We start from the raw sequence: 60,948 nt of genomic DNA on the forward strand, positions 1-60,948 counted from the left end.
TATATGGCATAGAATAAAATGTAACATCACCATGATTATTCCTACAGTTCACATTTGATTTACTAATATTTCCCAGAGACTGAAAGAAGTCATGGTTCCACTGAGGTCATACACCGGATGGACAGAAGTCATGGGATACCTCCTAATATCATGTTGGACCTCCTTTTGTCTGATATGCAGCAACTCGACATGGCATGGAATCAAAAAGTCACTGGAAGTTCATTGCAGAAATATTGAGCCCCTGTCTCTATAGTCGTCCATAATTGTGGAAGTGTTGCAAGGGCAGAATTTTCTGCATATGCTGACCTCTCAATTGTGTCCCATAAATGTTCAATTGGATTGATGCTAGGCAATCGGGGTGTCCAAATCACTCACTCGAATTGTCCAGAAAGTTCTCCAAACCCATTACAAACCATTGTGGCCCAGTGACATGGTGCGTTGCCATCCATAAAAATTCCATCACTGAGTGGTTGCAAATGGTCGCCAAGTTGCGAAACATAACCATTTCTAGTCAATGATTGGTTCAGTTGGACCAGAGGACTCTGTCCATTCCATGTAACCACATGTCCACACCATTATGGAGCCTCCACCACCTTACACAGTGCCCTGTTGACAATTGTGGGTACATGGCTTTGTGGTGTTGCCCTGCACTCAAACCCTACCATCAGCTCTTAGCAACTTCAGTCAGGACTCATCTGACCAGGCCATTTTTTCCAGTCATCTATGGTCCAACCAATAGGATCACGAGCCCAGGAGAGGCACTGCAGGTAATGTCATACTGTTAGCAAAGGCCCAAGCATCAGCCACCTGCTGATGTAGCCCATTAATGACAAATTTCACTGCATTGCCCTAAGAGATACATTTGTGATACACCCCACATTGATTTTGGTAGTTACTCCATGTAGTGTTGCTTGTGTGTTAGCACTGACAACTCTATGCAGTCGCTGCTGTTCTCAGTCATTATGTGAAGGCTGTTGGCCACTGCATCTGTGGTGTGAGATAATGCCTGAAATTTGCTATTCTCAGCAGTCTCTTGATGCTGTGGGTCTTGGAATATTGAATTCTCTAACAATTTCCAAAATGGAATTTCCCATGTGTCCAGTTCCAACTACCATTCTGCATTCAGAATCTGCTAATTCTTATTATGCAGCCATAATCACATTGGACAAGTTTTCAGATGAATCACCCGAGTACAAATGACAGCTCCGCCAATACAGTACCCTTTTGTACCTTGTGTATGTGATATTACTGCCATCTGCACATGTGCATATCACTGTCCTTTGAATTTTGTCACCTCAGTGTGGTAACCTAGTGGTAATACAGTTTCCTTAGGGAAAAGTTATTGAATAAGTCTAATAATAAACTATGTCTGCTCAAATTCTCAGTTCATTCATTATTCTACCAGATACTAGCATTTCTGTCAGACAATGTCCTGCATCATAAAGTATATTTTTGCTTGTCAATTTATTATATATTTTCATCCCCAAGTACGTATCAACTTCAGTTGGCGTATGAGAAGCATAGTGTCCACCACTTCTATTAACACAATATATTACAGAGACATACAGATAGTCAAGTCAAATATAAACTGAATCAAAAGCCCAAAAAACATGGAATTTCAGGTGCAAGAAATGAGCAGGTCGAACTTGTAGACTCACTCATAGTTGAAAGAGAACAACTCTGCTGAACCCTATAAAGACTCACGTGGTACAAGTCATGGATCTTGACTATTGAGGATGAGGGCTGCAGGTAATGCTGGCACCACTTACGAGACACATCCACTGTAGAAGGCACCACGAATTAATTCAGGTGCTGTGTGGTGTGGCAGATGTGTTGGGCCACACCATTCTTCCTCCTATCAGGGAGTAAGTTCTGCTGTCTTATTGTTATTTGTGGTTGGATTATCCTGTTAATGTGATTTGTGGTTGGATTATCCTGTTAATGTGGTGACAGCTGTAAAGCAAAGCTGTTTAGGAACAGCCAAATTGTTCTGTATGCTACCAGTAGCATGGTGGCCCCTTGGGTTAGCTTATGTCTATACTTCAGTTTGTGTACTGCTTGTATGAGGCTCATCTACATTGGATTGTTGGGGCTGTTTGAAAAATCATCATCTAATGAGCTGTTGATGAGCTACCTATCTCCCATCATTGGTGGATGAGGTTGGAAATGCCCCACATTGTGGTGGGCTCAATGCAGGAGCAACACCATGATCACCTGCAGTGGGTGAAATCTACTGCCAATGGTTTTGGGAGCCTATAGCATGTTGTCCTTATGTGCTGGTTGTTGCCCTGTTAACCTGAAGAAGCCAGGGCAAGTGTTGACAGGCAATGGTTCCCAGTTGCATTTCTGTGTCTTAAGAGCCCAAAAGCTCCTTGAGGACTGGTACCACGATGACGTAGGAATGCTGTAGCAGAGTTGGGATACCCACTGCCATTGTGGAGTAGTGGCTCCTTGGTAGCAGTTGCTGGGTGTGCCACTGCTGTGGGAATACATATAGCTTGTGCATGCTCCACCAAGGGCGCAGCTATATCAGTACTGTTTCCTTGGAAGTCTGATACAAGCTCTCTTTCATTTTTGATTTGAATGTGCACACTAGATGCTTTGCTTCCCTGTTTAATTGTGGGTGGAAAGGTGTCAATGTGAGGTGGCAAGGATGGGCACAGAATCCTGTAAATAGTATGGAGGTGACCTCTGGCCCATACAAGGTGACTACTGTTTGGGGGCAAATCCTTGATTTGTAGGATTTTTGTGAGGGCCTATACATTCCCTTCCATTGTAGTTTCCATATTCAAAATGTAAGGATAATTAGAAATTGCACCAACCACTTCTAAGGGATCATCAAAGGCCTACATAGTCACCTATGTTGTGGTGGATCACATGTTCAAAACATAAGGGTAATTAGGAAGTGCATTGACCACATTCAATGAACCAATGAAATCTACTTTAATGCAATGCTGTTGTGGTGCTGACTATGGAGCAAAAGTTTGAGGTTGGACTAGCTGCTGCTTGTTTCTGTGTTTGTAGATGCAGGCCATGTGTCTTCAATCTCTGAGCCTATTCCTGGTCAGTATATAATACACTGAAGCACCAAAGAAACTGGTACAGGCATGCATATTCAAACACAGAGATATGTAAACAGGCAGAATATGGCACTGAGGTCGGCAATGCCTGTTTAAGACAACAAGTGTCTGGCACAGTTGTTAGATCGGTTTCTGCTGCTACAATGGAAAGATATCAAGATTTAAGTGAATCTGAATGTGGTGTTATAGTCGGAGCATGAGCAATGGGACACAGCATGTTCGAGGTAGCAATGAAGTGGAGATTTTCCTGTATAACCATTTCACCAGTGTACCTTGAATATCAGGAATCAGGTAAAACATCAAATTGCTGTGGTTAGAAAAAGATCCTGCAAGAATGGGCCCAATGATGACTGAAGAGAATCCTTCAACGTGACAGAAGTGCAACTCTTCGACAAACTACTGCAGATTTCAATGCTGGGCCATCAACAAGTGTCAGCATGCAAACCATTCAATGAAACATTATAGATATGGGCTTTTGGAGCAGAAGGCCCACTCGTGTACCCTTGATGACTGCACGATAGAAAGCTTTACACTTTGTCTGGGCCTGTCAACACCAACATTGGACTGTTGCTTGGTTAGATGAATCGCATTTCAAATCATATCAAGCATATGGAAATATATAGGTAGGGAGACAACTTCATGAATCCATAGATCCTGCATGTCAGCAGGGGACTGTTGAAGATGGTGAAGGCTCTAACCATTTTGTACCTATTAGTCACCTGCTGGAGTTTATTATCTTGCTGGGGGGAATGTGGTACATGAAGTGCCATCATCTGAAGCCTATCAAAAACGTGTTGCGTTTACATGTCCACCTGGAAACAGAAAACTCTGTTTTTAAGAAATGCTGGCTGAAACCAGATGTAAACAATAATGAAATTCCTAACTCAGAGACAGGCTGGGCAGTGAAGGGGGAGGCGTGTTTATAGCGATAAAAAGTGCAATAGTATCTAAGGAAATTGACGGAGATCCGAAATGTGAAATAATTTGGGTGAAGGTCACGGTTAAAGCAAGCTCAAACATGGTAACTGGATGTCTCTATAGGCCCCCTGGCTCAGCAGCTGTTGTGGCAGAGCACCTGAAGGAAAGTTTGGAAAATATTTCGAGTAGATTTCCCGACGTTGTTATAGTTCTGGGTGGAGATTTTAATTTGCCGCATATAGACTGGGAGACTCAAACGTTTATAACGGGTGGCAGGGACAAAGAATCCAGTGAAATTTTTTTAAGTGCATTATCTGAAAACTACCTTGAGCAGTTAAACAGAGAACCGACTCGTGGCGATAACATATTAGACCTTCTAAGTTTTCCCTCAAGTACATATAGTGTTGAGGATCAGTGGACGAGGTTCAAAACCATAGTACAATATGCATTAGATGAGTATGTGCCAACCAAGATCCTAGAGTTGGAAAAGAGCCACCGTAGTACAACAACCGAGATAGAAAAGTGCTACGGAATCAAAGGAAACTTCACAGCAAACACAAACATAGCCAAAGCCTTGCAGACAAACAAAAATTACCTGAAGCGAAATGTAGTGTGAGGAGGGCTATGCGAGAGGCGTTCAATGAATTGGGAAGTAAAGTTCTATGTACTGACTTGGCAGAAAATCCTAAGAAATTTTAGGTCTTATGTCAAAGCGGTAGGTAGATCAAAAGAAAATGTCCAGGCACTCTGTGACCAAAATGGTACTGAAGCAGAGGATGACAGACTAAAGGCCGAAATACTAAATTACTTTTTCCAAAACTGTTTCACAGAGGAAGACTGCACTGTAGTTCCTTCTCTAGATTTTCGCACAGATGACAAAATGGTAGATATCAAAATAGATGACAGAGGGATAGAAAAACAATTAAAATCACTCAAAAGAGGAGAGGCCGCTGGACCTGATGGGATACCAGTTCGATTTTACACAGAGTACGCAAAGGAACTTGCCCCCCTTCTTGCAGCGGTGTACCGTAGGTCTCTAAAAGAGCGTAGCGTTCCAAAGGATTGGAAAAGGACACAGGTCATCCCCATTTTCAAGAAGGGATGTCGAACAGGTGTGCAGAACTATAGCCCTATATCTCTAACATCGATCAATTGTAGAATACTGGAACACGTATTGTGTTCGAGTATAATGACTTTTCTGGAGACTAGAAATCTACTCTGCAGGAATCAGCATGGGTTTCGAAAAAGACGATCCTGTGAAATCCAACTCGCGCTATTCGTCCACGAGACTCAGAGGGCCATAGACACGGGTTCCCAGGTAGATGCCGTGTTTCTTGGCTTCCGCAAGGCGTTCGATACAGTTCCCCACAGTCGTTTAATGAATAAAGTAAGAGCACATGGACTATCAGACCAATTGTGTGATTGGATTGCAGAGTTCCTAGATAACAGAATGCAGCATGTCATTCTCAATGGAGAGAAGTCTTCCGAAGTAAGAGTGATTTCAGGTGTGCCGCAGGGGAGTGTCGTAGGACCGTTGCTATTCACAATATACATAAATGACATTGTGGATAACATCGGAAGTTCACTGAGGCTTTTTGCGGATGGTGCTGTGGTATATCGTGAGGTTGTAACAATGGAAAATTGTACTGAAATGCAGGAGGATCTGCAATGAATTGATGCATGGTGCACGAAATGGCAATTGAATCTCAATGTAGACAAGTGTAATGTGCTGCGAATACATAGAAAGAAAGATCCTTTCTCATTTAGCTATAATATAGCAGGTCAGCAACTGGAAGCAGTTAATTCCATAAATTATCTGGGAGTAGGCATTAGGAGTGATTTAAAATGGAATGATCATATAAAGTTGATCGTCGATAAGCAGGTGCCAGACTGAGATTCATTGGAAGAATCCTAAGGAAATGCAATCCGAAAACAAAGCAAGTAGGTTACAGTACACTTGCTCGCCCACTGCTTGAATATTGCTCACCAGTGTGGGATCCGTACCAGGTGGGGTTGATAGAGGAGATAGAGAAGATCCAACGGAGAGCAGCACGCTTCGTTACGTGATCATTTAGTAATCGCGAAAACGTCACGGAGATGACAGATAAACTCCAGTGGAAGACGCTGCAGGAGAGACGCTCAGTAGCTCGGTACGGGCTTTTGTTGAAGATTCGAGAACATACCTTCACCGAGGAGTCAAGCAGTATATTGCTCCCTCCTACATATATCTCGTGTAGAGACCATGAGGATAAAATCAGAGAGATTAGAGCCCACACAGAGGCATACTAGCAATCTTTATTTCCAAGAACAATACGAGACTGGAATAGAAGGGAGAACCGATAGAGGTACTCAAGGTACCCTCCGCCACACACTGTTAGGTGGCTTGCGAAGTATGGATGTAGATTTAGATGTAGATGGATGCACAAGGAGCTGCAATAATAGATATGCATCTGGATGTGGCATTGTGGATGTGTAATGAGTTTCATAATACTATACACTTACGAAAAGAGCCCATCACTGAAGTCTTTCTGTGGTCTCCATGGGAAGTCATGAGCAGGGGCAGAAGAATGCTAAAAGTGACTTATGATCAATGACAAGATGGAATTTGTTTTCTATACAAAAACACATGGAATTTATTTATGGCATACACAATAGCTCTCTCCTGCTTTTGTGTTTGGGAATAATTATTTTGTGGCAGTGTTAGCAACTGGGGGTGAACGCAACAGGTTTCTCGGGCCAGTCAGGATCTCTGTGAGTTAATATATGACAATGCCATATTTGGTGGCATCAATCACCAGTATGAGCTGTTACCCAGGTGTAGAGGTAGCTAGGCATGACAACAATTTTAATAGCATTTTTAACAATACCAGAGAAGGAAAGTTGCTACTCACCATATAGCGCAGATGCTGAGTCGCGATGGGGACTACAAAAAGATTCACACAATTGTAGCTTTCGGCCATATAGGCCTTTGTCAGCAGTAGATACACATACACACAGGCACACACACACTGACGCAAACGCAACTTGCACACACGTCTGCAGTCTCAGAGAGCTGAAACCACACTCTCAGCTCTCTGAGACTGCAGACGTGTGTGCAAGTTGTGTTTGCTTGAGTGTGTGTGCGTGTGTGTCTGTGTGTCTACTGCTGACAAAGGCCTTTATGGCCAAAAGCTACAACTGTGTGACTCTTTTTGTTGTGCCTATCGCAACTCAGCATCTCTCCTGTATGGTGAGTAGCAACTTTCCTTCTCTGGCATTGTTACATTCCATCCTGGATTTTCCATTGTTTGATTAATAGCATTTTTAGTTAGTTCATCACCCTGTCACATTCCAATGACCATTCTAAATACCCCCTTTTTATATAATTTATTCAATGTATGTGAAATTTCTGCCACATTAGGCTTAAATTAGGTACAATAGCTTAGTTTGCCCAGAAAAGGCTGCAGTTATTTTAAATTCAGGAGTTTTTTGAAGTTGTTGATTCCCTGAATGTGTTTCAGTGTTTGCCTAAAATGACATGACCTAAGTATTGTACTTTTTTCGTCCACCTGCGTAGGAGAGTGGTAATATGTTTGCCCACCATGCAGCAGTCCTGGGTTCGATTCCAGGCTGGGTTGGACATTTTCTCTGCTCATGGACTGGATGTTGTATTGGCCTCATCATCCTTTCATCATCATCACCAACACGCTAGTCACCCAATGTGGCGTCACCTGGAATAAGACTTGCAACCTGGTGGCTGAATTTCTGCAGATGGGACCTCCCAGCCAGCAATGCCACGCAATCATTTCATTTTCTTTCTACTTCTGTCTGGAAGAAATGTGATTTTTGCAAACTGCATTTGAGACCTTGAAAGCTTCATCCATTTTTGTTCCAATTGAATTGCCTACTGAATGGGGTTCAAATGGCTCTGAGCACTATGCGACTTAACGTCTGAGGTCATCAGTCCCCTAGAACTTAGAACTACTTAAACCTACCTAACCTAAGGACATCACACACATCCATGCCTGAGGCAGGATTCGAACCTGCGACGGTAGCAGTCACTCGGTTCCAGACTGAAGTGCCTAAAACCGCACGGCCACTCCGGCCGGCTGACTACTGAATAAATAAATATATAAAATGCTGGGAGGTTGGGCAAATATGTCACTCTAACTACTAATGTGGCTCACTTTCTTTCTTAGTGGTTGGTCGTACTCGACTATCATCACACCTCACAATATTTCCAAGTGCAACTTGTAAATATGCAAGTGACATCTAAGTGTGGGAGAAGTGAAAACTTGTATAAATGAAATCATTATAAAAGGATGAAAGATATATATGAATCCCAGAGGATTAACAAAGTAGGCAAAACCAAAATTATAAGTTTTAAATGAAATCAAGTTTATTTAAACCAAGCCAAAAAAGCTAGGAATGGTGATATACACTGAAGTACAGTAAATGAAGACCTAAAGTGCAGTTAAAGTTATATTAAATGTGTTTAAATGTGTAAACTGTACAAGCAGATTCTCTAAACTTTGTAGACTATGACAAACGTGTCCCAAATCTAAGTCGTGATCATTAGTCTGAAAAGTTCCAATTTCTATATTCCTCTAAAATCAGTTACTTGAAACTGCCAGAAAACTAGTAAGTTGAAAGCTCCTGTAGTGACACAGATAGACTAACAAAGGACTAACTAAAAGACAGTATGAAACAGGTATAACTGAAGTACTTTGGATTATTCTAGATTGCTGCAGTTCTCAAGGTGTTCATATAATGTTTTGTTCTGAGATATAGTTTTGTTATTAAAGGTTATAGCATGCAAAACTGTGTCTTCCATTGGATTACCTATGCTACTAGTGACATCCTTATAGCAGTGGCCTACTCAGAACACATCATGATGAATGGCCTACTCAGAACACATCATGATGAATATGTGGAATGGAGATGGCCTTAAAACAGATGATGGCAACAGCACTTTACAAACAACCAGCAGCAATGCAACACATACTCTGCAGGAGCAACAGCCTCAGCAAATGGCTCCACAAGCTAAGGATGTGTAAAACCTCAAGGTCAGAATTCTGGTTCGTGCATGTGGAAAGCATTTTCTGCCAACATGACATACAGGATGAAATGTTACAAATTCCATTGTGTCATCACACACTAAAGTGAAGCTTAGACAATAACTGTAGAGGATACTTTACATTCACATAGCTATGCAGTGCTTAAAACCTGTCTATGTTTCGCACAGGCACTGCAAATTAATGGTTGACGATGGATTAGGAAAGATTTTCGTCACCCAGCTCCTGCATGACCTGCACTCACTAGTGGGACCAGACCTACTTTCTGCACAATTCCTCCACATAATATGGTTCAACAGGCTTCCAGAGAACATCATACTTATCCTCACAGTGGATAAAACTGTTTCACTACAAGTGCTGGCAGACAAAGCTGGAAAATTGGTAGCTAGCATAAAAGTATAGTGTAGTAGTAGTATTCATCTGCCTTTGGCCCCCACCCAAGCATTTTGTCAGCTGCTGCAAACACTGGCCCTGACACAAGTGTGCTGGTGAAAGCACTGGCCACCGCAGCCAATCATCTGATCCTAGAAGTTAATGTACTTGCAGCACAGGTAGCAGCGCTACACAGATCATGGCAGTAAGGAGAGCTAAGCCAAGTCAGACTGTGGGACAATGATGAACTAGCTATCAGACAATGCCAGAACAGTGCAGGCAGTTAGTGCTTGTATCATTGCAGATTTGACAACAGGGCTTACACCTGCTCAGCCCTGTGCTAGTATGCAAATCCCGCCGACAACCACTAAAGGGTACAGCTAGATGTTGGACTTAACATTTAAGCTGCCCTTCTTGTGACACTATTACCACGCTGGGTTTTATGGAGATGCCCATTCACGTATTTGTCTGCAGTGCTTGTGCAGGCATGCAGCATGTGAATATATCCATATTAACCTTCACATTGCCATTTCAGCCCACTGGCATGGCAGTTTCTCCACATACAATGGGATTCCAGAATCATAATGGACTGGAGCAGTATGTCGACACACAAGCATACAAGAACATTTTCATTTATCAGCCAGTCCCAGGCACAGGGATGGTATACACGTGCCACAATTACATGACTGCCCCACTTGACTGAAAAACCTCCAACTTCGAAGAACTGGGAGTTTACAGTAGCCCCTACCAAAGAAGTGGTTCCTCTGAATGCATAGGTTCTTCTGAATAGAATGAGATAATGCCAAATTCTTTGGGTTAAAGACCTTACTTAATAGTACCCTGGTAAGTATAATTAACATTTAAAATAATAGGGTATCTAATCCTAGTTTATTATTTAAATTTCCCAGGTCCATAAAAAGAGCTATAAACAAATTTTAACATTTTATATTACAAATTTATATTTTAACCCAAATAATATAAATAACTGTTTTAACCAAAACTATTCACTTGTATCAATCATATAACCGTGTCTGCTGGCACGTATTATGCCGATACCAAATCAGTTGCTAAGTTCAAGATCACTTGATAATTAAATCAAATTACTGCAAAAAGAACATTTAGTTTAACGAAACTTGCATATAATACAAATAAAAAGTTAATAAACAAGCAAGAATAAAACTTTTGGGAAAAATAATAAAGTGCAAAAAATTAAATATCGTAAGAGATAGGGATAAATACAAATATTTCAAGAAATATTCCAGGAAAACCAGTGACTTAAAAAGTCCGCCCCAACACAGCTGAGAAGGTGACTGTAGCCAAAGCAAACACTGACAGACAAATTAGGTACAGAATCATATGCCCCTTGGACAGCCAATGGGCCTCCCCCCTCCACACGGAGCCCAAATAGGATGGTTCATGGAGATCATGTGTTGATTGCTGGATAGCAGATGAGAGAACCATTCCTGACAGGCACCCCATTCTCTACATAATGGACATGAAAAATGAACTGGCTGGAGTGACCGGTTTCAGTGTAACTGAATGTGCATGGACACCCACATAAATCGCCATGGTCACGGAGGCATCCCAAAGATTGCAATAACGATTCGGGTTATATGAGTCCTTGTACATGCCATATGAACTAAAAAATGCTGCCCAGATGTGGCAATGTTTCATACATCAAGTCCTCTGAGGTCTAGACGGCGCATATAGTTATATGGACGATATCGTCGTTCTCTCTTATTCCCTGGCACAGCATGCTAAGCACCTAAGACTGCTTTTCAAAAGGCAGGCGTCGAGGTGAACACAGCCTATGAGTTTTTGGCGAGGACAGGGAGTAGCTGCTAGGATTTGAAGTGTTGACAGCAGGCGTCTTGCTCCTAGCTGAATGTGTCAGAGGAATTCGGGAAGTGTCATGACTAAGATCGCTCAAGGATCTTAGTTTTTAGGTATACTCAACTACCACTAACGCCAACCACCCCATACAGCGTCGTTGGTGGCACCACCAACCTGACTGCTTAGACGAAAATACGCAGCAGGCACTAGGAACATGCCTTAGAGCGAGGAAGCTATAGCTTCGTTTGAGCTGGTGAAAGGTTATGCTCTACAGGCCATACTTTGAATCATCTGCACAAAAAAGCGCCAACAGCTATCATGGTGGACTCAAACCAGATGGCAGTAGGTGCCGCCCTCCAACATCACACTGATGGAGCATAGCAACATCTGTCATTCTTTTCCTTGCTGTTAACAGAGAACTAAAGAAACTGGAACGCCATAGATCGTGAGCTATATGCCATCTGTGCAGTGTTGAAGCACTTCCAGGAGTATGTGGAAGGCAAATGGACCACTCCCCCATCGCTGTATTGTTTAAAAAGGGTCACATAACGGTTCACCTCAACAGATTAGATAAGTGGAGTTCACCTAGTTTACAGCTGATGAGTAGATTCAAGAATTTCATTGCTGATTGCTTATCCAGAAGTTGTGCCAATATCAGAGCGGTACAATGGGACTACATCATACATGCACAGGTTCTGCACAAAGAGAGAGATGCACTGTGGGAACAACAGAATACAAGTGTACAATCACAGAGAGTCAAAGCAGCACAGACAAATGTAATTCTGTGATGTGATGTGGCACAAGGTAACACATGCATTTACATCCTACGTGACTTCTGGAGAATCATTTCTCAGCCCTCTATAACCTCTCACACCCAGGAGTAAAGGCTATGACGAAACTGGTAAAGAGTACTGAGGTGTGGCCTGGAAATGATACAGATTGCTGCACATGAACAAAGCAGTGTGACAGGTGTCAGCAAAGCAAGATTGGCCACCTTCTCCTTGGCCAACAAGGCTCATTCATCATACCTTCAGCCAAATTGAGGCACGTCCATGTAGACCTCATAGGTCCCCTTCCTTAGTCCATTGGCTTCCGTTACCTGGTAACCTTGGTGTATCGCTTGACCTATTGGCCAGAGGCCAGTCCAGTGACAGACGTCATGACAGTTACAGTGGCAAATACTATGTTAGGGGCTTGGATCATAAGGTTTGGCACACCACACTCCATCATAACTGACAGTTCATGGCATCCTTACTTCAGGAAACCCTACAACTATGTGGCTGCTCCCATGTACACGCCACCAGCTACCACCCAGCCAGCAACGGTGTGATGGAGAGGTTCGACCACATCTTGAAGGCAGCATTGATGTGTGCCAACACTACATGGTCAGATGCACTGCCCATTGTCCTACTGGGCCTGCAATCAGCAATCACAGAGGATATGCAACATTCACCAGCACAGCTCATGTATGGCAATGAGCTATCCCTACCTGGCAGAACTAATTACCAACAAGCCTTCCCACCTCTCCCCACCAGCCTCTGTCACCGAGTTTGGTCGACACCTATGAGAAAACATGGCCCAAATTCGCTTATCCATGCCACAGTTACATGTACACAGGAACATCTTTATACACAAAGGTCGCCACAGCATACCTTTTGTCTGACTATGGGACAATGTGATCTGCCCACTGCTCATGCTGCCATACAGTGGGCTGTTTAAGGCCCTTCAGCATGGACCACACACCTTTAAAATTCAGTATGGTGGACGAGATGAAATGGTTTCTGTCAAGCAGTTAAAGCCCGTGCACTTGAACATGGAGGCGACTGTGGGCACCGCTCCAGGCACTGCTCCAGGACCACCCATCACACTGCCAGTCAGACAGTGCAGCGCATAACACACCCAGACTGGGTGCCACCAGCGGGAACCCCCCCTCCCCCGCCTTCCCGGTTCTGAAGAGTACAAGATCTGCCATACTGTAAAATACCAGTTCTCCAATATACCTGGGCCTCCAGCCTTTTTTTTTTTTTTTTTTAAAAAAAAAGGGGGCTGATGTAACGACATAGATGTACTAATAAAGGACTAACTGCTGTGTGAAATAGCTGTAGCTCAAGTGCTCTAGATTGGTGCAATTCTCAAGGTGTTCGTGCATTATTTTGTTCTGAAATATAGTGTTGTTAATAAAGGTTATACTGTGTAAAAACCGTGTCCTCCATTTTATTACATCCCTATACTCCTATCATGAATGTTAGTTTCTTAACAGTCACCAGACTTCGCTGAAATTGCGCTAATCGGAACAAAAGGTAAAGTATTTCACATATACGCGACTGACTTGCTGAAAATACAGTATTCCAAACAGAAGTTAAAGTACAATATTAAAGTGCCCGTGTTGTCAAGAATTGTATTTCCAATTGAAATGTATTGTGCGTTCGAGTCCCAATGTGGCAAAGTTTTCATTGTCGTCATTCCATTCCACAGCAGAATTTTGTCCATATTAGCTATTGGCAATACATTTCATGAAAAAGTTCAAGAATTTAGCATGTACGACCAAACCCAATGCCAAGAATTAGTCACTGGAAAATCCATACCACGAACTGACACAGATTCTCCCTAACCTGTCGACCAAACTCTGGTTGCCTCCATTCTTCCAGTTAACCGCCAATTTAAATACCACTAAATCGCTTATAAAACTACACATGTTACATATCAAAGGAAGACCAAAAGGTTCTCGCTTTCATATTCTGGTTCCTATACTGTGTATCTGTGGTGATTTCTAAGTTCTTGAACGATTTGCACATCCAGTAGTAACTAAACAGGCTGTAGTTCTAGTTGTGTGATGGTCACAGATCTGAGACGTTCCGTGGCGTTATATGACATCTTCAGCCATCATCTGATGTACCGTTTGTATAGACATATCAACGCGTTAAATAGTTTTAAATTTTTAAATATTTTCGCGGAATACTCATTTGCCCAAATGTAATACACTGAAGTGCCAATGAAACTGGTACAGGCATGCGTATTGAAATACAGTACATAGGTATGTAAACAGGCACAAAACGGCGCTGCGCTCGGCAGGGTGTTACAAAAAGGTACGGCCAAACTTTCAGGAAACATTCCTCACACACAAATAAAGAAAAGATTTTATGTGGACATGTGTCCGGAAACGCTTAATTTCCATGTTAGAGCTCAATTCAGTTTCGTCAGTATGTGATCAAATTGTAAATTTTCACAATCAACATGTGTGGGTTGACGAGAATCCGCACACAATTGTGCAATCGCGTCATCAACACAGATTTTCTGTGAACGTTTGGACATGCATTGTTGGTAATGTCTTGATTGGGCCCCATGTTCTTCCACCTACGCTCAATGGAGCACGTTATCATGATTTCATACGGGATACTCTACCTGTGCTGCTAGAACATGTGCCTTTACAAGTACGATCCAACATGTGGTTCATGCACTATGGAGCTCCTGCATATTTCAGTCGAAGTGTCGTACGCTTCTTAACAACAGATTCGGTGACCGATGGGTTGGTAGAGGCGGACCAATTCCATGGCCTCCAGTCTCTCCGGACCTCAACCCTCTCGACTTTCGTTTATGGAGGAATTTGAAACCTCTTGTCTACGCAACCCCGGTACCAAATGTAGAGACTCTTCGTGCTCGTATTGTGGAAGGCTGTGATACAATACGCCATTCTCCAGAGCTGCATCAGCACATCAGGGATTCCATGCAACAGAGGGTGGATGCATGTATCCTCGCTAACGGAGGACATTTTGAACATTTCCTGTAACAAAGTGTTTGAAGTCACGCTGGTACGTTCTGTTGCTGTGTGTTTCCATTCCATGATTAATGTGATTTGAAGAGAAGTAATAAAATGAGCTCTAACATGGAAAGTAAGCATTTCCGGACACATGTCCACATAACATATTTTCTTTCTTTGTGTGTGAGGAATGTTCCCTGAAAGTTTGGCCGTACCTTTTTGTAGCACCCAGTATAATAAAACAAGTGTTAGATTGGTTACTGCTGCTACAATGGCTGGGTATCAAGATTTAAGTGAGTTTGAACATAGTGTTATAGCCGGCACACAAGCGATGGGCCACAGCATCTCCGAGGTAGCCATGAAGTGAGGATTTCCCGTACGACCATTTCACGAGTGTGCCGTGAATATAAGGAATTCGGTAAAACATCAAATCTTCGGCATCGCTGCGGCCGGAAAAAGATCTTGCGAGAACGGGACCAACGACGACTGAAAAGAATCGTTCATCGTGACAGGAGTGCAACCGTTCCGCATACTGCTGCAAAACATCATCGATATGGGCTTTCGCAGCTGAAGGCCCACTCGTGCACCCTTAATGAGTCCATGACACAAAGCTTTACGCCTCGCCTCCGCCCGTCAGCAATGACATTGGACTGTTGATGACTAGAAACATGTCGCGTGGTCGGACAAGTCTCGTTTCAGATTGTATCGAGAGGATAGACGTGCACGGGTGTGGAGACAACCTTATGAATCCACGAAACCCGCATGTTAACAGGGAACTGTTCAAGCTGGTGAAGGCTCTATAATCGTGTGGGACATGTGCAGCTGAAGTGATATGGGACGTCTAGATACGACTCTGCTTCAAATGGCTCTGAGCACTATGGGACTTAACATCTATGGTCATCAGGCCCCTAGAACTTAGAACTACTTAAACCTAACTAACCTAAGGACATCACACAACACCCAGTCATCACGAGGCAGAGAAAATCCCTGACCCCGCCGGGAATCGAACTCGGGAACCCGGGCGTGGGAAGTGAGAACGCTACCGCACGACCACGAGGTGCGGACAGATACGACTCTGACAGGTGACACGTACGTAAGCATCCTGTCTGATCACCGCATCCATTCCTGTCCATTGCAATTCCAGCAGGACTATGCAACACCCCACGCGTCCAGAACTGCTACAGAGTGGCTCCAGGAACACTCTTCTGAGTTTAAACACTTCCGCTAGCCACCAAACGCCCCATACATGACCACTATTGAGCATATCTGGGATGCCTTGCACATACTGTTCAGAAGAGATCTCCACCCCTTCGAACTCTTACGGATTTATGGGCAACCCTCCAAGATTAATGGTGTCAGTTGCCAACAGCACTACTTCAGACATTAGTCGAGTGCATGCCACATCGTGTTGCAGCACTTCTGTATGCTCGAATGGGCCCTACACGATATTAGGCGGTGTATCAGTTTCTTTGGCTCTTCAGTGTAGTTCTAGTAACGTTACATTGATCTGTTTAGAGACAATGAATCCCTCTCAATGTCGAGAACATTTTGGTATTATCTGGTATTGCTCTGAATTTCGTAAACATAATATTTCGCTATTTTTCGTTGCGTCCACTCACTGACACTAGCACCCTTGCTCACAAAGTAAGCGTGCTTCCCGAGTTTTTCTCCTTTTCCAGTCACATTAAAACAATAGTACTAGCCCCCTTTATATGTGTGACACACACGGGAGCGTTTCGAGCCAGTAAAACGCCTGGCTGCGTTGACGTTTCTGACTAAGAATTAATATCACATTACCATTCCTATCCGGCCGGCTGCGCATGCTCTTCCTGTCAGCTGACAAGAGAAATTCCCCAACACACCCCCGTCAGATTTAATGGGATGACGGCCCAGTGGATACACCGTCAAAAACTGGACACAGGTCAAGCTTGAAAACGGGAAGATGTACTGAACTGTGAAAAAAAGCACAACAGAGACAGTGGACGAACCAAGCGTAACAAGTGCAATATCGAGAACAAATGTACAGTCCTGGCCTCGTCCTAGTTAAGCGGTCACGGTGTTAAACTGTAGTCCGGACGAGCCGTGTTTAAAATTCTCTCCTGCCATTTATTTATTTATTTTACAACGTTATGAACTGTCCGTCCGGTTGTTGAAATGTTTGTTCTCTTTCTGTAGTCTTGACAGTTGTCATACTATGCACTGGTTACAGAATATGAATCAGGTGGTAAGAATACATTACCGTCGCAAGCAAATGTGATGAATAATGAGAGCAGGCGAGATACCACAATGACGTCTCACAGACGTGAAAACAACGAACAATTGAATGTGACCTATGTTACAACAAAGGAATTCAAGAGTCGAAACTTCCAAAACGGAACGAAACATATGTTTTGATAGAGCACAGAGAAACTATGTGATTGTGAAACTGTTGCGTTTATTTGTTGCAGCTTATGTGAAAAACTATTACGTTTTCATTATTTCCTTAGGACTAATCACATTCACAGTCATACGAACACTTGAATCGGGCAAGGAGGCATATCTTACTCACCAGACGTACAAATTAGGTGCGTCAATAAGAGATTCCTATCTTACGACACACGTGCTGTCACTAATGCCGTATATGACACGACACGTGATACATGTTATCCGGTGGAGGATTCAGTTGGCTTGTCGCCTTGCCATCAAATGTTTGCGGTTTCCATGCGAAAGCCACTTCCTTTCAGCTGCTAATAGAGTAGATATGCAGAATCAATTGCCATTATAGGTCCCCTACCTTCACCTCGCTATTGCAAACGGACGTTACAAGTTACACCACGACACAGATACAAATTTGAATGCAGCGAACAGTGAAAAAAAAAAAGAAATTGCACGTGGAAAGTTTGAACACGGCTCGCCCGTTTGGCAGTCCAACACTGGATGACACAACTGCAACGACGTTACTATTTCAGGTTGCTCTATATTGTACTTCTTGTCCTTGGACCGTTCATTGTTGTACACCTTTTTTCTGTTTTCGCTCTTGATCTGTGTTCAGTTTCTGATGGGCTGTCCACTGCGCCCTCTTACCACAAAATCTGAGGGGGATGCGATGGGGAGTTTCCCTTGTAAGCTGGGTGCTACACTTACTCTCATATCGCTTGCCTGCTCTCATTTCGTTTGCTATCTTTGTTATTTTTTCTGTTTATATTTTTTACATTTGCGCTTTCAGACGTAATAAATCTTAATAGTTTTAACTACGCTAGGATGGAGGTGTCCAGTAAACTACCTTTAATAGTGATACAGACTCCCTAACATAAAAGTATTTATGAAATTTAAAGGTTTTGGACTTGGATAAGACAAACAATTATACAACATTAATATAAGTTATGGGCATGAAGTTAAAATTACATTCAAAATATCTGTATAAAAATATTTCAAGTAATCTGCAATATTCTGCTTCGGCGAATGCGAGTTGGTTCCCCTTATTCCCCCCAGTTACTCTGTCGGCGACTGCTGCGCTAACACTTTCTCCACGTAAGCGTACACCATAAATACTCTACCACGCGAAAGTTGAGGCTACACTCGTCTGGTGTGAGACGCTCTCGGGGAAGGGTCCGCTGGGGGCCGAATCGCACAATACCCCCGGGTTCGGTGTGGGGCGGCGGTGGGGTGATGGGACTGCTGTAGCCTGTTGTGGGGTTGTGAACCACTGAGGGCTACAGCGGGGGCGAAGCCTCTCCGTCGTTTCTAGGTCCCCAGTTGCATATAATACAATACAATCTGCAATATTCTACCAGCGTATGTTAAGCTCTTTTTGCGTCAATGTTGCAGGGAAAGCTGAAAGACTATAACACATTTCTCAGTATTGAATGCACAATAATAATTAAATTGACAACATGCATTACAACAAATGGTGACTAATATTTAGTCTCGTGCCCATTGCTACAACACTGACGCCACATGTGTTTTGAAAATAGCAGTCACACGCTTTCTTTCTGTCAGGCGAAAGTTCTTCAGCACAACTGCAATGTAGTTAGCACAATATTTTTGCCTTTAGTAGCAGTCAGCCATTTTAGTATACTTGCTACTTCGTTGAGTGCATGTGCAAAACAGAGGGATCAAACTGAGGAAAAGTACACCCGTTTCATACCTACGAATATACAGTGATTTTCCACTTCAGCGTAGAGTTGAGAGTCAGCTATTCATCGGTCGCTGAGTGGAGCATTTCTGGTCCGAACTGTCAGCAAAACCAGGCGTTTCAACTGGCGTGAGACATTCCCCGACATGTACCTCCCTACATGAGCGCCCACATGTCCTGCTGTTGACAGTTGTGAGTTATAACTCTTGGGTGCACTGGCCTTCGTCTGAGCTCTCTAGTGTCTGCCCTCGCGGCTGCGATCAATGTCATTGAGCGTTATTTTACAACCGTTATTTTCGAATTAGTGAAGAAAGTCGTGAGGTTTTCTAGGTGTTCCTGCCGTGTGGCACCTGGTAAGATTATATCATCAACATAATTTGCTCTATAAAGAATTTCCTGAGTTAGTTACTCTACGTTTTGTTGAAAAATCGTGGCTGCGTTCTCAGCGCCGAATGGTAGCGCTTGCAACAGTATAAGCCGAACGCCATGTTTAATACCATTATCGTCTGAGAGACAGAATCAAGAGAAGTGTGCAAATAAGCATCAGCCAAGTCTAACATCATCATCATCATCATTATTTAAGACTGAATATGCCTTTCAGCGTTCAGTCTGGAGCATAGTCCCCCTTATAAAATTCCTGCATGATCCCCTATTCAATGCTAACATTGGTGCCTCTTCTGATGTTAAGCCTATTACTTTAAAATCATTCTTAACCGAATCCAGGTACCTTCTCCTTGGTCTACCCCGACTCCTCCTACCCTCTACTCCTGAACCCATGAGTCTCTTGGGCAACCTTGCTTCTCCCATGCGTGTAACATGACCCCACCATCTAAGCCTGTTCACGCTGACTGCTACATCTATAGAGTTCATTCCCATTCATTGTGGACACCCTCCTGCCATTGTTCCCATCTACTAGTACCTGCAATCATCCTAGCTACTTTCATATCCGTAACCTCAACATTATTGATAAGGTAACCTGAATCCACCCAGCTTTCGCTCCCATACAACAAAGTTGGTCGAAACATTGAACGGTGCACAGGTAACTTAGTCTTGGTACTGACGTCCTTATTGCAGAAGAGAGTAGATCGTAGCTGAGCGCTCACTGCATTATCTTTGCTACACCTTGTAAGTAGGTTGATTAAGTTTTTTTATTGGTAACGCCGCCGCCACGTAGCGCTCTGTATGAAAATCACTGGCTGTGCCGTGTGCAGTCTGTGGCTGGTTGGCATTGTTGTAATACTCGCCATTGTAGTGTTGGGCAGCGGCAGCTGGATGCTAACAGCGCGTAGCGTTGCGCAGTTGGAGGTGAGCCGCCAGCAGTGGTGGACGTGGGGAGAGAGATGGCGGAGTTTTGTAATTTGTAAGACTGGATGTCATGAACTATCATATATATTTTGACTATTAAGGTAAATACACTGTTTGTTCTCTATTAAAATCTTTCATTTGCTAACTATACCTATCAGTAGTTAGTGCCTTCCGTAGTTTTAATCTTTTATTTAGCTGACAGTACTGGTGCTCGCTGTATTGCAGTAGTTCGAGTAACGAAGATTTTTTGTGAGGTAAGTGATTTGAGAAACATATAGGTTAATGTTAGTCAGGGCCATTCTTTCGTAGGGATTTTTGAAAGTCAGATTGCGTTGCGCTAAAAACTATTGTGTGTCAGTTTAAGCACAGTCATGTATAAATTTTTCTAAGGGGACGTTTCAACCTTGCTTCCAGTTCTTTCACTATGTTGCCATCCTGTGAGAATATGCATCCTAAGTACTTGAAACCGTCCACCTGTTCTAACTTTGTTCCTCTTATTTGGCACTAAATCCGTTTGTATCTCTTTCCCACTGACATTACTTTCGGTTTGGAGATGCTAATCTTCATACCATAGTCCTTACATTTCTGATCTAGCTCTGAAATATTACTTTTCAAACTTTCAATCGAATCTGCCATCACAACTAAGTTATCCGCATATGCGAGACTGCTTATTTTGTGTTCACATATCTTAATCTCATCCAGCCAGTCTATTGTTTCCAACATATGATCCATAAATAATATGAACAACAGTGGAGACAGGTTGCAGCTTTGTCTTATCCCTGAAACTACTCTGAAGCATGAACTCAGTTTACCGCAACTCTAACTGCTACCTCACTATCTATGTAAAGACCTTTAATTGCTTGCAAACATTTGTCTCCTATTCCATAATCTCGTAGAACAGACAATAACTTCCTCCTAAGAACCCGGTCATATGCCTTTTCTAGATCTATAAAGCATAGATACAATTCCCTGGTCCACTCGTAACACTTCTCTATTTTTTGCCGTAAGCTAAAGATCTGGTCCTGACAACCTCTAAGAGGCCTAAACCCACACTGATTTTCATCTCATTTGTCCTCAACTAATACTCGCACTTTCCTTTCAACATTATCTGAGAATATTTTACCCAAAACGCTGATTAAAGAGATACCTCTGTAGTTGTTACAATCCTTTCTGTTTCCATGTTTAAAGACTGGTGTGATTACTGCTTTCGTCCAGTCTGATGGAACCTGTCCCGACTCCCACGCCATTTCAATTATCCTGTGTAGCCATTTAAGACCTGGCATTCCACTGTATTTGATGAGTTCCGACTTAATTTCATCCACCCCAGCCGCTTTATTGCACTGCAATGTATTGACCATTTTCTCCACTCCCTCAAATGTGATCCTATTTCCATCATCATTCCTATCCTATTGTACATCGAAATCTGAAACATTACTGATCGTATTTTCACCTACATTGAGCAACTCTTCAAAATATTCCCTCCATCTGTCCAAGGCATCAGCAGGATTCACCAGCAGTTTTCCTGACCTGTCCAAAATACTTGTCATTTCCTTCTTACTTCCCTTTCGAAGACTGCTAATTACACTCCAGAATGGTTTTCCAGCAACTTGACCCAAAGACTCCAACCTGTTTTCAAAGTCTTCTCAAGATTTCTTCTTGGATGCTGCAATTATCTGTTTGGCTTTGTTTCTTTCTTCAGCATGACTTCCTCTGTCTACATGAGTTCTAGTATGTAGCCATTTTTGATACGCCTTCATTTTCCTTTTACAGGCTGCATTGACTGTATCATTCCACCAAGCTCTTTGCTTTATCCTACCTTTACACACTACTGTTCCAAGACATTCTTTAGCCACTTCTAGTACTGTGTCCCTGTACCTTGTCCATTTCTTTTCCAATGACTGTAATTGACTACATTCAACTAACTGGTACCTTTTTGAGATCACTGTTATGTATTTGTCCCTGATTTCCTTATCCTGAAGTTTCTCCACTCTTATCCTCCTACATATGGATCTTGATCTGTCCCTTCACAATGCGAATATATTGACACAATCCTAATTTTCTTGCTAGACACTGTGAAATCTATCCACATCAGTTGTTCATTTACATACCTTATTGCAACTACACTGGGTTCCATTTCTTTCCTGATGTAAAGCCCTACACCCCACTTTACTATTCCTGCTTTGACTCCTGGCAAGTAGACCTTGTATTCTCCCACATCCTCTTCTTTCTCGCCCCTTACCCGAATGTCACTAACAGCTAAAACGTCCAACCCCATCTTACTTCCCAGAGTAGCCCCAATTGATATTAATAGCTCCCCATCTCGTTGTCATTCGTTTGCCAAGTCGTATCTTAGGAGTCCCTGGTTTGTTATTTAGAGGTGGGACTCCGTCACCTCCAAAGGTCCGAGGCATTTTGCTCTGATTGTTGCCAACATCATATTTAAAGTACCAGGGAAGCAGGTTGCTAGCCTTACTTGCCCCGGGTCCCATTGAGTTTTAGCCCTAACGGTTGAGGGACTAACCGGTGGATTTGGTAGTCTTTGCCGTCTTAGCACAAAGGTGACTACGACTCAGAACTGCTTGTGATCGTGTTTCCAAGTTACTGCTATGTTAGTGGCAATTTGTGAACAGTGACCAAGAGAGCCATGGAAATGGAAATACATCAGCGCATCACAACGAGACTGCCACGCCAGAAGAGCAAAGATCACCACAGCATTTACGAAAAGACTATGTAACATCAGTATGACCTTATTGTGAAGTTGTTTTTGTAATGCCATTTAGCCTGAAGATGAGGTATTCCCTCGAAACATGTCGCTAAATAAATAAGTAATACAATAGTTGACAAAGTTTGTGACTGGTAGCGGTAATTTAAAAAAGACTTTTACACATTTACTGCCGGCTTTAGCAGAAACAGAACAGGACGAGTGTGATTGATGACCGACGATTACGTTGTGATGTGGGCGACATTATCTTGAGCACAACCTAAACCGGGTGAAAATAATGTCTGTAACTAGCGTCTGTTATTGTCCAACCCTTGGAATGGATATTTACCCTATCATGAATTTAGAAACCTACAGATGGCACCAGATCTGAAAATATTTTCGGATATCACCAGGCCAGCTGCCAAATAGATCACTATAAACTGAACTTATATAGGAACACGTTGTTGTGGCTGACTAGAGTCGATTAACATCGGGTAATAGACGACAACCTAAGCGACCATAAGTTTCTAGACGTACGAGGGACACAGAGGCTTCTGTCACATGTAAACGGATAGGATGCTTCTGTATGTGCAACCTAATGTATGATTTCCTTGGAATACCAGTTTCCTGGTTAACCACAGGCGTGACACTATTTTACTTCCATGAACTCTTCTTCCTCTTCCGAGCACTGGCTGTGACAAAAAGCTGCCACCTCGTCCCCTCACATGATTTAAACAAAACAAAACACACTGATCTGGTCAAAAGCGATTCTTCCTGCTGTTGTAGCTCTCTGGGCTGCCCTGGGACAACAACAGTGTGTACCGGAGTGACACGGTAGCTCCGCGCCGTTCGTTTGCGGGATTACGCAACACAGAACTGCAGTGACGTAAGGCTTGCCGTTGTGCCCGCTTACTGCGTCTGTTAAGTTTTACTACGCGCGGCAGGCACATTTACCAAGCCGGAACGACAGTGGTGTTGCCAGTCTGTCTGCGGCTGCTACACAGGCGACTGTACTGAACGGAGCTACTCACTGAGCTATGCCGCGGTACGCGTGTCATCGCGTTACTGTGAACCTTAAAGCGAAGAGTGGCTGTGGAGTAGGTGCAGCAAAGAATAAGCTGAAAGAGTTGCCTCTACCTCTATCCTTGATGGTTCTTATGTATTCGTAGGCTGTAGCACGTGCATACGGTTCGTGGTGTGGACCGAGGCCGCACCTGGGACATGGTGAGAGAGCTCTCCGCCAAGCTCACAGGCACAGATGGAATGCAAAATCTGACCAGTTAAGAAAAATTCAGCTTAAAAATTAATCGGGAGAATGATGATGATGGTTGGTTTGTGGGGCGCTCAATTGCGTACACAGTCCAGTCTAGCCACTTTTATGAAAGATGGAATGATGAGGACAACACAAACAACACCCTATCCTCAAACAGAGAAAATCGCCTACCCGTCGGTAATCGAACCTGGGACCCCGTGATCCATAATCGGGGGAAGCAGGTGAGTTCTTCTACCACTCGTGTTTCTATTTTCTGTTTACGAGAAGAATCCTTTCCTTTCACCAGCTATTGTGAATTTTTGGAATTGAAGAACAAGCAATTAAAATTTATTGCAGAGTTTACAAGCATTTCTCACTATTTCAAAAAGTTAATTTCAAAATTTAAACTGTCCGATTCACTAAAAAGAAAGAAACACAGAGCCCATGATAGTCACTAGAGGGCTCGCTAGGTTTTAAAATTTCATTCCTTCTGTAACTCTTAAATTATCTGGGGTATCTTCTTAACTTTGTCAGCTTGTCTGTCAAAAATACACCTATACCTACTTCTCAGTGATTAGATCGCAATTCTCCTGATTATTTTTGAGTACAATGAGAAAGTACTTGTTTTCTATAGGTTCAACCGTTGCAGCTGGCTTAACGGACACAATTCGTTCTCGACTCTTGCTCGAAACGCGAATCATTCTTTAAGCAGAAAAAAAAATCCCGAAAATAATATTCAAACACATTTGTAATAGTCTACACTACCTGTAATGTAATTTTATTTATAATACAGTACATCCCTTTTCATACAGGGAAGCTGGCAGATATATATGTTTACGCTTACACTACGAGAAAAGTGAAGTGGAATTATCGAAAACTAAATCTGTAGCGCGCGTAGCAGCTGCCTTGTAGGTACCTTCATTGAATTCGCGTTAGCTAACGACGACAAATCAAAATCGGAATTCATGATAAGATACTGCAAGGCAGTAAATCCATTAATGAAAAAAAGTGCGAAATCGTTACAGAAAGTTTGCAACATTGCCATGCAGATCGATGCGCTGGCACCGGAGACAACAATTCGGGCGCGAATCCAGCTGAATTAGACATTGTTATTCTCTCTTCCAACCATAATAATATGCACACTGTTGCTGAATTAGACATTGTTATTCTCTCTCCCAACCATAATAATATGCACACTGTTGTTCTCTTTGTGGAGTTTTATTGAGGCATTGAGTGGTGGGAGTTTGAGATTCATGCTAATAAGAATTTGTTCCTTATGTAGAAGTAACCAAAATTGCGTGCTATTAATCTTTTCCTTAAGGATGGCTTGAAATGATTTGGTTGAGTCTTTCTCAACCTCTACAATATCATTCTGTACAAGAAACTGTAGTAGTACTTTTGTACTGTAATCATCTTCTGCAACATAAAATTTCTTATATTGATCTGACGTAAAAACAATCAGATCTTCGTACAGTGAAACTTTATGATTGGAAGTATGCCATAAAAGATTTACTGCACTGTTACAATATGTGCACACAGATTATATGAAAATGTTTTATTTCATGTTTTTAATAACATTGTGCCTTTTAATGTAGGTAATGGTTTGAGAATGAATGAAAATATTCGAAATCAGTCACTAATACAAATATTATTTACAATTCTGACATAAACCTTAATTAAAAAATTACAAATAACCAGTATATAGTTGCTGACACTGATACGAACACAGTGTTGGAATTACATAAAGTTTATGTTTTGACCAAACAGATTCTTATGTGCTACTTCCACTGCTTCTATCTGGACTTTCTCGAGGTCCTTTCTTGTTTGATCCATGGTACATTCTTTAGTTTTCCAATGTGTGTCCTAATCTTGTGTGTCATCCTCGTTGTTGGGAGTCTTTCAACATGTCTACAAAATTTGAATGTTCGTTTTCTAATGTCTGCTACCACATTTTACAATTTCTCTGTTGCTTTACATGATTTCAATGTCTATCAGACCGCCGTTTGTCTAGGCCACAAATGTTCCTTGTAATTCTTCGATCTTCCTTCAGTATGTCTCCCAGGTCGCCTTTTCTGTTGAGAATTAATTCGATTCCGTAGAGAACATTGGGACTGATCATCGTTTTCTAATGTCTGATGTGTGCATGTGCGGATATGCATTCTTTGTTGCAGATGCCATGCATTCTCCCGCATGCTCTCTTGAGTTTTCGTAATCGAATTGTCACAACTTCCTATACTACCATAGTTTGTTCTATGATCTCACCGGTATACATGTAGTGTCTAGCTCTTTTGATTTACCGTACTTCGTGTTTAATTTTTGAATGATTAATTTAGTACAGATCAATCCTTTTTTTTTTAATGGTTAGAGAGCAGCATTTTCGTCGCAGTGTTTGAGGACTTTTATCTTATTGCTGTGATTTCACTGCCCGCTAGCATCGCTAAATTGTCTGTGAAATTTAGGGAAGGCATGTTAATGTCATCTTTATTCGTCCGAGCAAAATAGGTTTCCGAGATCGTGATTTATTATTCTTCTTCCTATTCCGTAAAAACTTTATCAAAAATGAGATGGAAAATGAGTGGTGGCAGTCCACCTCCTTGGCGAATACCTGTTCTGATTTCAAAGGATTCTGATACTTCCCATGTAAATTTTACTTTGGGCGTTGTGTCCGTGAGTGTTTGGCTAGTGAGGCTTATTGCTTTTGGGTTTAGTCCCTGCCCTTCTAGGATATCAAACAGAGAGTAACAGTCAATCAATATTGTCTTCTTAAGGTCGACGAAGTGTAAATGACTGAATTGTTTCGGGTTGCCTTATATTTCAGTATTCTATTTAGGTTGAGTCCGCCTCCGTAGCTCAGTGGTCATTGCGACAGAGCTTCGTGCAGGGGACTTGGAAAGAAGGGAATATAGAAGTGTGACCGGGGGAAGAATGAAGATACGCAGATTTGGTAGTTCTGCCAAGAATGCAGGATCACCTCGGTACTGCTCTGGTGCGGACAATTGAGGTCGTGTTTCCTTATACAGCTTGTGAATGATGGTACATTGGGTCGGCAACAGTTGTTTTTAACGTGACACAGTTTTAAGACGTGGACAACGGTGACTTTGTAGGTGAAAAGCACCACTGCTGCGATACAGAGCTCACTGCTGTTATTTCTGCTTCTTCCTCAAACTGTTCGCTCGTTGCCTGTGAAAATTCGCACAGTTGAGCTATGACAAGAACTTCCTCTACTGTGGACTCTTGTATTCTACTGCTTGCCGACGTACGCCAAATATTCCACAGACATGACAAATGAAAGAATATCAAAAGTTTTGTCAAAATATTTCAAAATATCTAAATTTATTTGCTCGAACACATCGAACAATTTTTAGGAGGCAGAAAATACACTATTGGCCATTAAAATTACTACGCTACGAAGATGACGTGCTACAGACGCGAAATTTAACCGACAGGAAGAAGATGCTGTGATATGCAAATGATTAGCTTTTCAGAGAATTTACAAAAGGTTGGCGCCAATGGCGACACCTACAACGTGCTGACGTGAGGGAAGTTTCCAACCGATTTCTCATACACAAACAGCAGTTGACCGGCGTTGCCTGGTGAAACGTTGTTGTGATGCCTCGTGTATGGAGGAGAAATGCGTACCATCAACTATCCGACTTTGAAAAGGTCGGATTGTAGTCTATCGCGATTGTGGTTTATCGTATCGCGACATTGCTGCTCGCGTTGGTCGAGATACAATGACTGTTAACACAATATGGAATCGGTGGGTTCAGGAGGCTAATACGGAACGCCGTGCTGGATCCCAACGGCCGCATATCATTAGCAGTCGAAACGACAGGCATCTTATCCGCATGGCATCGTGCAGCCACGTCTCGATCCCTGAGTCAACAGATGGGGACGTTTGCAAGACAACAACCACCTGCACGAACAGTTGGACGACGTTTGCAGCAGCATGGACTATCAGCTCGGAGACCATGGCTGCGGTTACCCTTGACGCTGCATCACAGACAGGAGCGCTTGAGATGGTGTACTCAACGACGAACCTGGGAGCACGAATGGCAAAACGTCATTTTTTCGGCTGAATACGGGTTCTGTTTACAGCATCATGATGGTCTCATCCGTGTTTGGCGACATCGCGGTGAACGCACATTGGAACCGTGTATTCGTCATCGCCATACTGGCGTATCACCCAGCGTGATGGTATGGGGTCCCTCTGGTTACACGTCTCGATCACCTCTTGTTCGCTTTGACGGCACTTTGAACAGTGGACGTTACATTTCAGATGTGTTACGACCCGTGGCTCCACACTTCATTCGATCCCTGCGAAACCCTACACTTCAGCAGGATAATGCACGACCGCATATTGCAGGTCCTGTACGGGCCTTTCTGGATACAGAAAATGTTCAGCTGCTGCCATGGCCAGCACATTCTCCAGATCTCTGGAACTGGCTCGTCACAATACGCCTGTCACTACTCTTGATGAACTGTGGTATCGTGTTGAAGCTGCGTCGGCAGCTATACCTGTACACCCGATCCAAGCTCTGTTTGACTCAATGCCCAGGCGTATCAAGGCCGTTATTGCGACCAGAGGTAGTTGTTCTGAGTACTGATTTCTCAGGTTCTATGCCTCCAAACTGCGTGAAAATGTAATCACATGTCAGATCAAGTATAATATATTTGTCCAATAAATACCCGTTTATGATTTGCATTTCCGCTTGGTGCAGCAATTTTAATGGCCAGTAGAGTATTTTAGTTCACTGTAGAGTTGCCTTTTCATGGTAGTAGAAATTATTATACCTAATGTTGTCGATTTGAGTCTGCTATTCGTTTTGTTACTTATGCTGACAAGAGAAAAGGTTTCATAAAATATTTCATGAAAACAATTTACAAATCTCTGGTAGTCACTGCTGTTTGAATTGCAGTTGTCTAAAGTATATGTTATTGCTAAATATAGTTACTGTAGTTTCTTTTATTTCTCTTTTACTGTATAATATTTCCCTCATAGTTTTTAACAATTTAGTGAGCGTTACAGATTGATCTGAGATTCGTAAATGTAATTAAATTTACAGACATATTCAAAGATATAATTAGCTCAAATATTGTCTGTACATACACTGATTGCGCATTTACTCTAGTTGCTTCAGAGCAATTTACTTTGAACCCGTAGCTATTTTGTTTATATATCAATGAATTTGAATGTATCATTGTTTTCAAATACGGTGTTTATGTTGAAGAAAAGAGGCATTAAACTTTTTGTGTTTTAATGAGGAGTTTCTTGAGTAGACACTGAAATTTTGTCAGAAATATTTCAGTTTTTGTTTGTCCATGTAAATCGAAACTCATATGGCCCGTTAACTCAGCACAGTACCTCTCAAATATACAGTTTTCATTCACGTAATTATAATCATCTCTCATTTCGAATTCTGTATCGAAATGGGAACATATACACGAGCCTCATTTATTTCATCTACAAAAGCTGTTTGCTGTATAGTGCCGTGACCGACACTTTTCTCAGAAAATTATTAGTCTTTAGCAAAAGTAAAGAAAAGTGGCATGGAAGCGTCATAGCACCTTGCATTAACAGCCATGGGTCGGTAGCGGCAAGTGGATTAAAATAACAGACAAGCGAGTGGATCGTGTAACGAGGATAGTCAACCTCAGCAACAAACGACGCTGCACAACCGCAACCGAATAGCAAGCGGGGCAACGTCACCACACGAGGGCAAGTCTCAAATGCCGGATGTTAATTTTTGGGACGGAGTACCATACCTGTTGCACTTGGTCAGACAATGCAGGGACGGTTAATGCTGTTTTTGGATGATGCTGAAGTCGTCGTCTGATCATGTCCCAAGTCTGCTCAAGTTGAGACAGATCTGGTGACCGAGCAGGCCACGGCAACATGTCGACACTCTGCAGAGCATTCTGGGTTACAACAGTGGTATGTGGGCAAGCGTTAACCTGTTGGAAAGCACCCCATGGAATGCTGTTCATGAATTACAGCACAACAGGTCGAATCACCAGATTGCAGTCTGGATGCTTGGGACAGCTACGAGAGTGCTCCTGCTCCCATACGAAATCGCACCCCAGACCACAACTCCAGATGCAGGTCCAGCCTGTCTAGCACACAGGCAGATTGGGTGAAGGCCCTCAACTGGCCTGTTTCTAACCAACACACAGTCATCGATGGCACCGAGGCAGGACCAGCTTTCATCAGAAAATACAACAGACCTCCACGCTAAAATAAACGTCGCGTGACTAGGGCCTTCCGTCGGGTAGACCGTTCGCCAGGTGCAAGTCTTTCGATTTGACGCCACTTCGGCGACTTCCACGTCGATAGGATGAAATAATGATGATTAGGACTACACAACATCCAGTCCCTGAGCGGGAAAAGTCTCCGACCCAGGCGGGAATCAAACCCGGGCCCTGAGGATTGACATTCTGTCGTGCTGACCACTCAACTACCTGGGGCGGACACATCCACGCTGCCCTTCAGTGAGTTTTCGCATTAGGCTTTAGGCGATTTGCAACAGTTCTTGGTCATTGTGGTTTTAACTGCTGCTCAAATTGCTGCTGCAGATGCAGTACGATGCGCCAGAGTCATATGCTGAATATTATGGTCTTCCCTCTCGGTAGTGCCACGTGGTCTTCTTGCGACTGTACATTTTCATGACCGCCGCTGCCAGCAGTTATGTGCAGTGGCTACATTCCTGCCAAGTCTTTCTGCAGTACAGAAGAAGGAACACCCAGCTTCTCGTAGCCCTATTACAAGACCTCGTTGAAACTCAGCGAGGTGTTGATAACGGCGTCTTTGTCCCCTTACACACATTCTTGACTAACATCAACTCACCACATTCAATCTCACGACGGTTACAGCGTGTATTTAAAGCAAAACTGATCTGCATTCTTAAAGTGACGCGACTAGCGCCACTCTTTTGCAACTGATGCGCCAGTGGAATAGACATCGTCTTTTAGATGTAGAAACACGTCTACCAGCTTTCTTTTATGTCGCACAACTGCTTCTCGGTGTGACGATTTTTTTCCTTCAATCTAAATGCACATATTAAGTAGGTTGCATAAATTTTAATTATAGTTCTTAGTACCTAGTGATAGCCATATTTGCTGCTGGAAATTATGTTGGGCCAGTATAAAGATACAACTGAGTGCAAAACAAAAATGAAGTCATTGTGGCCAACAAGGTAAAATGGAGAGCGGTTGCTGTTGACTTTAATTCTCTCGTAATGCCGATACCTTATGGACAGCTCTGCAAGCTGTTGTTATGTCTACTTTAAACAGATCACCAACCACTATTTGAAAGGTCCCTTTGGTGGCTGATTTCATCAGATAGTCTCTGAGCCTTAGTTGCAGCTGGTGTAGTGCGCTTTTCTCTAAACGAAACCTCGGCTTAAATGACTTGTTATTTAACTTTAAGAGTGGGTTCACCCTCACACAGAACGTGCGGGGAGCTTTCTGCGTCTTATCAACGTCGTCCTCTGGGGACACACCTGAATGCCCACATATTTGTAAAGTAAACGAAAGGAAACAACGTAATTCACATAGCGTAGGGTTATTGCACACAGAATTTCGTCCAAAAGTGGTCCAGGAAGCTCCGGAGACTATGGCATGGTTTCGATGGTATGGAGTAACGTGGTAATGTTTTTATAATTATCTTTAGAGAAAGTAGTAACAAATAGAAAAAAGTAAGAATTGAAATGGGTTTGAATATGTGATCTTCTGAGCTGCAGCCCAGAACACAATGTCTGAGCCACCAAAATTAATTAAACATATTTATGTGGTTAGTTCATTTCAACATACTTGCTTATGTTCTATTAATCAACGCACCTGGAACTGCCATAGCTGTTTAAGGACTTCTTCGGTAGTTAAAAATTTAATACAAATTACATAGTTACTGCTACTCAAGCCGAAAGAGAATGTGATGTTGAATCGTTATTGGCTGCTGTCAAAATACCCATATTTATCAGTTCACCGCAAATATTTCGAATTTTCCTTTCTTCCTCTGCTGCTAAGAGCTTGTAAAATGCCTTTGAACTAACCACATAAATTACTTGTTGTTTCCCAAAGCTGTTACGAGGTCGATTTTTAAGTATACACAGTAGCCAATAAGTTCCTTAACCTAACCTTCCAGTCGAAAAGAAAGTATCTGAGCATCAGCGGCATGGGAATGACGTAGTCTCGTATTCACTTGACTTTTTTTTATTAATAACAACTTTTTTATTATTTCGATTGGTACCTGCTAATAACAAAAGCAATGAATCGTAGTGCCACTACACTATAAACTGACGATTAGAGCTGAACCTGCGTTTGAACTGCGAACTTTCGGCGGTCAAATACGATCCGTCTTCACGGCGATGTGATCTATGGTTCACGTTTATACAAAGCAGATTTCCACGTTAAGGTTGATCTAAGATCATTTTCTGCCTTAATATAAGGTTAAATTCCTTATAGAATGGGCCCTTAGTCTACAAATGAAGTCGCCTATATCCTTCACATAGAGACAAGAGTTTATTAGTCACTGAGAGGGTGGCACCCAGGACGGATACTGTCTTATTGATATTGTATTCAGTAACATAGGACTCGACAGGCCACTGCTTAGTTGTACCTGTTTTATCTTTATGTAAGCATCGCAGTGCAGTAAAGTGTATGTTTGTGTGTCACCAATTTGTTTGCATTGTTGCAGTTCGTCCTTCGACCTCAGAGCACCTAAATCTAATATGATGTGTATGAGCCATTCTACACAAATGACTCGTACACTTCATCAGCCATGGGTATCATTGTAGTCTCGACTCTTCTTTTCTCTAGATGTATCTATTTAATGTGGAAAACTGCCTTCCATGTACACCAGTTACCTGCTGGATGGATCAACCTTAGGAAGAAAGAATTAGTTAACCACAATAAACGTTGTAGTCCAGGCTGAATTAGAATAAGTAAAATCTAAATGTGATGTGAATATGCGTAATATATATGAAATGTGTCAAGTCTTCTCCAGATGCGTGGACAGTCTTTCATCTGGAGGGCCATATGTTCTAAAGAGGGGAGGCACATTATGTCATGCCCCTGGTTAGCCTATGACTGTAGTTAAGTACTGTAGTACAATAAAGTGTATATCTGTGTATCAATAATTTGTTTGCTCTGTCACAGTTTTTCTGTCCACCTTGGAGCACCTACGCCTCATGCAACGTGTACAAGCCTTTCTACCCATATGATGCATACACATCACATTCGAGCAGCAAACATCAAGTCTGCATTCATAAAAGCTTCGTGATGCAGCTCCGACATGGTGGAGTGGAAATCGAGTCAGCATGGAGAACTGTTTCAGATTTCGAGTTTGAACTATTTCCATCACTGTCGCTATTAAGTCAGCACGCAGACAATCTCACTGATGCAGCAACAAATATATTGAATCAAGACATGAAACTGTTTCCAGCCTTCTACTTTCCACTATATCCAACGTCTGCCCAACCCACTGAGCCTCAGCTAAGTTGTTACAGAGTACTATTGTTCAACACTACTTATCAACTGACCGCTAAAAGATCGAAACATTTTAATGTTGGATTGGCACCTAACATAGACTTCAAAGTTGTACTGGAAATAGGGAATGTCCAGAAGGGTACAAATTTGCATTTCAGGAATACGGAGTTGGATCAACTGTGCAGCAAGCTGAAATACATCGGGGATTGCATGACCGCTGAGAGCATTCCATTCTCTCGAGATATCAATATCTTTTGCAGCAGCTGTGTATCCATCATCAACATGTTTGGTGGTAATAAGATGAGGTTAAAGTCTCAAGACCCAACACAATATACATATTTAAAGCATCTGAGTTTCATTAACCTGCGTGATCTGTACATGGAGAGACTCAGTCTATGGCAAAGGTATATTAAATCACTCTTTGATCATATTGTCAAGTATCTATTGGAACATGAAGTTCATGATGAAGATGAGGAGTGAAATGTGTCTATAATTGTGTATATGTGTGCTACAGCTTAGTCTGTTTGTATTGCTTCTACAAACAGAGATTCCATGGGACTGGAGTTTAAATTAGGCCTTCCTAAGTCTATTAGTGTTCCACTAGTATTGCGAGAAATATATTATGTATTTAAAGCATATACAAAACAGTTATTTAGAAAATATTACAGAGGGGTGAATAGGGTTGATGTAGAAATAAGAGAATGACAATGTTTTTTCAATGATGGTGATTTATTTCCCACAGTTCACAAGTACCAAATGTGATTTAACAATGAACACACGTTTATCAAAATAAAGATAATAATAAACAATATTTTTATTTTCAAGATGTAATATGTTTTATTCCATCATACACATATAACATGAGGCTTAACAGTTCATATATTGGAGAGAGAGCTTTAGTGGTTCATACATTTGCAATGTCAAAGAGACTTTAAGGTTCAGTTTTTGCTGTATTGGAGAGACTTAGCACATGTTTAGCCTTCACAGTCATATGTTGTTTAGATGAGAACATCTGTGATGCTTTAGGTATACCAACCACTGCAGATTCATGAAGTTTAATATTAGCTGCCTCCTTTAATGTTACCAATACTTCTCTGTTACAGCATATAGTATCTACGAAAAAACCTTTCACATTAAATGTAGTCCATACATCACTTTTATGGCATTTATCTAGTATAGATGGAAAAATATCAGATAGCTCTTTGATATGCCTATGGAAGCGACTACGATCACAGACTGCCTGATCCCAGGGACCAATATGTGCAGCATAATAGGTAAAACCTCAAGCAGTTAATGTTAACATCCAAAAACCAAGAACTAAGTGATGTAATTGTAAATGATGTTTTTCACAAAATTATTAAGTGGTTCTCAGCAAATGGACTCTCTTTAAATTTTGATAAAATACAGTATATACAGTTCTGTACAGTAAATGGCACAACTCCAGTGATAAATATAGACTTTGAACAGAAGTCTGTAGCTAAGGTAGAATTTTCAAAATTTTTAGGTGTGTCTATTGATGAGAGGTTAAACTGGAAGCAACATATTGATGGTCTGCTGAAACGTCTGAGTTCAGCTATGTATGCTATAAGGGTTATTGCAAATTATGGTGATAAGAATCTCAGTAAATTAGCTTACTATGCCTACTTTCATTCACTGTTTTCGTATGGCATCATATTCTGGGGTAATTCATCGTTGAGTAGAAAAGTATTCATTGCTCAAAAACGTGTAATCAGAATAATTGCTGGAGCCCACCCACGGTCATCCTGCAGACATCTATTTAAGGATCTAGGGATCCTCACAGTATATATATTCACTTATGAAATTTGTTGTTAATAATCCAACCCAGTTCAAAAGTAATAGCAGTGTGCATAGCTATAACACCAGGAGAAAGGATGATCTTCACTATGCAGGGTTAAATCTGACTTTGACAAAGAAAGGGGTAAATTATGCTGCCACAAAAGTCTTTGGTCACCTACCAAACAGCATCAAAAGCCTGACAGATAGTCAACCGACATTTAAAAATAAATTAAAAGAATTTCTAGATGACAACTCCTTCTACTCATTGGCTGAATTTTTAGATATAAATTAGGGGAGAGAAAAAAAACTAACTTAAACATTAGTGTCATGCAATGTTTTGTGTAATGTAATATCGTGTACAGACATCTTTCATTAACCTGACACGTTCCACATCATTACGAAGTGTCGTATTCATGATCTATGGAACAAGTATTAATCTAATCTAATCTGTAAACTGTCTCACATTCTCCTTCTTCTGCAAAGTGCACTTTCTGCATCTCCCCATTAAACAAAACAAAATGTTTATTCATGGTATAAGGTTTCTTGGATAATTTTCAGAATCCGAGATGATAGCACTTCCTGTGGTAGATGGTTGATCCTATACAGGGTGGTCCATTGATAGTGACCGGGCCAAATATCTCACGAAATAAGCATCAAACGAAAAAACTACAAAGAACGAAACTCGCCTAGCTTGAAGGAGGAAACCAGATGGCGCTATGGTTGGCCTGCTAGATGGCGCTGCCATAGGTCAAACGGATGTCAACTGCGTTTTTTTTAATAGAAACCCCTATTTTTTTATTACATATTCATGAAGTACGTAAATAAATATGAATGTTTTAGTTGGACCACTTTTTTGCGCTTTGTGATAGATGGTGCTGTAATAGTCACGAACGTATAAGTATGTGGTATCACGTAACATTCTGCCAGTTCGGGCGGTGTTTGCTTCGTGATACATTACCCGTGTTAAAATGGACCGTTTACCAATTGCGGAAAAGGTCGATATTGTGTTGATGTATGGACTATTGTGATCAAATTCCCAACGGGCGTGTGCTTTGTATGCTGCTCGGTATCCCGGACGACATCATCCAAGTGTCCGGACCGTTCGCCGGATAGTTACGATATTTAAGGAAACAGGAAGTGTTCAGCCAAAAAGCGGTTCAAATGGCTCTGAGAACTGCGAACCTGCGACCGTAGCAGCCCCGCTGTTCCGGACTGCAGCGCCAGAACCACACGGCCACCGCGGCCGGCAGTGTTCAGCCACATGTGGAACGTCAACCACGACCTGCAACAAATGATGATGTCCAAGTAGGTTTCTAGCTCCTGTCGCAGCTAATCCGCACATCAGTAGCAGACAAACTGCGCGAGAATTGGGAATCTCAAAAACGTCGGTGTTGAGAATGCTACAGCAACATCGACTGCACCCGAGCCATATTTCTACGCACCAGGAATTGCATGGCGACGACTTTGAACGTCGTGTACATTTATGCCAATGGGCACAAGAGAAATTACGGGACGATGGCAGATTTTTTGCACGCGTTCTATTTAGCGACGAAGCGTCATTCACCAACAGCGGTAACGTAAACCGGCATAGTATCCACTATTGGGCAACGGAAAATCCACGATGGCTGCGACAAGTAGAACATCGGCGACCTTGGCGGGTTAATGTATGGTGCGGCATTATTGGAGGAAGGATGATTGGCCCCCATTTTATCGATGGCAATCTAAATGGTGCAATGTATTCTGATTTCCTATGTAATGTTCTACCGATGTTACTGCGAGATGTTTCACCGCATAACAGAATGGCGATGTACTTCCAACGTGATGGATGTCCGGCACATAGCGCGCGTTGCTGTTGAAGCGGTATTGAGTAGCATATTTCATGACAGGGGGATTGGTCATCGAAGCACCATACCGTGGCCCGCACGTTCACCGGATTTGACGTCCCCGGATTTCCTTCTGTGGTGAATGTTAAAGGATATTTGCTATCGTGATCCACCGACGACGCCTGACAAGATGCGTCAGTGCTTTGTCAATGCATGTGCGAACATTACGCCAAGGCGAACTACTCGCTGTTGAGAGGAATGTCGTTACACGTACTTCCAAATGCATTGAGGTTGACGGACATCATTTTGAGCATTTATTGCATTAATGTGGTACTTACAGGTAATCATGCCGTAACAGTATGCGTTCTCAGAAGTGATAAGCTCACAAAGGTACATGTATCACGTTGGAACAACCGAAATAAAATGTTCAAACGTACCTACGTTCTGTATTTTAATTTAAAAAACCTACCTGTTACCAACTGTTCGTCTAAAATTGTGAGCCATATATTTATTACAGCACCATCCATCACAAAGCGAAAAAAGTCGTCCAACTAAAACATTCATATTTCTTTACGTACTACACGAATATGTAATAAAAAATGGGTGTTCCTATTTTAAAAAACGCAGTTGATATCCCTTTGACCTATGGCAGCGCCATCTAGCGGGCCAACCATAGCGCTATCTGGTTTCCCCCTTCAAGCTAGACAAGTATCGTTCTTTGCAAGTTTTTCGTTTGACGCTTTATTCGTGAGATATTTGGCCAGTCACTGTCAATGGACCACCCTGTATACACCCATCTGATTTATGCATTATAAAATGTGATATGATGAATCACAATCATGTTTAACCAGGATTATATCCATCGAACAGGTGATCCACACACAAAGTGTTTGTGACAGGCAGGAAGGGAGCATTACCTTTACGTATGGGTGCTTTTTTTTTTCCTGCTCCTCTTTTCGGCTTCAAGCATAGGCACAAGTGCACAGCAACAGCGGGACGAATGTACATCTCTTGATCTTTCAACTTCAGTGCAGTACTTATATATGTATGTATGTATTGTAAGGTCGTCGTATGATTTCTGCAATTTTAAATAATTCATCTTTACTGTAATGGACAAAGATGAATGAGCATACTGCATGAGTAGTGAACAAGATCCTTGACTCTGTGTTCGGTTTTAACTGTGGTTGGCTTGCTAGTCAGTTGTACAGCGCTGGGACGTTCTTGTTTGAGCCATAATAGCGAGCAATTGAGTGTTTCAGAGAAAGAGATCAGTTATTGTGCATCTGGGGAACTATATGGAATACTTTATTATGGAGATGAAATCTCATTTATAATACTTTCTTATTTATATTCATGGAGACATTTTGGAGAAGTTTTAAAGGTATGTTTGTAGTTTGTAATGACAAAATTTTGTAATTGTTAGACTTCTCTTATGTTGTGCAATATTTTTGTCAATAATCAGAGTTTGGTTTCTCAAGAACGATTTTCTGTAGAGTAAAACACACCTCTACGATTCACAGTAAAGTTGTGAAGATTTTGTCATGTGTGCATTGCACCTTACGACACACGAAGTCACAGATTATTTCTGATAAGCAAAAGAAATTTAGAGTACATTATTCATCTTTAGCTGCTTGATCTACTGATTTGCATTTGCTTTCAAGAACTTCAGTGTAACAGTCACGAAGAATAGCTTGCTGAGCAAGAAATAAGTAATTTTGATTTCAGGGCAGATCCCACCTTGCATTCTTGAACAAACAGTGCACAGTCAGGATTGTCAGGTGTCATGCTAGCAACCATATTAATTTTCAGTGAACAGAATTGGTAAGCTTACAGTACGTATGTATGTATTTATGTGTGTATGTGTGGGTTATAGCGCTTCTCACTAGCTGTTCCAGCATTCCTCTCTCACTCCCTATCGAGCAGACTTGGCTGGAACAACTCTCTAATGCTTCTCAATCACAGCATTCCTCTCCCATTCTCACTGCAGTTACACCTTACCTGTCACTTGGGTTAAAGTACAAATAAAAAAACTCTATAGCCACAACACATAAATATTTCTTTATTTTCGATAGCCAGTTTCGACAGACTTTGCGTCACCTTCTGGTATGTAACATAGTGCGTGTACATAGAATATATCTCCTACGATGATTTATGATGTAATATTTGGGAAAAAATGTTTTTTTGTGTTACATTACAAGTAGAAAGCAATACTACATTTACACACCTTTAAAAATTTTTGTTGCGAAAGGTGTTTATTGTCAGTTAGAACATCATGCCAAGTTGTCAAATTAGTGGATAAAATGTAGCACATACATTATTTTATGCACAAATATAACAACTTGGCATCAGGTTCCAACTCACAATGTATGCATCATGTAACACAATTTGCCAAGTTGTCAGATTAGTGGATAAAATGTAGCACATACATTATTTTATGCACAAATATAACAACTTGGCATCAGGTTCCAACTCACAATGTATGCATCATGTAACACAATTTTTTGAAGATATGTAAATTAACAGTTTCCGTTTCTGGTTCTTGTAATGAATGTAACACAAAAATTTTGTTGTCAAATATTACGTCATAAATCATGACAGGAGACATTTTCCATGTTTGTGCACATAGTTACAAACCAGGAGATGTCAGCAAAGTCTGCCGGAACCGGCTGTTGAAAATAAAAACGTATTTACGCGTTCTTGGCTACAGAAAGTGTTTTACAAATCGATATTTTCCATTCCTCAACATGAGGAAATTATTTTAAGTACAAGTTTCTTCATGTTCCCATCATTTTAACTCGGGATCCTCATGTGTTACACAGCACGTCGAGCTCTGTGGCCCCATCTCCCGACATTGGCAGTGGTCATGGTGAGACAGCTCTTAGCCGCCGTGGAGGGATTACTCGATCACAGACTTTGCGACTGCAGATTTCTCCCCAGCTTGGTATATGTTTGTTTAAATAAAGATTAACTGTTACTATCTTACTCCCTGCAGTTATTTTAATCATATCTCTTGTTGAGTTAAAATTAGGACAGGGGGTGTGACTGCAGCGCCATCCTCCATATCATGTGAGATAGTTCAGCCAGTAGTATGCATGTGACGCCTTTGTGCTCAGAACTGTCACAGGGTGCGACACTATGCGGAGTTAGATGAACTAGAGTTAGAAGAAGCAGTATGCAAGAATTCTATCAGTAAGCATACACCTCTGAGTTAGAGCCTTTTGCTCCCAGTGTGGTGTTAAAGATATAAAGTGGAAAGAACCAAAGTTAGAGTAAAGCAGTGACAGTATTCCGCTGACTGACTAGTACCTGGAGAAAACATGTAACAGTGATAGCCTGTACAAACATCCTTTGTCTCCGACCTCATACTGTCGCTATTCGAGAACTCAGATCCTGATGACATATAGCGTGTTCCAGTATGGCCTGGTCGCCATGTTCGTTCGGTATCTTGTAGTCCAGATCACCCACCTTCGATTCTGATGTCATAGTAGGACAGCACCAGTATCTCAAGTCTGGTACATTATCTCCAGTCTGGGCCAGTATTCCAGCTCTGAGCCAAAATTCCAGAATATTATAACTAGCCTGACAGGTCTAAGCGGGATTGTGACATCATAGAGTTGTGCCAGAATGGTCCAGCCGCCATCTTGTATTCCTAGTGAGACATCTTGGTTTCTGACGTCACAGATCCTGTCCGAGTATTTCAAGTCTCGGATTGTGGCATCATAGTGCCTCTATTCCAAGTCAGCCAGTACATCAATGAACCATTTTGAATTTCCCATCAATTTCTACTTAGGACAACAGCCCCATTTCTACATGAAACACACAACTGCAACTGGTCTGCTTTCTGAATTTCCCACCAAAATTTTATCTCCCTGCATTTTATACGTTTTTATACATTGTCAGAACAGGTGGGGGCGTGGGTTGCGTTAAGGGATGGGACGGTGTGGGGTGGTGAAAACCGATAACATCATAGATGACATCTCTCCCTGTTACACTACTCACTTTTACCAGCTTCGTTACACCCCCAAATGATTTCTACAAGAAATCCACTTTCATACTTAATATTTGTAGGACCATGTTTTATTTGTTAATGTCTCTGTAAGCTCTTGAATAAAAATCTGGACAGTTACACTTTATTTCACTTGAGATCATCTTCTATATAGTACCAGTAAAAAACGAGGTCGTGTCTGTGGAAGCACTTACTGGCTTCTGCAGGCAATGGTTGGGTGATGCATGTGCAGGTTTTCGATGTTTATGGAAATATTGCTTCAAATAATCATAAAATGTAACCGTGAAATTTCTGAAGCAAAGAAATTACAATGAATGAAAATATTATTTTGTCAAAGCTTAACATGCCAACCGCCACCTTGTTGCAGAACACAACCTACATAACTATTAATGAAGTTCCTACATAACTTAACCTTCATCATTGTCACAAAAGTAGATTTGTCTTGCTACCACAGTTAAGTAAGAAAGAGACTCAGGTAGACGAAGATGTAGTGAATACCCAACAGTCTTTCATTAGGAAACCAACTGTTTCGAAAAAGGTAGAAAGTTGGAGGAAAGTTCTCTTGCTAAGAAGTAGGCATGGAAGAGATGTGGGCCAGATTTTGCAGAAAAAATTACGTGACAGGTACCAGTCCACAAACTTTTTTAAGCCCAGTGCATTCCTTAGCCAAGTGGTAGAGGATGCACAGTCCTTGTGCAAGGGCTTTGCAAAGCAAGATGATGTTTTTGTAGTGGGTGGGGCAAGAAATAGAACTGCTAGAGATCATGGCTACAATATTGAGAGTGACCTGGTAAAAATAGCTTCTGCAATGAAATATACAAATGTTGAGTAGGTGCCTGCTTTCACACGGTATGATAGGCTCCAGTTGAACAGCTCTGTAAGGAGGATCAGTATTGAGTTGGATCAGGCTTTGGGCAGTTGCTGGGTCAGATATGGGTTTGGTTCCTGTTAATGCTGTTGGTGCTTGGGATTCAACTAAGCATGAACTGGATCTCCATAGAAAAGGAAGGCTAAATTGGATGGGCTGATAGTAAAATCCTTAAGGGGGAGACGCTGAAACTTATGGAAGTACCTCATTTTCAGGCTGAGATCAGTGTCCAGTGATACAACATTGAAAGGAATCAAGCATAACGAGAAGCTCAGACAGGCAAGTACTAAAGATGTCAAAATATCACAAGATCCTTTTAAAAGTACAATGAAAAATAATGCTCATATATTGCATCAGAATATCAGAGGATTAAAAAAACAAAGCAGATAAAAATCTCATTTGTTTGGAAGATTTAGAAACAGAAAATGCAGTAGATATACTATGTCTGTCTGAACATCATATAGTCACAGATATGCAAAAGGTGCATACAAGTGGATAGAGGCTTTCAGAACATGTAAGTAGAGACAATATGGAAAAAGGAGGAGTTGCCACATAGGTTAAAAGTTATCACAGTGTGATAAATTTAGAAATTAAAATTTTTTATGTAGAGCAACATACAGAAGCATGTGCCTGTGAGCTTACACTAAATAAAGGTAATTTTATAATTCTAATTATGTATAGATTCCAATTGGGAAATTTTCAATTACTTCTGAAAAACTTGGATTCCTTGTTATGCTATCTACCAGACAGAGAGAACAAATTATTGTCGGCAAATCGTCGGGCCAGAAGCTGTGGCTGCAGGGGACATCAAGCTTCCGGCCGTACCCCGCTGTCCAACCTGGTGGAAACGTCCCCTGGAAAACACTATTTTAAAATCCTCATCCTCCACGTTTCTCTTCTCTCCTCTTCGAATCTGCCTGGCCTGTATTTGCAGGTAAGACACTGATCTGTTAGCTTTCTTGACCTTGCTCTCATCAATGGTGTAAAATGATTTTGTTGTAAACACGCCAGGATATATACTAATTCTCTTCAGCACTTCAATTCTGCCGTTATTTTCGTTACTTTAGCTTAAAACTCCACCATAGACAACTATTTTGAGTACTTCAAGTCCACAGAATATCCGTTTTGAACATCTAATCCAAATTAGATTATTGAGGCTTTCATTTGCATTTTGTATCTTTCCTTGAAGGCACTTCCTCAATGATCAGGGTTAGCGAGAAACCTCAATGTGGGCTTAATTGCATTCATAACAGGTTCTGGTAATGACTATTTATGTGAATAGGTCTCATTTCTGTTGTTGAACTTACACCAGGCGCCTTTCAGACACAGATTGTGCAATGGTATTGGGTAAGTGGACAGATTGCCCACATAGCACACCTCATTTCCTCTAAATTGTCTGTATTTTTCCTGATAGTTCTCCCATAAAATAACTGAAGACAATCTATTTCAGAGTACGCCTGCTTTTCCCTCCTAGTGGTTTTCCATCCTCAGGTACTTCACCTTCCTTCTCTTTCAACAAGCTGCGAAGCCTACCACCAAACTTCTTTTGAATGTGGCCAGCACATTCTACCTTTTCTAGTGTTGTATTGTACAGATTTTTATCTGTTACAGTCTTGGACTAAGGGAAGTCTCCATCACCAAGGTATTACTTGCCACAGTTTCTCACTGTTGGACATTTTCCTTGTTACACGCTGGTGGCAGTATTTAGACATAATTTCTACATCTAAAACTTTACCTGAGTCAATACCAATAACAGATGCAACTCCATACAGTGATATGTGATCCCTTTTCATCCATGTCGCATCTACAGACACACACAGATCAGTAATATTTGTAAGAGATTCACTGTCATGAATATCTACCCCAGGATCTATTTTTTCTTGATTTGTTTCCATCAGTTCCAACACTGCTTTCTTCATAGAAACTTTGGCCACATCGCATACAGCATCAGACATTTCTTTATTTATTTTTTCAAACCTTGTACAGGGTGGAGACATGTTCAGAAAATCACACAATAAATTACCTCCTTCCCTACTCTGTCCAAGGCACCTCAGAGCATATGCTCACCTAAAATTGCTTTCATAGGTACCAGTGTCAGTTTCTTTGGAGGAGGCAAATGAAAATTCACAGCCACACGAATTACAAATTAATTTAAAATCACAAGCTATTCCCACTCTTCTTTTTTTAACAACAATCATCATGCATTCCATATTTTTAGGGCTAACACATGAACATGAAATCTTTATGGCCTGGCACACAAGCTATAAATCAGCAATGAATCCATATCAACATCTTTCACGCATCTGTACAATTCTCCTGTCCCAAGTTTCGATGCTGAAGCTGAGAGCTTATGTTCTTCATTTCGAGTTGCTTCCTCTTTTTTGTTGGTAAACCGATTTCCATGAAACCATCATTTCCTAAACGGAGTTTTTCCATGAAGCATTATGCATAAATCTTGACTTCTACGTAAAGGTCTGTGAATTTAACCTTCCACATACTAATATGTGTTAGTACTGTCAAAACATTAATAAACCACATACAAGTTTTCAGGCAAAGATATAGATGTCAACCAGAGATATAGATGTCAGCCAAACATATCAAAATAAAATAGCCTTCACACTGACATAAATTCCGCTGAAGCAAGCTGTTTCCCAAATGCCAGAAGAGGTGAGAGTGACTGCCAGTGCAGAGTTAATCAGTTTAACAATTTAATAGCATTAATAAAGCTGCTATCACGATAAAATTCACACACAACATAGATTAAACTGTGTAGACTAAGAAAAAAATATTTTTGAAAAATCTATTGTTCGATCGAAAATCCATTACATCCTCCCTTACAGCAGAATGGAAGCACACAGTTGTCTCTGCAGCACTTCAAACACAGCGTGACATAAATGATGTCGCACAGGGCATTAAAGGGATAAATGAAAAATTTCAAACAATATCCATCTTAAATCTGGGATTATACATAGGGGTCCCAGAGATACCACCTCGTAGTATGTGTTGCAGTAAAGTCACCTCGTGAGTTAAGGCCAATTCACACTGGTCGTCACAGCACGGCACCATCACAGCAAGGTGTATTCACACGGTCCGTCTCGTCACGCAAGTCAATTCAACTCACATGGTCTCAACTCGTATGGCTGTCCTCAACTGTTCTTTTCACGGGAATTGCGATCTTTGCAAGGTGGTTTTCAAAATTTCAACTGTTTATACACACGAAGTGCATATACACAACGTGGTAGATCATGTTCGTGGATGCAGAAAATGACATTTATTGGACTCAAAAGGCGTACAGCTTGCATTGATAACGTGTATATTAGGGAAAAAGACAGTAGTGCAAAATAACACAAAAGGCGCGTGGGTCCGATAAATGTCATTAAGCGGTGCAGAAGGGGAATTTCATACACTATACAAAGAGCTCGAGGAAGAGGAATCTTCATTTTATATTTTATGTAGTTGAAGCATGAGGTGTTACGTCAAATTGCACCCATAATTACTGAATGAAACACAGTGTAACGATGTGTCATCACATCGCATGAAAAATTGGTTTGTTTAAGGTTAAAGTTAGTTGCTGGTCCTGTGCAAATTTTGGGGCAATAGTTATATATCCCTCAATATACTTCCCTTAAAGATTTATGTGTTTCCTTTACGTCTTGTACTTGGCTCTTAATAGTTCAGGTGCCTTATTTGCATTAGGGTTAGCAATTGAAACCCCAAATATTGACCACTGACACTTGCTAAACTGTTTCACACACAATCCAGGAAGCTATTTGACGATTCATAATCCTGCCACACATATATTTCAACAAACAACTTGTACTGCCAAAATGATTCAGTCTACTACTTTATGAAACGGTACAAATGCCTGACAACATACAAATAAATTCCACCTACTACTGGTAATCGATCTGATTCTACACAGTACTTTTTTCGCTTCAAGTTGGAGTCATATTGCAATTATTTGATTGTAAGATAATTAAATACCATACTAGCATGTATAAAAAACCACTTTATAAATGTAATAGAGGGGAAGTAGTTAAGTACGTTCATGTCACACGATTTTAGACTCCTGCCTCACTGCTGCACTTAATCTTTCGTTATTTATTATACATTTTTACAACAGAAATATGAAATACTGTGTATAACAAATAACGAACAAACAACAACTGATATTAACCACGAAACCACAACGAAACAAACTACTGAGATCTCTGCATGGCCGTGTATCGAGAGGAAATGGGCTTGGCGGTGACGTGAGCGACAACGGTTGGATAACGTTAACCGGCAAATGTTTCTTCCCGAGAAACTTTGAAGGTGCCGTGATTGACGGGACAGGCCGGAATGGCGCGGCACGTCCAATGTTGGTGCTATTTGTAATGCATTGGAGATTGTTTTGAAGGGACGGGACGTGACGGCGGGTGTGAATTGGCCTTTAAGGGTTAACCACATCATAAGGTTTCCACGGGGTGTCAAAAACTACACACTCGATGGATCTGCATAGAAAACATGTCACTTGGACCAATGCGTCAGATATCAAGCCATAGAATGTTGGGTACCTTTCGTCCGCTGTCTCGTAGAGTTTCGGCTCTAGTCGTGAACGATTGGGTCCATGGAGCTGTTTGTTGGATGTCATGGGCTAGACACAACACAGATCACTGCACAACCATCTCTGCAAGTGAAAAGTTGCAACTGTTGCGATTGTCTTTGAGTGTACTCCGTTAACACGTTGACGTTGTTAGTTACGTGATGAGGAAACAAATATTTTTGTGTTGTTTGAAGAGCTGGTAAGTATCCTGTTTTGTAACTGGTGATTCGAATCTGGGTTATATCGTAGTTTTATGTAAGAAAATTGATGAATTAGCGGTATATCTTTGATAGTATGACGGGCTTTGTAAAACGAATACATTCCTTAATTTTACTGTATTTGTAATTGTTTTCGGTGTTGTTCGAAAAAGCATTTTCTTGTTTTTGTGTATGCCGCAATAAAGGATTTGCGTTCTGTATTTTTTTATACGCAGTATTTTAATAACCTAGATGCTAATGGCGTCGTTCTGCATTGAATATTGAGGAAACGTAGTTGTTAAAATTAATCGGTGTATAGTGTTGTAGGTGTTTTAGCAGATGCTACATGATAAGTACGAATACTGGCGCCATAAAGAGTTCCGACGCAGCAAACATATCGCATGTTTGATTCGATGTAGCAGTAAGACCACACCCTTCTTTAATGGATGCTGGTATTGCATTGATGTTCGTGTGGTAAGTTTATGGTCGGCTGCTATAGCCCAAGTAAATATTGTAATGAATAAGTTGTAGTTTGTTTACTGAAGTTTGGTTTCTTCTTTATTTTAATTTTTAACTGTTTTTCCCATTTGCCACCTCTTTACACGGAAGAAATCAAGCTGTGTAGTACCAAATTGTCGTGGAATAATTTCGTAGCAGTCATCGTTCACCGAATGTGACCTAATATGTAAGACGGATGTGTAAATTCAGAGCTACTGTATGTGCTGTTGGCATTTTCTTGCGAAAAAAAAAAGAAATTCTCTGGTGATGCTTCTTTGATTATTTACAGCAAATCAGCCTGTCAGGTGAGTGTCATGATTATCTCCTAATTTGAGTGTACCTATTGGTATAGGTTTCATCACAAAGGTGCAAAAACTGGAGGAAGGCGCGAAATCAGGACAGTTACACTATGCACCTGTGCAGGGTTCCCAAAAATACAATGGGAACCTTACACAGGTGTCTAGTGTTCCTGTCACTTCATCATGAATACATCCCATCTGAAGCACAGCCAATGCTGCTAAAGGTTGGTACTCATTGGAGTATTGAAAATTGCAACTGTGCTTTGCTTTTATGACACAGTCCTAGCAGCTGCAGGCTTTCTGAGAGGATGCACACTGTGGTTATTTCTCATTTACTTTAATTTTAGCACTCTTTTCTAGACCTGAAGCAAACTCTAAAATTTCTCTTTACATTTTCTACTAGTAAGTCATACTGCAGGACACATCAAATCTAGGTGAGTACCCATTTCTCCACTGAATTTACTGTCAAAAGTATACCACAGCAAATATATCCTTTCTGGTCTTAGATTTAAGGGAATGTGTTGTTTCATGCTTTTATTTAACTGTGCAACATAGCTATTTTGAAGTTCTGTCCATAACAAGATTGATCATGGTAAAATAGTTTGACTGTAATTATTTTATCTGTTGATTGCATCGAGGGAATACTAAGTTTAATAACAGTGTAAAAACCACTGGAGTAACTTTTGGGAAGAACCGGAGTCATCTTCGCATCTGGCCATCCCTGTTTACTTTAAATCACATTGAATAGTTCTTGAAGTAGACCGTGGCTGATATGTCTCCATTCATGTCCAATTCAAGATAGGACTCTATTTTTATGAAGTCATTAAATTCCAATCTCACCTCATCCTCTGCACCCTCAGCGGACTTCTTCCCCAGTGAGCAGCTCTCCACAGGGCAATTTCAGCAATGACTGTTATGTGAAATACTAATGTTTTTGAATTCAATACAGAAGCTGAGGTTTTTCAGCATGTGTCTCTATAATAATAATAATAATATAATAATAATAATAATAATAATAATAATAATAATAATAATAATAATAATAATAATAATAATAATAATAATAATTACTATTATTATTATTATTATTATTATTATTATTAATGCTGGAAGATGTTTGGAATTTGTAGTGTAAATTAAATGTTCTGCTTCAACACAAGCTGTCCGGTGGAAATATAAATCTGAAATTATCCTGTATAATGTAGAATCTACTGAGGCAGAAGTTTAGTTGATGAGTAATCACCTGTAATTTTATATGCACAGTTCAGAAAAACCGTTTCTGTGTCGGTCACTTAGGAATTCATCCATATGAAGAGGCAGAATATTCCCTGTGCTGTAATTACTTTGATTTTTTTCTGGTTGGCCCACACTTTTTTCTGAATGCTAGTGATTTGATTTAAGGCACAACTTGGTGTAGGAGAGTGTTTTTAAAAATTGTGCAAATGAGGTAGTGTTTAAAGAAGATGCTTTATTTTCTAATTAGGTAACTGGCTGGATAATCATGAGGCCAACTGCAGAACACAAAATATCATTTGAGTAATCATGTTTTCAAGCTATTTTGTCTTGATATTGGCTTAAGTGACTTCTAAATAATTTTGTGGAAATTTATATTTTGATGTTTGATGTGGTGGTTAGAAGGCTGAGAATGTCATATTTAAATTCACTGTAATAAGATAGTAAGATAAGTTCCATTTTCATGAAGTTCGTGTCACTCTGTTTACCTGTAAAGTAGACCACCCGGTGTTAATTACTTCTGATGTCTTACACTGGAGTACATGTTATTCACACTATCCCAAATTGTAAAACACTTGCACTATAACTTCATGCAGTGCCACTAGGCTATTGCTTCATGCATGACTTCTTAAGAAAAATATGTTCTCAATTTATCTTAGGTTTAGAATATGAGGCAGAAAAGTAACAAAAGGCTTGTCCTATGTCTGTTGTTATATCTTCTATTGGTGCCATAACGGTTCCAGCACTTTATTACTCTAAAATTAGAAACAAAATTGTGCAATCCATTACTGATGTGTCAGTAATTCTTTAGTGTTTGTAATAGCCCAATGAGACATTTTTGTTCATGTGTGTTCAGTTTTCTTATCATCCACATTTAGTTTATCTATGGTTACCATGACACATTTAAGGAATATGCTAGTAATGATTCTGTTAAAAGGGCTTCCTTCTCCCGTCCTTCTCAGCTGAGTTTTCCTCCTGTGTCATTAGTTTTTCCTCTTTGCTGAATGACTGTAATACATTACACTCTTGCCTACGTCCCTTGTCTTGTCACACATCATCCATGCATCAGTGTGTTGATACGTGAGTCGTCCTGCAAGTAGCTCAGTAAATTGTTCTTGTAGTTCGAATACATGGCACACTAATCTCAGTAAGCATGATAATTTAATTTAAAATTAAATGACATTCATACTACTATTGTTTTTGTACCCTACCGTATATGGTCCCCCACAGGCATTTGCATTCCTGAGGAGAACAGGTGTGCACATTCACTGTACATTTTGTAGAGTTGGGCCAAAGCTGATTTTTAATTTCTCATGGATTTCATTTTACTTTTTGCCTTAGGACTACAGTTATCACTAATACTAGTGCATGTTGTATGAGGTGTAAATGCTGTATTCTCGTTCTAAAAACCCTTTAGAAGAAATAAAGGAAGGCTATGAAACCCATGCATAATACAGGGCTGAAGTCTAGATCAGGGCCACTATACAGTCACAGAGCTGTTTATCTACTGCTCAAAAGTTGGCAGTGCTTCAGTTTCACATAGCAAGTGGGACAATAGTTTAACGTAACCATTGAGAGGAGAGAAAAATCTTTGAATTTCTAGTGCCTGCACAAAAACCATTCTGTTCTTCACTGTTGTCACAAATATTTGGCTATTTTTTCCAAGTATTTGCGAGGTTGTGATTAGGTTGGAATGTGACAGCTTGGTTGCAAGTTGGCAAAGCCAACACATGCAGAAGCTGAAAAACTGGTTGTAGTGGCAGACTGAGGTATAGTTTAGACCAGGCCCCATGTTAGGTTTGAATACAACAGTTTTTCTTGCAAAAATTATATTAAAAACCTTTACTGTTCCATACATTTGTTTCTTTTAATTGTCACAAATTAAGAGGTTGTGGGTAGGTTGGGACCTAATAGTGCAGCTTAAATTAATAATCTTGGTTGTCAAATATTTGCTTGTTTCTTCTGAATATGTTAATGATTTTGGAGGTTGTGATATGTTGATATGAGAATGTGACAGTATTTCTCTAAAACATGCCAGCTGTTTTTTGAGCTGACTGTGTAGACTCAGTAGCTTCCTACTATGAGTGCTGAAAACATTGCTGAATGGAACACCACTGCCCCTGATCTAGACTTTCATTGAATACTGGATTTGCAGATGCTGGTGGTTGTCACAGAAATACTCTACTTCTGATATTTGGTGTGCTGTAGCCTAGTGAAGAAGACATAATGTGTACACTTGATGAGATCTCAACTTGGCTTAGAAGGCTTGGTGGTATTATGTCCTAACTTTTTTCCACTTTAGTCCGTAATGTTCAGAACTTATTTAATTCATGGGCTGAGAACTGAGTAGTTGCCATTGTATGTGGCATTGCCTGTTCTTTTGTTTGAAATGAGATGTAGTTCTCAGGAATGCATTAAATGTTGGCTGGAGCATCATCCAGAGAAAACATTAACTAGAAAGGACATGCAACATGGACTTAGTGGATCAATTTTAAAATAATACCAAACAGAGATCAGACAGTACAGCTTAATGGATCATATGACTAAAATTGAGAATACATTTATACTTGGAACTTCGGAGAGTATTCTCAAGTTCACACGAAAATAGTGTCGGAGAACATACTTCACCTGAGAATCTTCTCAGCATGAATAAAAGGGTGGGGGAACTTGATTGAAACAGAGAAAATTCCCAGATTTTGTATGAATAAAACCACATAACTTTCTCAAAAGTGGAGAACATTCTCTGTTTTTGAAGTGAACTCTGTAGCATACTTCAAGCTGATTAAGCAGTGTTGTGGTTAAGTGTTACCAAGTGGGCAGAATTTATGGTTCTCAAAAGGGAAAGGGAAAAAAAGATAGATATATGTAGCATGAAAAAACACGGATGAAAGAAACTGTAAAAGCTAATATGTATTTAACTGTGAAAACATTATTTTGCTGGTGAAGCACTTTCTTCCTGAAAATCTCAAGAGGTGGTGGTGCCCTTTCCAAAGAATGTAAAATGAAAACATTTTTGTGTTGTTATGTGAACTCACACATTCCGACAGTTGTAGGAGAAGACTTAGGAATACAGCAGACATTTTTATATGTTCTGCAGCAGATTAACAGAAAGGCACTGTTGTGGATCCTATTGCCAAAAAACATAAACAAATTAGAAACAACGAAAGTTAAGTGGCAGTCTAGAGATCAGTTTCCATGTTCAATGGGGGCCCCTCGATTGCATGCATATATTCATAATGAAACCTTCTACACATGGACATAAAATATATTATTCGAAAGGGCTTTTCTTCTGTAAACGTGCAGGTGATTTGTGATTATAGTGAAATGTTCAATAGTGTTAATGCTTCTTGGCATGGCTGTGTGCATGATGATGCTGGGATATGGAGAAACTCATATGTGTACCATATAGTATGTAAAAAAGTGCAGTGCTTAAATTTTAGGAGATGAAGTGTAGGACATTACACCTTGGTTAGTGACACTGTTCCAGAATCCCAACGCACCTGATGAGAAGGTGTCCAACAGATGTCACTATAAGGAACAGGTGGTAATTGAACGGTGCTTTGGACAGGTGAAAAAGCCATTTCCCAGTTCTGCAAAACAAAATGTGTGCCCAAACAAAACCCCACAGTGTGACAATATCCTGTTTTGTTTCGCACAATGAAGCAAAACGAGAGGATGAGGATTTTGAGGCAGCTAGTGGCAATGACCACCATGTTCCAGTATTCAGAGAAGAGGATGTAGCAAATGTGCATACATGGTACAAACAGAAGGCAAGTAAAGTGTATGGAAGTTATGTTTGTTCCAAACATTTTGTAATCAAATGTGATTGGTATTTTTTTTTTAATTGAAGAAGAAAGCTGTTGTTCCATAAGACATTGTCAGCTTCCCCAAAGTAGTATTCCATAACTTCAGTTATATGAAAAAGCCACAGTATATCATGAGCATGAGCTCACTACTGATGCAATACTTTCCCTAAGGAGACATAAAACCCGAGGCAACTTACTGCAGAGTATTTCTGTGTGGACATTCCAATATGTAATGTTGTAGTATATGTCTAACAATTTTACAGAATGCTGAAGTTAAGTTTCTGCTTTACCACCTCTAAGGGATAAGAGGATGTGTTCAGTTTCATTTTTATATTACCACAACCATTTGCTTTTTGTTTTTCAAATACAATTTGTCATGTTAGCGATATTTCAGTTATTCCCTGTCTTTCAGATTTATTAACTGAAATGCTGTGCGAGGCAGTGTGAAATATCTTGGTTAGGTCTTCTAGAGTGGTATACATGTGCTCCCTATTTTGAAATCCGTGTATTACTTCTAATCCAACTTCCTAACCCGCCTTAATTATTGATAGCACACTTCAGAAACCATATTGGGCCTTGTTAAGGTTGTAACACAGAACAAAAATTATGTAATTTCCGTTAAGTGTCAGTGATTTTTGATATTGGCACTATTGCCACGAGTCTGTAGTTTTGAGGTGAATTTCTGTCTCCTTTTTCGCACATGAAAAAGGCAGTTGCCATTTTCAGACAGTGCCGAAACATTTCCACCATAAACATCCTATTGATAATGTAAGACAGAGAAATGCATATAGTATCATTTTCTTTAGCATAGAATTGGTGAAACTATGTATGTCTTCATTTCTTCAGTTGTCAGTGATCTGACTACATACAGTATATCTTTAGGATAAATAGTGCTCTACTCAGAGTTTTGCAAGTCTACTGTCAGCTCTGTTTTGGGTGAGTTTGGAAGTCTGTCCTTGCTGTTGTCCAAGTTGTCATCTGTCATGGGTAATGTTTCAGAAACTATTATTTAGCTCACCTGCACTTAGAACAACAGGTAAATTTTCTGCAATTCGCCTTGTTTCTGCCGTAACTATTTTCAAAGTAGTTTTACCTTTGCTACTGGACTGAGAAACGTAGTGCTTAATGTGTATTATTATAACAGAATGGTTGAGATAATTTTTGATTAGTAATGATACCCTAACTTTTCCATATTTTTAGCTAAAATAATCAGTTAAAAATTTTTAAGCTATCTGGAATGTACATCTTATTTTAATGTTCCTTAAGACAATGCTTATTAAGGCACAGTATATCAAACTGCAATTCGTCTGAAAATAGTTAAATTTCATGAAATTTTTTCCTCATGGACTGTACATTTATATGGAAGGACAACACACTCAAAGTGTTTAGCACTCAATTGTACCATTGATTTATCATTACATGACTAATAGCAGTAGTTGCAATTAAATGGATTTGCTCCCTTTACTTTCCAAACCAACCAATTAAATAGACGAAGACTTGTAAGGACAAGCCTTTGTCAAAACTGCAGGTTTCTGTGGAGGGTGTTATTCTCCAATTTTAACTTCACTTAAAACATTTTCAGTAGCTTTGCGTAAGACTAGTTAACCTGTGTTGTTGAAGCACTGGCCGCGTTTTGGGTAATACTCCCTTTTAAAAAGTGCTTAAATTTATTAGTGTCGCATCATTCAAATGGTCATAGATATGTTTGTATTTGATTCATTTTCTGTATTTCTTTGTTGACACAAGAGATTCCATTAAGTCATGCGGATGTGATGTTTACTATTATGGTATTTGTTTTTGTGTGTGAAGTTTGCTAGTGTTCTGTTAAGGGCAGAGGTTGCATCCAATGCTGAAGTTTTATCATAATCATTTGATTCTCCAGCTACAACAAAATCTTTAGCTGACTATTCACAGAAATCACTTCTGCCTACATTACTAAGGCTTCAGACTTCACAATCTATAATCCATCTACTTCTAAGTTGGTTGAGTCACTCGCCAAGGAACTAAATATACTAGACGTACCGTGACAGGGATTCTCAGGAAGAATCCTCATTTTTGATGTTTCATTACAGACTTCGCCCTACGATTTTTCAAAATTCCAAGTGTTGCATTCTTACCTTTCATCTTCTGTCAATTTTTTTGTATTATTATTTGGCACCTGATTTGTTATATTTGTGTGTACCTAAAGTTTTAAATCTATTTTTTTAAAGGAGCACTTGATTTCATAGGCTTTTTGCTTCTTTGTGAAAGTTATTTTCCTTGAAACAGATACCCACCCACATTCTCTAATTGGAGAGCTTTAATATTTTCTTGTAACAGTGAAGTGCCTTTCGCAAAGTTCATTTATTCCTGTGCGTCTCAGTGTTAAGCAGGAGCAAGAATTCTGTTCAGCCAAATTAGTTAGGTATGTGTATTTTCTATTTGTATCAGCATTTTTGTCTGGTACATTATTTTCCTACACTTATGTGCAAGAGAAATAACTCAGTTTGTTGCAGAAGTTGCACAGACTCCCATTATGCACTATTATGTTACATTTAACACATATTATGTCAAGTAACAAGACTTTTTCCTCAGACTGAAACACACTACCTCTCTACCTACCACTATCATGGTAACTTAAAAGGAGGCTGCATTGCATGACGATTTTAGATGAAAAATTCAGTGCAACAGCTAGGTTTGTGTAACTGGTGAATGCATTTCCTAAAGGTAAAAATTAAATACCATAGAAATGCTATCTTTGTGCAGTTTATACCAAATTTGATAGTTTTGATCACAATAACAACTTTTGATGACCAGTTCTATCTGTTAATCTGCTAGATTGAGCCCATCTACAACATCTGTAATATGTCAGCTTGTATTGCTAACTGAAATTGTCATGTAAAAGAGTGAAGAAGTTGACATAAGAGCCATCTATACTGAAACAATAAGAAAACTGTTTGTGGAAATGAGATTTTCTTAGGTACAGCAATGAACAGAAACACTACTTGTGAATAATAGAACACTAAGCAGCATACACGTTTCATAATTGATGGCATGTCTCAAGAAAGTGTGATCTCCATTGGTATAATGAATCACGAACACCCATCATTGATTATTAATTATGGTTGATTTTGGTCTGCTAAGCAGATCAAAAGTAGTCGCCATTAATAAAAAAAAGACCTGGATGGTGTTTCCCATTCAGGATACATGTAAATGAAATTAAGTTTGTGATGGAACAGGTATGTGGAAAAAACAAATGATAGGGATTTCAGACATGTATGTGAGCCAACTTTAGTAAATTTTCAAAGTGTGAAACCACCCACTTTGTAATTGGGTGGAGTAAACACTGTTACGTACATGGAGTCGAGAGTTTGGATATGTTTCTCTTCATACTGGTTGTCTTCAAAACAACAGTCATTACTGTAGGATTATGGCCAACAATTTGCTATCCAATCATATCCTATACATTTTTTGAGATACATCTAAGATGAACCTGCATTCAAGGAAAGCATGTTGTTGTTGTTGTTGTTGTTGTCTTCAGTCCTGAGACTGGTTTGATGCAGCTCTCCATGCTACTCTATCCTGTGCAAGCTCCTTCATCTCCCAGTACCTATTGCAGCCTACATCCTTCTGAATCTGCTTAGTGTATCCATCTCTTGGTCTCCCTCTAAGATTTTTACCCTCCACACTGCCCTCTGATGCTAAATTGGTGATCCCTTGATGCCTCAGAACATGTCCTACCAACTGATCTCTTCTTCTTGTCAATTTGTGCCACAAACTTCTCTTCTCCCTAATCCTACTCAATACTTCCTCATTAGTTATGTGATCTACCCATCTAATCTTCAGCATTCTTCTGTAGCACCACATTTCGAAAGCTTCTATCCTCTTCTTGTCCAAACTATTTATCATCCATCTTTCACTTCCATATATGGGTACACTCCATCTAAATACTTTCAGAAATGACTTCCTGGCACTTAAATCTATACTTGATGTTAACAAATTTCTCTTCTTCAGAAACGCTTTCCTTGCCATTGCCAGTCTACATTTTATATCCTCTCTACTTCATCCATCATCAGTTATTTTGCTCCCCAAATAGCAACACTCTTTTACTACTTTGTGTCTCATTTCCTAATCTAATTCCCTCAGCATCACCCGACTTAATTCGACTACATTCCATTATCCTCATTTTGCGTTTCTTGATGTTCATCTTATATCCTCCTTTCAAGACACTGTCCATTCCGTTCAGCTGCTCTTCCAAGTCCTTTGCCATCTCTGACAGAATGACAATGTCATCGGCAAACCTCAAAGTTTTTCTTCTTTTGTACTCATAATTTTTCAAAGAAGTGGCACACTTTATTTGCCATAACAACATCCGAACTGCGGCATTCTGATCTGTCTGACGGGGCAGGCAATACCTTGGGATGTAATAACTCAGTGACATAGTATTTCAGATTGTCCTCAACTAACAGGAGTTGAGATTGCCTGTTGTATCAGTTAGTGCCATGTATCCTTACCTGTTTGTCCACTTCACTGTGTATGCCATGTGCCAGATATCATTTGGAGCAGTTGAAGTGGGACTTCGTCAAAAAACATTACATTTTGCCACTTATCATGTCAGCCTATGGCATTCACAAGGTCATTGCAGTCTGATGCATTTGTGGATTTGGACACGGAATTTTATAATACAGCATGCATACCTTTAGTAGCAGGTGTCATTGAACTGTCTACATGTGTCCGTACGTGGTGTCGTGAAGCATTTTTAAGTCAGTACCAAGCTGAAGCTGGACATTCTGCCACACATTTATGTGATCATGATTGTTGTTCTGTTGTCACTTCAAATGGTCCCTTACCCATATATCACCTCATACAACTGTCTTGTATCCAACAAAACTGATCAGTGGCATGGTAGCACACACTGTGTGAGCTAAAATGTCACAATATGACAAAGCCATTTCCAGGAGACCATTTGTTGTGCCCTGTTTAAACTATGCCTACTCTGTTGTCAGTGAGGCATAATGGCACTTGCTTTGACATTTTCACTTTGGAGCTTGTGGCTACCTGAGCTTTCCGTAACACTAGCGTTCTCACTATACTGCTAGGTTTATAAACACACATTCTCTCTGCATAGTTTGGGCAGCCATTTCATTTTTTAAATAAGAACATGCTGTGTAAGCCGTCAACATTTTTTCTAGGGTGTGACTGCTGTTATTGATATAACTGCCCACAGAAATTTAATTTTAAATGACAAAATTGATGAAAATGGAAGAATGATCCAGTAAATTGATAACTTAAAATGGTATGTAAGAAAATACAGAGGAAAGTGGTCTAAAGCTCCACTTTGTCCATGGAAAAGTGATGTTATTAAGAAATAATAGAGAGAAGTTCGAGGGGAAGAGGCAAGAAAATCTCACATGTATTTATAAACAATATTTGCAAATACAAATTCAATATTTTAGCAGTCCAAGGACAGATTGTCAACAGAGTAATTTTGTTTCATATTGACAAGATACAGAATAATCAAAAGGAGGAAAAAATGTAATTGTGAATAAGATATTAGACTAACTGCTGCTTTTACTGGCAGCCAGAGAGGCGGGTAGTGGGATTTTGACGTCAGTGGTTCAGAAGAGTGGCAAAGAGAAAAGTGACGGAGTTTGTCATAGTGTAACCAGATAATCAGTTCAACTTGCAGGATCATATGTATTGGGTAATACAGAGCAATACAAAGGTAGTTGGTAACATTCAAAGAATAAAATGTAAAGGAAGAGGGGACTTTACAGCAGCTGATGAAAAGAATAACAGCTGTTTGTGACGCCAGAGGCAAATTGGTTGAAACATACAAGAAGTACAGGCAGTATGGATCAGGACAGTTAATGGTTGGAGATGAGAGGTGAATGAACAAACTTGTGGTACTACTAGTGTGGATTCCAAATGGGACAGCAAGGTATCTAGATTTGTGGAAAAGCATTTTAATTGCACCGGAGGCAACAATGGCAGAAAATGATTATTATTGAATGAATGGACTACTGATTTGGCTGCAGCACATGCAGGGCAGCAGAATGGGAACCTGGAAAATCTGAAACCTCTTCTGGAAAAGTTTGTCATCTCAAAGATCCCTAAGGTCATATGATTATTTTATTTATTTATTTTTCTTTGTAGTTTCACTTGTGGCAGTGCCTTATGTGTTTGAAAGGATCAAATTGCACAGTTAGGTTCTTCGTTTCTTACTCAGCACATCATGGACAAAAAGTTTGTACAGGGACAAAATCATCATCAAAGATGTATACAGCAATATATTTGTTTGTAGGGCCATCTTCCACAGTAGCTGTTATAAACAATTATTATTGGTTTTTCCATCTTGAGCTTACTGCAGTTCTCGAGTATTATTTACAAGATGTGTGTCACTTTATTTATAAAGCATCTTCTGTGGTCATTCTGGAAGTGTGGATACTTAATCACATCTCCAAGTATTAACATCCTAAGCCCACAAATGGTCATATTGAATCAAGATGTTAGAAACGTTGCTACACAATTTTTCTCCTTTATAAAAATCATATCTAGCACTGAACTTCAGCAGCAATAGCTGTCTCCAGAATATTGTACATCATGTAAAGAACTAATTCACCCATGAAAATAATTGCAAATTATGCTAAGATATTTTTGCTTAGGGAACAACAGCACAATTACAATTGTAACTGTAGTTATGACATCTGTGCAGGGAAAGTTTACTGTTTACAAATGTATCACATGTATTGTCTTCCCTATTAAGTTGGGACCTTTGTCATCTTAGTTACTTGTAGCCCATAATATCTATGCTGATTGTAGACGTCATTTTGCATAGGATAATGATTGGTAAACAGCTGTGTTAATGGTTTCTGAATTTGCTGCTTTCATAATTGATGTCAGTAATTAATTTATTGACTAATTCTGTATTCAGATTGAGACTTAAATATAATGAGCTGGCTCTGAACCCTATGAAGGGTGTTGAATGTAGGTGCTCATTTTCTCCTGTGTGAATAATGATAAAGAACAGAATGCCATATAGAGTACTGAAAAGAAAAGGAAACACTAGAGTGTCCTGAAATTCTGAAAATAGTAATACATACTCATCTTGTATACACATTTAAGATTTTTTTTCATAGTTCTTGGCCCCCCTAGTACTATTTAGAACCTCAAATAATAATGTGTATTGTTGCAGCAATAATAATTATTTGAAGCTGTCCATTTTTCTCTACAGGAGATGGAAATCTAAATAAGAGAGATTCGTTTCCTACTGATATTAAAGGGTGTAGTTCATGGTTTCCCAAAGCTTTCCCATTAACAGCTAATTTATTATAGTTACAATCAGCGTGGCTCTCAACCCAGTGAGTACTGCTGAACGTAAGTACTTGTTTTCTTGTATATGAAAAATGATAAAGAACAGAAGATCGTATAAAGAATTGAAAACCTGAAAGTCCTGAGATTCTGTAGGTATTAATGCAAATTTGTCTTCTATACAAATTAAGAATATTGTTTATAATTTGTTGGCTCTGTAGTTCTATTTAGTTGTGCAAATAAGTGTGTGTTGTTGAAGCCATAATTATTATTTGAAGCTGTTCATTTCTTTCTACAGGAGAGGGAAGTTTAAGTCAGATGGATTTGTTTCACGCTGATGCTAAAGGCAGAAGTTCCTTGTTTCCAGATGATCGTCCCAATGAGTTAAAATATTAATACTTGGAACCATCAATAAGATGTCTGTACATTTGTGTTTATAGATTAAAAAGAGTATTTCCTTATAAAGTTGGTGTACAGTTTACTTCATGTTTTAGCTTCATGTTTATGTATTATGCAAACCACTCCTTTTTCCTTAATTGTTTGCAGAGTTTAGGATGAATCAAACATGGTTGCACATTCACTCTTGGCAATTGTTCGCCTATTTTGAAACCATCTTTCCTTACACTGCATTGGGGTCACTTCACCTCACTTTCACAAAACTCAAAAGAGATATAGTA

At 40.3% G+C, this 60,948-nt stretch overlaps 1 protein-coding gene and 1 long non-coding RNA gene across 3 annotated transcripts; both read left to right on the forward strand.

The window, feature by feature from the left end:
* Nucleotides 1-24,430: 24,430 nt before the first annotated feature.
* LOC126299022 (uncharacterized) lies at nucleotides 24,431-34,638 on the forward strand. The gene is made up of 2 exons (XM_049990658.1): nucleotides 24,431-24,628; nucleotides 33,540-34,638. Exon 2 carries the CDS (start codon nucleotides 33,663-33,665, stop codon nucleotides 34,347-34,349), a length of 687 nt encoding a protein of 228 aa, XP_049846615.1. The 5' UTR covers nucleotides 24,431-24,628; nucleotides 33,540-33,662; the 3' UTR covers nucleotides 34,350-34,638.
* Nucleotides 34,639-47,016: 12,378 nt separating this feature from the next.
* Nucleotides 47,017-60,736, forward strand: LOC126298584 (uncharacterized). Of its 2 annotated transcripts, none has more exons than XR_007552624.1 (5): nucleotides 47,017-47,147; nucleotides 47,465-47,619; nucleotides 47,755-47,948; nucleotides 60,195-60,337; nucleotides 60,570-60,736. It is a non-coding gene; the product is annotated as an uncharacterized LOC126298584 (long non-coding RNA). The 2 variants fall into 2 exon arrangements; XR_007552625.1 differs by having other exon boundaries at nucleotides 47,018-47,147; nucleotides 47,473-47,619.
* The last annotated feature ends 212 nt before the right edge of the window (nucleotides 60,737-60,948 follow it).

Source organism: Schistocerca gregaria, chromosome X, assembly GCF_023897955.1.
Source record: "Schistocerca gregaria isolate iqSchGreg1 chromosome X, iqSchGreg1.2, whole genome shotgun sequence".
NCBI lineage: Eukaryota > Metazoa > Arthropoda > Insecta > Orthoptera > Acrididae > Schistocerca > Schistocerca gregaria.

Excerpts from the sequence above, each read along its gene's own strand:
- LOC126299022 (XM_049990658.1), top strand. The coding sequence starts at position 33,663 with ATGCAGCTCCGACATGGTGGAGTGGAAATCGAGTCAGCATGGAGAACT.